The 72,089-nt window shown below is 46.1% G+C and overlaps 1 protein-coding gene across 1 annotated transcript; it reads left to right on the top strand.

The window, feature by feature from the left end:
* The first annotated feature begins 41,309 nt into the window (after positions 1–41,309).
* On the top strand, positions 41,310–55,523 carry thbs1b (thrombospondin 1b). Its single transcript, XM_062466967.1, has 23 exons — positions 41,310–41,503; positions 41,675–41,757; positions 41,992–42,551; positions 42,761–42,836; positions 43,258–43,347; positions 43,474–43,583; positions 44,051–44,176; positions 44,992–45,088; positions 48,060–48,233; positions 48,429–48,605; positions 48,903–49,076; positions 49,236–49,363; positions 49,530–49,682; positions 49,994–50,212; positions 50,451–50,558; positions 51,068–51,227; positions 51,617–51,735; positions 52,780–53,014; positions 53,192–53,419; positions 53,677–53,948; positions 54,081–54,178; positions 54,309–54,448; positions 54,721–55,523. The coding sequence occupies exons 2-23, from the start codon at positions 41,694–41,696 to the stop codon at positions 54,726–54,728; spliced, it is 3,516 nt and encodes a 1,171-aa protein (XP_062322951.1). The 5' UTR covers positions 41,310–41,503; positions 41,675–41,693; the 3' UTR covers positions 54,729–55,523.
* Positions 55,524–72,089: the final 16,566 nt, after the last annotated feature.

The following is a 72,089-nucleotide window of genomic DNA, read 5'->3' as shown; positions in this document are numbered from 1 at the left end:
CAACAGTAAACAGATAAATCAGTTTAAGATTGACCTCATTCTATTTGGGGATATCTTGCTAAGTTTTTATGCCATGTCTCCATAGTTTGTTTTAGTAAGTTTAGAAGCAACCAATCAGTGCCATTCATGAAGAAGAGAGCACCATGAACTCCTCTCCTGGGTTCAGCTGAGGCTCTGAACTCCAAAACCCCCAAAAGAGAGACTTCGAAGTCTCATAAATAGTATTAAAATGGGAAGGTTCAGAGAGGAGCAGAGGTGTTATAAAGCAAAAAAATATTGTAACGAGGGCCATCCAGGCTTCTGCTCGTAATTTGAAACTCAATCTCAATATATAACAGCTAAAAGAACCAATGAACCAGTGAAGTGAAAATACATATATGTTCTTTTTTGCCAATTTTAAATGTACCAGAACTTAGTTTCCATGGGGGAAAATTATGTAACAGTTGTCATGTTTTTAATGGTGAAGGAGGAAACGAGAGGAATCAACTCTGTTCCAACAGCCCTTGAGTTCTCTGGTGTGGGGCTTGACTAACACAAGCCTCTGTGACATGAGAAGGTCTAGGTGCTCTGGCCCACCGTGCATGCGTGTGGGGAGAGAATCCTCACAGAAGGACACCTTAATCAAAGCCAGTCGATTCAGTTCCTAATTCTCTCTCTCTCTCCCCTCTCTCTCTCTCTCTCCCCCCCTCTCTCTCACTCTCTCTCTCCCCCCCCCCCCCTCTCTCTCTCTCTCTCTCTCACTCTCGATCACATTAGACAAAATCAGAGTTATGCACGATGTGATCTCCCTGGTGGAGGGGGCCTTTCTACGAGACAGGTAAAATGGAAAGAGTTATGACAGGTTTATATTAAGGTTGCGTGCAGCTGTCCAGTTCTGGGACACTGTAGTGTAAATCACTGGAACACTTGGCCCTGTCCCTAATTAGATTTCATAAGCAAACCCAGCAAGTGCTTGGGGACTGACATTCAGTTCAGCCTACTACTCACACAAGGGCAGGACAACCTAAAGGAACTGAGTACCTTATGTCTAAATTATCATGAAATAAGGTCTTACTTTAGCCCAGAGCCATAGTCCTTCACTGGCCGCCCCCTAAATCCTATGGATGTGCACTTATCGTGTCACTTCCCTGTCATTTAGATGAAATCCAAAACACTTGAACCTCCGGTACACTGTTCCTATGAATCACGTGTGACTACCGCTTTAAGGTTTTGGCACAGCGCCAATGCACTAGGATCCCACACAGAGAGGATTGAAGCCACACCAAATACTGTATGGAAGAGCAACTTTTTAGTTTTTATTCAACATATTCCTTAACCTACCTCACCCCTCAACACCCTCCTTAACCTACCTCACACCTCCTCACCCCTCAACACCCTCCTAAATCTACCTCACCCCTCCTCACCCTCCTAACCCCTCCTCACCCCTCAACACCCTCCTTAACCTAGCTCACCCCTCCTCACCCCTCAACACCCTCCTTAACCTACCTCACCCCTCCTCACCCCTCAACACCCTCCTTAACCTACCTCACCCCTCATCACCCCTCAACACCCTCCTTAACCTACCTCACCCCTCCTCACCCCTCCTAACCCCTCCTCACCCCTCAACACCCTCCTTAACCTACCTCACCCCTCCTCACCCCTCCTCACCCTCCTAACCCCTCCTCACCCCTCAACACCCTCCTTAACCTAACTCACCCCTCCTCACCCCTCAACACCCTCCTTAACCTACCTCACCCCTCCTCACCCCTCAACACCCTCCTTAACCTAACTCACCCCTCCTCACCCCTCAACACCCTCCTTAACCTAACTCACCCCTCATCACCCCTCAACACCCTCCTTAACCTACCTCACCCCTCCTCACCCCTCAACACCCTCCTTAACCTAACTCACCCCTCCTCACCCTCCTAACCCCTCCTCACCCCTCAACACCCTCCTTAACCTAACTCACCCCTCCTCACCCCTCAACACCCTCCTTAACCTACCTCACCCCTCCTCACCCTCCTAACCCCTTCTCAGCCCTCCTCACCGCCCCTCACCCCCACCTGGCCTCTATGTCCTCGGCATGGGCCAGATTCATGACAGGAGGACGGACACTTTGACACAAGGGCCCCAAACGAAGATGACAGGCAGGCCTTCCACCACGGTGACCCTGACCCAGAACCATTGAGTCACGTGGGACTCGAGGAGAGGAAGGAATTGCATCAGCCTGGAGATCTGCTTGTGTTCTCACATGGGACGTCATTCATCATCTGTTAGTTACAGGGTGTTTTATATATATTTGAATCTTGAAGGTTTTGATGTGCACAGTTTATGTTCTTCTTTATATGTGATGTTGTGGGATTGATATCAGACAGGGCACATTTATAGCCAGTTTAAAATTCTAGTTCCAGCTGCAAACATACTGCTGAATCTTGTGTGTGGAAACAATAAGTGTGGTGGACCAAAATATCAGCTTAAGTCTGGAGTCTGCTTTCATTTTCATAATATTTTACCCAAAATAATTTACATCACATGATGCTTTCTCCTCATACTTGATGCAGATTACTCTGGGGAGGTAATGCACTTCAGTTCCTGGAAGGTTCAATTGTGCAAAATTATAGACCCATGTTCACAACATAATCGTATTAAAACTATGAATGACAACTGTGACTAAGCCATTAATTAATTAATTTCCAAACATTGCTTTTAATGTTGTTTTTGGACACAATATAATTGGTTGGGGGTGTGCAGAAAACTCAAATAAAATGACTCTGTAAATGGATCACTCCCCTTAGCAGGACCGAAGTGTTTTATAATGTTGAGAGAGCAGGTGAAGTGCTGAGTGTGTCTGCGTGCCAACGTACTTCTTGGAGGCACCTTCCTTAGATCAAAGGCATACTTGTCCAATAATACCATGATTTACGTCCACTGCTGCGATCTATTAAAGCAGTTATGTAACAACAGTTTAGACCTTGTGTTTATACGTTTTGTCCAGAAGGGAGTCACAACATTTACGTTAACCCCAATCACCCATAAATCTTTGCTGCTTGGGAAAGCCAAATTGTCTCAAACAACTTTTTAGTTTTGCAGGTTCTTGATCCTAGTGAACACAAAGTGGCAAAGGAGGATTTTCCTTCTCAAACTCAATGTCTGGCTCAGGGAGGGAATCTGGGCAACCTGAGCCAGAGAGGATTATGGGTATTTTACAATCATCACATACCACAAAACACATGTTGTGAATGTTAATGTGGAGGAATCCTGGCAGAGCTGACAGCACCTCCTCCAACTGTCTGGTGATCATAGTCCTCCACCAAGACACTGAAGACCATCACCAAAAATGTAGGCCATGTAGGCCAGGCAATGTGGTGCATTGCTATATTGGCATCTCAGCCCAGACAAAGAAGTTAGCATTCCTAACCCTAAAGCCATTAGGCTCCATCTGATACGGCTGGACAAACTGGCTGTTATCGCTCTCTCAAGGCCTCAGAACTACAGCCATGATGACGGTACTGCAGAGCTGTTTCCCCTTAACAACCTGCAGATGCACTCAGCGACCAATCACAATCTCTGAATAAGCAGCATACAGACGCAAATTCCTCAAAAGTGTCGTGTGGATCAGAGATAAACCTTATCTGACCCTGAATGACCTTTCTCCCCTGATTGCCTGTCTCTGCACTGTGGCTGCAAAATGAAATGCACAAGAGCACCAAACGCTTTTGCTGTTGTTCGAACTTGACTTTGAGGCATGACCACGGCAAACGTAGCTGCGCTCAGACTCACTGGCAGCCTCGTGTGAGGAATTTTAGTGTTTTGACTGACTGTTTCCATCTCAATAAATGACACACCTCTATTCAGGTTTACTGAGACAGACACTTTGAGACGTGTGAGTTTGTTATCGTACAGAACTCCTGACCTTTCTGAATTCCAGTCTGAAAAGATTTCCTGCTTGATCTTGTATGTGCCACACCATTAAGCATCACAGCTCCTTAAAAGAACATGAAAACAGACTGTACTATAGACCTTTCACACCACGAACGAAGATATCGACTGACTGCAATGTGACAATGGTGTGAAAGACAGAATGGGAGGGAAGATTGAAGAGGATAAAAAAATGTACCTACCACATGGAGTCATTTGGATCCTGAGAAGGCTTGATCTTCTGATTAAAGTACCGAAGTGATTAAAGTCAACTTCACAGCCTTGCTTGGAGACGATGTGTTGCTGAATTGGCACAGATAATCTGCAAATCATTTATTTCCCTCATTTCTTTTAGATTTCATTTGGGTTGTTTAAAGTCGATGATTGTAAAGAAAATCACATTTCCGTTTTGGGAAACCCACACCAGTGTGTTTTTCATCTCTAATTAGTGCACAGTCTATTTTAGTCTATTTCTAAATGTTACACTCCCAAACTGGCAGATCTGCATGTAAATGCATTCAGTTATTCGACACATATGCTGCACACTTGTAAAGCAACCACCTTGTTACATAACTGAACCATACTGCCTTCTGGGATTTTTTAGACCAAGTTCTGATAGATACAATCCAGAACCTGTCAAACAAACAGAGATGGATGAGGATGCTGGCTAAATGAATGAAACAAACACAAGACGTCCTTCAAGGTACAGATAAGGAGAATCTATCCCCCTGATACAAGTTGAGCCTGGACACCACCAGTTTGTACAGAGCAGTACAGTCTGCCCTTCCTGAACCTTGCCTGACCCTGACCCTTGCACCTCATCTGTTACTGTAATGCTCCAATAGGAGTGGAGAGCAGCTTCGCCTGTCACGAGGGTCAGAGAGAAGACAGGATGAGAGGATGGAAGTTGCATAATATTCATACTGGTCTGAGGCTCAGGGGAAAACAGAGACGGAAATAAAACTTTGGACTGGTCAGCCACTGCTGCGTGTTTGTCTTCTTTAGAGGAAGAGGTCGTCTAAAACTGATCTCAAAATAACTACGAGACGCATTCGAGTTACGTGTGCTTGCTCTCAACGCTGCTCTATGCACTGATGCCAGTGTTACTTTGTAGCTGTGTCCAGGAGGTCCTGCTCGGAGGAGTCCTCTTACCAGTGGTCGTGTCAAAGTTGAGGTGAGAGGTGAGCTGACCTTACCTGGTAAAACAACCCGGACGTGTGCTGTCAAGAGGGGAAGTGAGACAACGAGCGAGCGAGGAGCTGGAAAAGCAGAGAGAGGGGAGAGGAAAAGCAGAGGCGCTCAGCAGAGACGGCCGGCCAAAATTACAAACCACTTAATTGTTCCCAGAGTCGATGGAATCATTTCTCTGCTGCACCACTGGCTTTCCATCGCCGGAGTTTAGATAGGAGCTCGTTCCACTTCAGAACGATGACGCTGGATGACAGGTGCACGGACAGTTGTGTCAAAACATCAGGGCCCACGGAAAAATGCATGGAACTGATCCGTGATCCATGACGTGTTGGGAGTTAAAGATGGTCTCCGCATGTTCTAGGATGACAAGAGGCTTGTTTCACATAGCAGCAGAGGCTTCTCACATAGAAGAGACAGAAAAGAAAGACATCAGGTGGATCATGTCAATATAAGGCATCTGGGTTTATGATTCTGAGTGAAACCACATAAAATATTGTATCAGAGAGCTACTCCTCACCCCTCCTAACTCGCCTCACCCCTCCATAACCTCCTGAACTCGCCTCACCTCTCCATAACCTCCTAACTCCCTCACCCCTCCATAACCTCCTAACTCCCTCACCCCTCCATAACCTCCCAACTCCCTCACCCCTCCATAACCTCCTAACTCCCTCACCCCTCCATAACCTCCTAACTCCCTCACCCCTCCATAACCTCCTAACTCCCTCACCCCTCCATAACCTCCTAACTCCCTCACCCCTCCATAACCTCCTGACTCCCTCACCCCTCCATAACCTCCTGAACTCGCCTCACCCCTCATCACATTCATGTTTCAAATGGGTTTGAGGATCACACTGTCCTATCCTCTAGTGAGAGTGCTCATCTCATGGTTTTCCTGTGAGAGCAAACCTCGACAGCCGTGAGAGACCTGGTGTTCACAGGTAAGACTTGGGAGGGGTCCCAGACTCAGGTCGACAGTAAGTCCAAATGACAGCGATGACAGTGAGTCACCTGGACAAAAATGGCGTCAGACAGTCTGATAGTAACAAGCTGTGGGGCATTGGATTTTCATTTGCCATGGTATTCTCATGAGTATCAGACTCACTGACTACACACACACACACACACTGCACATCAACACACATAAACACACAGATGCTCCACACTCAGTGGAAAGTAAGGTAAGATGTGGTTCTTGAGGGTATTTGGACGTCTTGGTGGTGATGGATCAGGCTGCCAAGGTGAGCAGCTGTTGGCCTCTCCGGTCTTCACTTTTATAGTCTCGTAAAAGAAACTTGCAGGGTACCCACACTGGTGATTTTGCTTCAGGTATGGGTAACAACACAATGTGAGGAGACTGGCACACTGCAGGGGGTCAGTGCTGGTCTAGCCACGGGACACATCCTGTTCCTTAGTCTTCTAAAAGACGAGAGACCGTTCTTACACAACCGTGCGTAACAGTTACACAACAATTTCCACATTTAATCAACACTTTTTGTGAAGCTGGCCTTTTATCAGCCTCCTCTTCTTGTCTAAGATGTTGGAAATGTAGCGATGTTGCCAAGGACATTCTAACGATAAAATGAGACTTGGTTTTTATAGCTGGATCTCTCAGTCAGTCTTTAGGAAGTCCCACCGGGCGGGAGAAGAGAGATAACGTTTGTTGGAATCTCTCTCCTCCTCTGCCCTCCGCACGGCTCTCTGAGAGAACATCTGCTGTCAATGATCGCAGAGAAATTGAGAAAAAGTGAAAGGGAGACAAAGAGACAGAGAGACAGAAGGAGAGAGAGAGACAGAAGGAGACAGAGAGACAGAAGGAGAGAGAGAGACAGAAGGAGAGAGAGACAGAAGGAGACAGAGAGACAGAAGGAGAGAGAGAGACAGAAGGAGAGAGAGAGACAGAAGGAGACAGAGAGACAGAAGGAGAGAGAGAGAGACAGAAGGAGAGACAGAAGGAGAGAGAGAGACAGAAGGAGAGAGAGAGACAGAGGGACGCCTGGCAGGACATTTCTGGTGCCCCTCTCTCCTCCTCTGCTCGGGAGTGAAGGTACATGATGATCTTTAACCTGCAGATCAGACTGTCTCCACCAGACCCTGCAGACAGGTGGTGTTTTCCTACAAAAGAACTTCTTACATTGAGTAATGAGTATTCATGTTGAACATGAATTACCTGACCTCTCATTCAGTACTGTAATGATTCCATTTTTTTACTGGCAAATTTGAATGTGAAACCCTCTCTGGACCATCAGACACCATTACCAACCTACCAAGACCTTGAGAGGATGGAGTTCTGTCGGAAACATCCGTGAATTATCCTGATCCTGTTTGCACAACATTTCAAGAGGATGCAGTGCCTTGTGGGATAACTCCAGCATGACAGGAGATGGTAACCGAGATTTCCTCACACCTGTTTCACACCTCATTATGAATCCTCTATCCACCACAGAGGACAGATGATGAGAGATATTATAAACCCTGCAAATATGTGTAGCCTTGAGGAGACAAGCTCTCTCGGTTTAATACAACAAGGAATGGCATTGTTTGACACTCCTGCCAAGTACCTCTTTAACATGGTCAGGCTCAGAAACAGGTCGGCCTGAAAGCCCTACTAATGGTTTACAGGGTGAAAACACAGAGGCTTATATAATGTTATGGGTTACACAAATGTGCAAAGCCTAAGCTGTGGATGAACATGAGTCGACATGCCCACATTTCTATTCTCTAATTGAGTGAAAACAATCGGCATCCTCCAGGCCCTGCATGTCTGTCCCTCCCTGAAGGATGTTTGAAAGCACGTTTCCTTTTGTACATCACCAATCACCCAAAAGCCCAGTCACAACAGTATCTGGAAAGGTGTTTCCCAGGAGAGACATGGCGGTCAAACAAGTGGTGAGTGGAGAGTTCCTCTTAAAGGTCAGATGGAGTCAGATGGCTGAACGGTTAGGGAGTCGGGCTACTAATCAGAAGGTTGTTGGTTCGATTCCCAGCCGTGCAAAATGACGTTGTGTCCTTGGGCAAGGCATTTCACCCTACTTGCCTCGGGGAGAATGTCCCTGTACTTACTGTAAGTCGCTCTGGATAAGAGCGTCTACTAAATGTAAAGCTCTCAGCTGCAGTGCTCTGGGTTTTGTGAGGTCTGACCCTGGGAATTCTGACGTCACAGTCAATATTTGGAACTCTCCTCCATGTTTTTCCCAGTTCATTGTTCTCTCTTGTTTATCTAGTACCCTCTTAAACACACACACAGAAGGGGAATATTTGTGTTCCACTACCCAGACCTTTTAATTCTCTATCTCAGGGGTGGTAATACCGGCCATTTTTAGAGGGTGAGAAAGAGATGGTGAATGCAGAGAGAGCAAGACAGAGAAACATATTTTAAAATAGTGAGAAACAGAAAGAGAGAGGGAGAGAGAGAGAGAAAAAGAAACAACGAGCAAGAGAGAAAAAGAAAGTGTAGGAGAGAGCAAGAGAGAGGCCATAGAAAGAGAAGATGGAGTGAAGGAGAGAGAGAGAGAAACAGAGAGAGGTTAATAATTCAGAGCAAATTTCCTTCATTTAGTCCCAGCTGTTTTACAACCACCAGAGGAGAAGCTTAGGGTTAGGCTGTCCCAGGGTTGGGGTCGGGGTTAGGCTGTCCCAGGGTTGGGGTCGGGGTTAGGCTGTCCCAGGGTTGGGGTCGGGGTTAGGCTGTCCCAGGGTTGGGGTCGGGGTTAGGCTGTCCCATGGTTGGGGTCGGGGTTAGGCTGTCCCAGGGTTCGGGTCAGGGTTAGGTTGTCCCAGGGTTGGGGTCGGGGTTAGGCTGTCCCAGGGTTGGGGTCAGGGTTAGGCTGTCCCAGGGTTGGGGTCGGGGTTAGGCTGTCCCAGGGTTGGGGTCGGGGTTAGGCTGTCCAAGGGTTGGGGTGGGTGTTAGGCTGGGGGGGGGGGCTGTCTGGCTGTGCAGAAAGGCCCACACATGTCATTTTAATCTTCATCCAGCTGAGAAGTTTTCGAGCGCTCAATCCAGACAAAGTGACTGGAAAACGTTTTTCAGTTTTCTGCTAATGAGCTTTCCTGGGAGTGAAGAGGAGCGCCAGACACTCGTAAACATCCACACATTCACCTTGGCAACCGAGTCACTGTCATCCTGTCCCCAAAACGAATCTGATGGGACAGAAGTGTGTACTTTGTGTAGGCAGTGTGAACATGTAAGCTTCCAAAATGTGATGGTGCTCCTTGTTGACCAGGGAGTGAGGTTCCCCTTGTGAGCCCTGTCCACAGTTTTCCCAGACTCTTACATAACACACATTGCCACAACTGAAATGGAAAGAGTGAGATGGCGTGTTGGATTCAGACGAATCCTTCACTTGGACATGCTTCTCATCTGAGGCACAAAGCCTATTGGACAAGAAGGTCGATGAGCTGGACCTTGGCAGTCCTGAAGCTGTGTTTGATTGGCTTTGAGGAGAGCTGTGAGACTGTAGCATGACAAAGAGCTCAGAGCCTTAAGCCTTGTCTCTGTGTGAACCGTGTGCAACATGAAAGACAGCAATGGCAGGTCTGCAAATCGTAGACTTCACTGTACCATGTCTGTACGATGCCCAGAGACTTGTAGAATACGAGACATGTAAATAAATGTTACTTTCCATACTTTCCTTTCTCCGCACACTTCAAGCCCAGAAGCAACACTTCTGTATGTGTCCAATCAAAACCTCTTGAAAAGAAAAAAAATATTTGCATAGCTGCTTTTCTACCCGGAGACTGCAGGGGTTTTAGTAAGCAGACAAAATGGACCAGGTCACAGGGAGCTAATGCTTTAAAAGCCTTCAATTCAAAGAGTCCTCTATCAGAAAACCCCAGGACTCAACATCTGCTCAGCCAAATATATACACACATCACATCCACCTTCAAATCAAAGGAGGCCACGTTCGTCCTTGGGGGAGGCCAGGATGAGGAGAAGCCCTTGCAGGGAGGAAGCCAGCGGTCTGGATGGGAGGGAAGGAGGTCAGAGACAAACAGGTATGCCAGTAATGTTCGACACAAACACATGGCTTACATGATCTCAAGTGGATGACTGAAGCCTTATCATACACACCAGAGAGGCTTACCTGTGCTGTTTTACTGTTCGGAAGGTGGGAAGATAAGCGGAGGAAGCAAGGGCTTCAAGGTAACAGTGTTAGTGTCAGACACATTGTCCAAATGTGATAATGAGGACTTCCCCTGATGTGAAATGGTACTCTTGGCTATATCCAAATCAATACACTAACATTGAACTGCTGATAGTTAACATTGAACTGTTTTACCGATTCAGTTTTGAAGTGGGGATTTTGGAGGGAGACAATCTTTGGTTGCCTATCAGCAGGGAAGATGTAAACACTGAATGTAAGATATGGCATGAAAGGCAACACCTTCTTCTATGGTCTGATCAAAAGAGCCCAGGGGCTGTTGACCTCCTGAATCTGTCTCCAAGGAACACCTCACCCTCACCTGTCCTCTCTCACAGCTGCTCTGCAGGCCCACTACCTGCCATACACAAACACACCTGCACGCACACACACACACACACACACACACACACACGCACACATACACACAAGGACACATACACCCACACACACACTAAAGTGCACACACACATGCACACACATGCATACAGTAAACTGTACCCACACACACACACACACACACACACACACACACACACTGAGAAATGGTCTGTAGATTTATAGTGGCCATCCCTGTGGGTCCTGCAGTATGTAGGGATGGGATGTTGAAACAGATGACATTCTTCCCAGAGGAAAAAGCTGTTCTGAGGCTGCCAGTGCTGAGACTGGCTGCCTTGGTGCCAGTGTCTATTGAACAGTGTTTTCAGATGGGAAGTTAAGCAGTGTGGGACTCTGGGAAGTTTCAAAGAGTGTTCTATGGGCTTCATGTTTTGTTTGGTTGAGGGCAGATTCACTGAATCTCCTCAAGACAAGACGGTAACTTTAAACGAGAGCTAACAAACTTCGGCAGACAAGAAAAACTAATTCTGAGTATTCAGAGTATACGTGGATGGGAGAGCATAGAGGAACTTCCAAGCAAGTTTAAACAGATGTAACTAGTGATGCCCTAACAGGAGGGTTGGCCCTCTCCTGTCATATCTCCGTCAGAATGTTCTCATGTTGAGCCCACTCCAACAATGAAACCCATTATGACTCAAGAACAAGCAGCCAGACACACAGGAGCGAGCTGCGCTGTAGCCGTGCCCTGGTGTCCTCTTCCATGTGTCAGCGATCATCGCTAGCTTACTCCCATCCAACGCCTGTTCAGCCTTGCTAACTTCGACAAGGCCTGCCTGCCTGCCTGCCGAGAAAGTGGGTGGGAGGAGCTTCTACAGATGGGAGGAGCTTCTACAGATGGGAGGAGCTTCTACAGATGGGCATGCTTAGAGTCTTCCTGTCACACCATCAATCAATCTCACGTGTTAATAGAGTGCATGTCAGAGGGGCTTAAGGTGGGCTGCACACACAGGTGTTCAGCGTAGACTGGGAGGAAATGGAAAGAGAGAGGGGGGCGGGGCCTTCATACAATCAATATCTTTATTACCGTAGAAATGTTCCAGGAAGTCTTGGAGCTGACTGGAATCCACAATACAAAGACAGCACAACAAAGAGCAGATTGGGTGGCCATGTGATCTCCGTCTGGCAGGGTGTGGGGACAGACGGTCCCCCCCATGGACCGGGGTAGGGGGGGGACCCAACTGGAGCAGAGGAAACACAGCGTCTTTCCAAAACAAATGCAGGGACGTCTGGTTCATCTCCACCCACCGATTCTGCTTCTTACGTCATGCCAACACTCGGGCGAGTTAGGTAATATGTATTAGAAATTTGTTTATTTTTCGTTGCTTGTTTTGGTGTGATTTGATTGTTGTTGTGAGTATTTGTGTCCACACACCACAGACTGAAGTCTTTGCTTGGATCACCTAGGGAACGGGCTCTTTGACCTCTGAGTGATGGATCAATTAAGTGTAGTGGAAAGGGAAAATTCTGACGGTGCTGTGTAGTTTGAAATGATAATACTTTCATTGGAAGCAATGACTGATTTGTTACATCTGGTTTTCAGCCGTTCTTCGTAGACACGCAGCACCTTCAGACAGAATCCCAGTGGAGAGTGGTCTTTCACAGAGCACTTTCTACTTCACCAGTGCTGTTTACATTGTGAATGGAGGCATCAGACAATCTCCTGCATCCGGATTCAGGCACCATTTGCAGTCCCATTTGGCTCTTAGTTCAAGCAGGCCGGTTTGCAGAGTACTTTCTGAAAACCTGTGTGTGTGTGTGTGTGTGTGTGTGTGTGTGTGTGTACAGGATTGTGTGTGTGTGTGTGTGTGTGTGTGTGTGTCTCTGTGTATGGTTATGTGTGTATGCCGCAGTATTCTAGTTTTCCAGTCACACTATCAGACTAACTTCTTTTGCATGTTATCATGAACACCAGGATTAAGCTACAGTCGTTCAATTCCTCTTTGTTCATTTCCTCAGTTAGTATACAGCCACTGTATATCAAGCTGTTGACACATAGTAAACCTCACACAGAAACCTTTAGGGAGATGCAATCAAGGCCTGCAGAGTTTATTACCAGCATGTGCACAAGAGGAAGGGCCCATGGTGTTCATGAGAAGACACGGCAGGAACACTTAGCTCTCAAGTGATCAGCCCTGACAGAGCATTAATAAACCCCCTTGTACTTCCCTTCACCTCGCCCACCAAGCACTGCTGGAAAGTCTCAGATGAATATGTGAAAGCCGCGATCAAATTGAATTAAAGAAAATGTTTATGCCAAGAAGTCTTTTGCCAGTTTCGGAAATTGGGTTTACGTAAGTTTAAAAGAGTGAAAGTTAACCATACGAACCAGTTCTGCAGAGATGAGGACGCGTTATGTGAGTAAACCCTGTTTGAACGATTTTCCCAGGAATAGAGACTTCATGGTGGAAAACTCATTAGGCCGAGATCACCTTCCTACGTAAAGGAAATTATAATGATAAATCAAATAATGTGCCCTACCGTGGATAAAATCAGAGAGAAAAGGTTAAATGACCCTCCAGTGGAGCGAGTTGGACAGCCTTAAAACTTTACAACATTTTAGTTTTTTTTCTTTAGTTTTCATTTCTTTTTTTCACTGCAGATTTGATTCAAACTTTTATCATCGGCCAGCTCCTCTCTCCTCCTCCCTCCCTTCCAGTCCTCCCCTCTCCTCCTCCCACCCCGTCCTCCCCCCTCCCCCTCGCTGTCTCCCCCCTCCTCCTCCCCCCTCCTCCCCATCCCTCCCCGTCTAGCCGAGATGGGGCCTTGAGCATCGCCTCAAGAACTTGTATAAACATTCCCCCCTTCCAGTCTTTACGCTGTCGGCCTGACTCACATCCAGGCGGATCACCAGATCCCTCAGATGAAGAAGTGAACACGATACAGGGAAGAAAGAAAGAAAATGAGAGCGCCGACCATACACACTGGTAGATATTTTGGTTTTGATAGCATCACGCTGGGAGTGTTGAAAAGCATGCATTCCAGCACATTTTCTCATCCGCACACTAATGAGCTGGACGCTGTGATTAGCCCTACGCCGGCTGTTATTAGCTTTATCTGCACAGAGGCTGCCACTGAAGTATGCCTCTCCTCAATGCCCACGGGCCTTCGCTTGAAGATAGCATCTGGACCAGCTTAACCTTACGTTCGAATGAAAGCTACAAGCATAAATATTACAGCACAATCTCAAGGCCAGGGCATCTGGGGCTACGAGACTGTTGGTTCGGCCCAGCGTCTCTCTGGTCCCTTCTCAGCCAGTCACACATAGCCAAGCCCCCTGTCTGCTGGACCCCTGTCTGTGACCCACGGGCATGTTGACCGGGAATGAATTCATCCAGGCCTATTCGAACACAGAACCAGTAGCAGGGGTAGGGGTGCACAGTAGCAAGTGCAAGTCTTATACGGTGCATTATGGTGTTATATTAGTCACTATAAATGCATTCATGGAGCTATAAACTGTGCACAGGTGGTTCCCTGGGACTGTTCCCAGTTTGTGTGATTGCTCGCCCTGCACGACGGCCCCCCTCTCTCCCACTTCTCCCTGGTCCATTAACACAGACACTAACAGCAGTCTGGTCCTCACAGTTCATGAAACCAACAGGAATGTCACTGACCGGTTCTCTCCAAAGGGCTGTTGCGTAACTCAGTCGGCTTTGTTGATCTGAAGTCGCGGTCAGTTTATTTTTCATTTTATTTATACAAATCTTTGTTTGTCACTATGAATCACTGCTTGTGTTGCGTGCCTAAAATCTATTTTCTGACGTTGTTTTGTTTGAAGGAAAGTGAGACCAGTGGATGTAGGATTAAAGAATATTACAGAGAGAAATTATTTTGATGTGGTTTAACGAATTACCTCTGGGGCTAAAGTTGACTGGTGAAGAACCGCAGGAGGATGTAAGCACCACCATTAAATGCTTTCATGTCCTCAACTCTAGATTATGCCGAGCCCTGATACACAGTAATCTCTGGTTTTGGTTACGAGACCCTTCATAACTTTTATGAGCAAGGGCTGTCAGACCGTCTCTTTGTTTTTGTCCAAATGAGGAAAAATAAATGTCATCACATCCTCTACAGAGCTTGTCTGAATTATCGGCAGTGAGCATCAGAACAGACCTTTTCAGTTCAAGTTGCCGTCTGTAACATCAATCCTTAAAATTATGCGTGTCAATATCCTCAAACTCACATTCAGCAGCTTAAGTCAACAGTTGCCTTGAACTATCACATTGCAAAAATCTACAACTAAACTGTTTCGCAGATGTGGACAAATACTTTATTGGGCCCCGATCATCTACATATTGGTCACCCAGAACAGAGTCATCTTTGTTCTTGGTGCGATCCATCTTCAGGCCAAGCTGCTCAGTGTGTCGAAGACCTTTCTCCTCCAGTTGTGGTTGTGCTCCTTCTACTGCCTCTGTGTTTACTGGCCCTTTACTGGCCCTCTGACTGACATCCCTGTCTGCCTGGCCCTCATCTCAGATGTGACAAAGCACTCATTTCGGAGGGAGTGAGGGAGCAGACATGCAGTATATTGCATGTTGCATTAAAAAGTCAGGAGAGAAGAAGCACGTTTGGGAATGTCATTAATTTCCTTTCGGTGTTTTTAGACTCTGCGGCTCTTCCGATCCTGCTGTGTGGTTTGGCGGGAACCCTGCAAGTTGATGGAGTGGGCTCTTTCTCTCTCCAGCTTCTCATCTCTCCTTTCCTGAACAGGAAGGAGGAACGACTGGTACTTTCGCAGGACTGTCGGGACTCTGAGTGTGTGTGAGGCTGGAAGAAGTGTCTTTTCATGCCAATGATTTTCCTGACTGGATGGTCTCCACTTTTGAAGCTTTGGGGGACATTCCATAGAGGCACGCTGTGAGGTCAATAAGGCTGTGATCTAGGAACACTGTTCTGCTCTTACTGTGTACTCTAACGTACCTGTGTGTGCTTGTCTGTGTGCCTGTGTGTGTGCTTGTCTGTGAGTGGACAATGTGATGTGTTTGGGAATTGGGATCAACTGTTCAGACCAGCCCTGCTTTACATAGTCACTGGTCACTGTGTCCAGCACACAGGAAATTCCATTGAAGTAACTCAAGTAACTCAAAGAAAATAAGCACAAGTATCTGCTCATGAATCAGTCGGGGACAGACTCATGCAGAAATACAGATCTTCATACACACACAGTTCTGGGCATCATTATGGAATCATTGTCATATACAGGAAGCTTTTCTTTCCTTTTTACTGAAATATGTTTTTTATACACTTACTCTCCTACACACACAAACACACACACACAGACACACACAGGCAGACGCACACACACATACACGCTTACAGTACACACACACATGAACTCAGGCATACACACACACGGGGACACACAGGCCACTTGAAGAAAAACACACACACACAGATGTTTGCCATTCCTCCGTGCCTGGTCACAGGTCTCTGGGGACACACATACTTTCACATGTTAGTCTCAGAGAGCTCCTGTTCAGGGCATGTCCTCCAACCCATCACAACAGCCCTTTTATCAGTCACTTCACATTTCTTTTCCTCATCTGCTACTCAATGGCCCTTTACAGAAGCATTTTCACCACACAAAACCACCTTTGTACACCAGAATCGCAGTGCTTTCGGTTAGCGAGTCAATCAACATTTTTGCGGAGGGAAGCTTTGATGTGTGTGTGTTTCCATTGGAAACGGTGTAGTTGCGGGAAGGAAAACGACAAGGCTCTCTCTCTCTCTTCGCTGCTACCTGCAAGTCAGTTCTCTGCTCCTCTGTTGTTTTGCGTATGATGTCACTTTTCCTGTCAGTGAGGCGAAAATTGAAAGGCCAAATCCAAAATCTTTTGCCAAATCAAATCGCAGTGAGATAACATATGTTTAACCCAGAGCTACCAAACAACCCAGTATTTAAAATTCCATTCCCCTCAAGGACCCCAAAAATCACACAGGGGTAAACAAGATTGATGTCTAGCCATGAGGGATAACTGTACCAGAGAGAAAATAAAATATGACACCTAAGCCTGTGCTCTTAGATACCATCAACAATCAAACACAACACAACACAGAAATTGCCAGTCCCCATAAAGCTAGTCTTTAACTCTTGAAATAAAGCATTTATCTCTAAATGTGCCTTGCTGTTGAACTGAAATGGTGAGCTTGGGTGCTGTGGAGCACTAGCCTGGCTCTGCCCTCCTGCTACAACGCTCGTCAATGGAGCGAGGCCAAACTCTCCGTACAAATGCAATGTACGAGAGTCTGGTTAGGACCAGGCTAGTGGAGCACAACCTCTGAAACTAAGAACCAGTCAGCCAGCCGGCCAGAGGGGACCCACCAAAGTGAAACCGTTTAACGTTACATGGTTGGAAACCCAAGAAGGTGGAGGTAGGCTCACTAGACCATGAAGCTAAAGAGGTAACTGAGGTCTGGACGCCCAGAGGATAGTGCCATCGATAAAACTGTCTCACAAAAGCCCCAGGTTTGACAGGCTCTGAGGTGGTTCAACAGTAACAGACCCAGGTGGCTATAACTCCTTCCCTATCTACCTGCACACACGGAGCTGAGGTTCTGCACCTTAAACCCACCCACCTGTGTGAAGGAACAGCCTGGGGTATAAGAGAGGACGTCAAGTTTGAGTGTTATTTTCTGTCCATCTCCTGTGCCACGTTATGCTGTGGACGGTGGAGTGCGAGTCAGGAGAAGGTCTAACTCCAAACAGATGTGAGTCCTGCACCAGCCAGGTCAACAGAGGCAATAAGAGGGCAGCCCATCTGAGAACACCGTAACCTCACAGACAGATTTATTTTCTTTTTTTCTTTCACAAATCTTTCAGGTATACAGTATCGAGCAGCCACAAACATACAGCTGTAAGATGGGATGGAAAAAAATAAGAATTTAATTAAAATCTCCATTCCAGGCATAACTGGTTTCGAGTAAAGAGGAGTGTGTGTGGTGAGCCGGCCCGCGCCCCCTTATGTAAAAGAACACCTGGGACTCTCCAAGCATGCAAGCTATGCTCCATGTGATCACAGGTTACCTCACCTGGGCACAGGCTGACGATGGAGGGTTGTACCTGATGTGTGGCTTTCTCTGACCTCTCCATAGACAACTAAGGAAGACACAGAACACAGTTCATAGGACCAGTCAGGATTCAATTCGATTCACTTTCCTGATCCCGAAGGAGATTCAAAAGGACTTTAATACAGAACACTAATCACAGGACTAATCAGTTAAATTACATTTAATTAGCTTTAAATTCATGTGGACTCCATGACCGCATGCCCGATCAAAAGCTATCATGACTTTGCAAGGCAGTCCTGTCACAGATGGTCTCTGCTTCTGGAAGCTCTTCCTGACTGGGAATTAACGGCATGCAGAGGTTTTGGCTTCTGTGCTCAATCATTTCCTATTAGAGTCATTCTAATAAAAAGGAAATGTCTGACAAGCCACGAGAAGATTTTGTGTTTTTATTTCTTCGGACGGAAATTTACAATTGGATCTGAATTCTTTCTCTGCAAGCTTTCCAGATTACCACCGAACAACTGCTTGAGGGCCACAGGGTTGAAATGTTTTACTGGTTTAAGCCGTTTTAGGCTTAATTTATTTATTATATATCCTGCCGTGCATCTGTTTCAGTGTAAACAAGGGACTGTACATACAGTACGGTTGATTCATAGATGTTGCCTGTAGAAATTATCCATTCCAAACAGATCCTTCTGAATAAATACATTCAGGCTGTTCATTCAAACCACCCCATTGTTGGTTTGCTTGTTAAACTGGAACTGGATTACTGGTGAACAAACGTTTCTTTTCACCTCATTTGAAGGGATAAACCCTGTCGTCCCCTGCCCAGAAATGCAGTGGACACGAAGCATAAAAGCTGGAGCCCGTAATCTCTCCCTTCAAAGGGTTTGACTGGCAGAGGGGCCAACGGGCCTGCATTCCCAGGAGAGGCATGGAGGAAGAGAGTGGGGGGGGTGAATGGGTCTGTATCATTAGATTCTCCACAACACAACCCCCCCACACTGCAAATGATGCCTTTACCTAACGTTTATCTTTTCTGTCTCACCGAGGAGTGAGAGAGAAGCGGGGGAAGGAAGAAGGGAGGGATGGAAGGAATAAACTGGGATAGTGACAGACCCCACCGTGGTTGGCTCACAACTCCATTTATTTAAACTGGGTCTGAGATGAGGAGCTGTGATTAGCTTGGCAAGGACACAGCAGTAATTAGCTGGTGGTGTGGGTGGCCGGGAGAAACAGCTGCAGCCTGGACTGATCCTAGAGAGATACTTTTATACTGAGGAATTATGTTCTGCTCCTGGTCGCAGTTTCTCTGACCTTTACGCGTTGTGTGACATGATGCTACGGTGGGGGGGGGGGGGGGGGGGAGTTTGGAAGGGAGGGTACGTAACAGTACAGTGCTCAGCAGGCATTGGACTCAACATGTTCCAACACTCAACAGGCATCTCTTTTTCTTCTCAGTGGCACAGTTGAAACTTAACACCTTGTTTCTAACTTGACAAAACAGGAATGCAAATTATTTTTAAATGACCGCTTCTAATGAGAATTTATGAACCTCTGACACTTGGGATCATCGTGTACTTCTAGGGTTCTTCAACCACCCATGGTGTCAAGACTGTGATTACATAAACACAGTCCTGGGTAGGGATAGGGATATGGTTGGGGGTGTAGCTACTTGGTGTAGGTTGTAGTTAAGGTATTCCTTTGCACTGTTGTGTCTGGTAAAAAAGTACAGTCTGTTCCGCGGCACAAACCACCTAAATTATTTTTAGAACTGTACACTTCTGCTGGTCTTAGATTATCTGATGTAATTATGATATGCACCATTTGTGTGTTTATTTGGAGAAAAATGTTTACTAAATTAAATAAAAACATATAATTTAATGTTATGAAAATAGTACGGTCATGCCCTCAACATGGAAGTGACATCATCATTAATCAGGGTTCTTTAGAGATTAGCCCAGGGAACAATGGTGAACACAGGAACAGTTTGAGATTATCCTCCACCTTGGTTTTGATATCACTGACCCAGTGGCGGGGCTGTTTTGAAGCTCATTGGCTGAGGATATCCAGACCCCTGACTTTAGAGCAGTCTAAACAAAGGTAATTTGATTAACACCATCACCGGGTTCAGGGTAATCCCTCTAACAGACACGTCAAACACCACAGTTTTTTGCTCCCTCTCCAAAAATCCCCCTACCAACTTTTCTGTCAGTGTCTCTCTCTTTCCCCTCTCTCCTCCCTGACCCTCGATAACTCCTTCTCTCACCGCCCCCCACCCCCTGCTACCCCCCCACTACCCCCCTGCTTTTTCTGTCTCTGTTCCCTTCCTCTCATTTCTTCCTCTCTCTCACTTGTTCCCTTTTCTTCCTTTCTTTCCCTCCCTTTTCTTCTCTCACCTCTCTGCCTCTCTCCCTTCCACCCGCCCACCCACCCTTTCTTTCTCTCACTCCCTCTCTCTCTCTCGCCCTCTCTCCCACTCCCTCTCTCTCTCTTGCCCTCTCTCTCACTCCCTCTCTCTCTCTCGCCCTCTCTCTCACTCCCTCTCTCTCTCTTGCCCTCTCTCTCACTCCCTCTCTCTCTCTCGCCCTCTCTCTCACTCCCTCTCTCTCTCTTGCCCTCTCTCTCACTCCCTCTCTCTCTCACCCTCTCTCTCACTCCCTCTTTCTCTCTCGCCCTCTCTCTCACTCCCTCTCTCTCTCTCGCCCTCTCTCTCACTCCCTCTCTCTCTCTCGCCCTCTCACTCCCTCTCTCTCTCTCGCCCTCTCTCTCACTCCCTCTCTCTCTCGACCTCTCTCTCACTCCCTCTCTCTCTCACCCTCTCTCTCACTCTCTCGCCCTCTCTCTCACTCCCTCTCTCTCTCTCACCCTCTCTCTCACTCCCTCTCTCTCTCTCGCCCTCTCTCTCACTCCCTCTCTCTCTCTCGCCCTCTCTCTCACTCCCTCTCTCTCTCTTGCCCTCTCTCTCACTCCCTCTCTCTCTCTCGCCCTCTCTCTCACTCCCTCTCTCTCTCTTGCCCTCTCTCTCACTCCCTCTCTCTCTCTTGCCCTCTCTCTCACTCCCTGTCTCTCTCTTTCATTCTCACTCTGTAAACTCGTATCAGTCTGAAACCTTCGAGTGTCCCGCCTTCTCCCTGAGACAGAGACAGCGAGGCTCGAGTGACCTCTTCAGCGATACACAGCAAAGTATCTGAGGTGTTGAAGGGAGCTGTCCTGTGTCTAGCTGGCTATGTCAGGGAGGAAGTAGGAAGTCTCCTCACCTAGCGACCTCCTACTGAAGTCCGCTCCCAACTCTCTCTGAGCACCATCTGTCATTCTGGCTCCACATTTTCACAAAGATGAGTGTCATTGGCCCATTTGAGCATTTTCCTTTATTAGGCTAGTTGGCAGGCCAACAAAGAGCCTCACCTATGTAGTTTCATTCACTTCTAATCCTTTTAATATTCTCAGAGAGAGAGAGAGAGAGAGAGAGAGAGAGAGAGAGAGAGAGAGAGAGAGAGAGAGAGAGAGAGAGAAAAGAAAGAAAGAGAACTATCACAAGCTGGTCCGCTGTAAAACTGGTCCATTCTGTGAAATAGTTGAGCAGGTAACTCATTTTGTTTTTGTTTTATTGATGCATAGACGCAAGAAATATATTTAAAAATGTAATGTTATTTATTTGAAGAAAAGCTTCAGAAAGGTACACTGACTGTAGGTTCTAAAAGTGATTTCATGACTTCATGTAGAAGTCGAATCAAAGGTACAATTTATTGCTGTGTAAAAATGTAAAATACTTGTTTTACAGCATGTCATGGTGGAAAGACATTGACTGAAAGAAGCTCTATAATCCTGCTCCAAGCCTTCTGGTTTTACAATCCAATTTTTATCACACAAGTAAAGTAAAGTGGAACAATTTGATCAAGAGCAATGGGAAACATATATAGGCTCGCTGAAGGGGCCATCTAGCTCTGACTCAAAAACACGTGGTATAACATACATTACTGGAACAGAATAAGCTGCATGACATGAAAACATGTCGACGACTTCATCCATACTGACCCTATGATTTCAAATAAAGTTTAAAGACACTAGGGCAGATATTTTTGTGGTGGTTCTGTAGTAGCTCGAACTACACATTAACAGAAGAAAGGAGACAATTAAAAGCCAATGCTTCTTGTCTGTTGGATGCCCAGTCAGAATGAACTATGCGGAGGGGACTCCTTCAGGGTATTAGACTACAGTTGCAGTCAGAAGCACATGATTAAATATACCAAGTAAGTAATTTAATTATGTTTTGGCTTCTAAAAGAAAATGCTTCCCATACCGTAGCTTACTGGGTGGGACACCAGCACTACATTACCCACGCCACCCTAGGCACACCAAACAGAGTTGGAGCACAAGGAAGATGAGTTTTGTAGTCTTGTTAAATAGTCTTGTAGTTCATCAAGTTCACAACTCCTGGAATGTTTATCCAATCATCATTATAAGTCAGGGAAAATGATCTTGAATCAGTGTACAATCTCTACGTACGTTTTTCAGATCCTGGACCTGTTTGTGGAGAGCTCCAAGCTTCAGATAGATCTGGTCCTCACAGAGGTCCTCACAAGAGAGTTATCAGTCCATCAGCTCCTCTCTCCACTCCCACATCAAACGCATCCCCCTCACACCCGCTCCAGCATGTGACAGGCCAGACTCATCACTTTCCTCAGGCCGTCAACATCAGGCCAGGCAGGATCTGTCACTTCAGTCACTTGACCCTTGACCTCTACTGTTGTCCAAACCTCACAAATCACGCACATACACATACAAACACATGCTGTACAGTACAGACAAATACGCACACACACGCACACAAACGTGTGCTACACACAAATAAAATACAAGACTTGACAAGAGTTGAGGTGTGTGCCGTAAGAGATACAGGGGCTTCACAGACTTATGTAACAGTAACCTAATGGTTTGTTTGTTCCTGCTTCTTGCCTTGCTGCATACCTGCACAGGCCTCTCTTTTAGCCCGCCATGGTAATCCCCACGTCAAGCTGAGACTCTTAATGTGGTGCTTTATCCAGCGTTATGTCATCTCAGTACAAAGACACGAATATGAGGCACAGATAAGCACTTGTAACGTCAAGCAGACGCGGCAAAGACAACAAATAACCAGATCAGAGGGGAGTTTTGAACTCCACTGGGAGTTTTGACTTGTGTGTGTGTGCATCACACTCCACTACGTCTGGTCTGTCTAGACTGAAAAACACAGGTGACACCTTGTCAATCTGTTTCCCAGATGAAACCTCTGTTTTTCATGGAAACGTATTACATTCTGAGAATGAAACCTACGCTCCAGAACTTCGGAACTATTCCTGGTTTAAGTTATACTTATTACTCGAGTATTACCGTATTAAATCTGTCAAATCATTTATTCATTTCCAGGAGTCCGTTAATCGTTACTATCCTCCATGCTCTTCTCGGCCCAGGCCCAAGTCCTAACTCATCCGATCTCCTCTCGTCAGGTTCCACATTCCTGAGAGAAACTGAGAGAGAAGCACAGTCTTCTGAGGAGGAAGCGGTTGAGGTGGGACAGACCTGTGCGTGTTCTGCTTTCCCTGCCTTCCTTTCCCCCAGCTTCTCACTTACTGCCCGACGGGGCATGAATGCCGTCGGGAATCAACATCCTAACTGGGATTATAATAGTCTCAAGCACATGCTCTGGCTGTGGCGTGAGTGTCTGTGTGTGTGTGTGTGTGTGTCTGTGTGTCTGTGTGTGTGTGTGTCTGTGTGTGTGTGTGTGTCTGTGTGTGTGTGTGTGTGTCTGTGTGTGTGTGTGTGTGTGTGTCTGTGTGTGTGTCTGTGTGTGTGTGTAGGCTCACTGTTTCGCTCAACACTTAGCTAACATTTTCACAACACTGTCATAACACATCCCTCTGTCCATTCGTCAATGCCAGACTTTGTTTATCCTCAACACACACACACCTGGTGGGGTCCACAGATCCAGAACAACAGGGCCCCTCTCTGCCAAATTGTGCTCCAGTCCGGACAAATAATAAGTGAACACCTCAGGATGATAAGTTCTGGTAGTCAGGTGGTCTGGCCCAGTAGGTCTGTTCATTTGGCATCTCAAACCTCCGCAACCCTCCTCTGATATCAGATCAGGTCTCAGCATTCCAGCCTTTGATCTCTGCGATCATTCACATGCCCTGCATACTGTATGGGAAGAGTTCTGGAAAAAGCACACACACACACACACACACATAAAAAAAGCTGACGTATTATCGGAGAACTCATTTTCTTCTGGCTTCCTGTTATGGAGAACATTCCTGTAAACACTCCCAGGCGGTGTCAGCCTTCAGCGTTAATGGTGTTTCCTTGACTACACGACAGGCTCTTTGATCTTGGCCCGGAAAAGAAAGCCTGAGTAATGATAGTCACGCATTCACACCTCTGGGAGTAGGAGGGAAAGAAGGAGGGGGGGAAGGAGAGTAGGGGGAGAAATAAAGTGTATTTGAGGACGGCAGGGCCAAAAGTTGGGATAAATAACACCTTTACACCCATCACACAACCGAAAGACCCACAGACAGACAGTCAGACATTCCTGCCTTGCACTTTCTTTCTACCCAGCGTGTCACTTCCTTTCCACCCAGCGTGTCACTTCCTTTTCCAGCTGAGATAAACACAGACCGGTTGCTGTCTGCATCCGCCCGGACTCACCTGAGACAGAGCCCATTAGAGATAACCCTGAAACACACACGCGCACACACATGCGCACGCACGCAAGCGCACAAACACATCTCTCACAAACCTATACAGACACAACCCACACACATGCATATGCTATTGGAAACAGTTGTTATATGTTACTTTGGGGTTTCTCAACATGAGGTAACCCATAAGATGTTTTATATAGCTATTTAGACTCCAGAGTCAAACCACTGAGGATATACATATCTCGAATGTCGGATCTTACTGACGGTTTTCAAATGTTGCTTGCACCAAAATAAAGGAAATCAAAAAAGAAACGACCGAATCAAAAACAGTGTGTGTAAATATCTGTTGGAGCTTGTGGTTCTCCACTTTTCTGTGGAACGAACCAGGGCTCCGGACGCGAAGCTCTGGAGACACGCAAGCCGTGACTGTAATGCAAACCCAATTATACAACGAGGAGCCTTCCTCTGTCATTAGTGGTGGGTGCCCCAACAGCAGCAGTCACAGCTACTACGAAGGCACACATCCTCCTGAGGCCAAGCATTTCATTCATCCCAATTATGGTGGACATTGGTTTTGGGCTAGTAACTTAGCAACCATACTGCCCTTTTGTATTTGTTTCTTCTACGATTGTATGCCCGACCTCAGGAATAGACGTGCAATCAGTTGATACATTTGTTACAGAAACTTTAACGAATAGGAAAACTATGACGTATTTTCCCCTTTCAAATATGTATATTTTACATTACATTTATGTAATGTGAAGTGTCAAATTAACCTTTTTTCTCTGGTAGCTGTATAGAGCTGCAAGTCTAGGTCCATCAGACTTCTCCACCATCATGGTTTTGGAAAAGCAATAATTGCCAACCTCCTTGACGTCGAAGTAGAATGTACGAGAGAAAAATAAATAAAACAAACACAAAAGGAAACAAGAGATTTCCTAGATACGCCCAAATAAAACAAAGCAGCGATGCCAAACTGAGTTCAAGTAAGCACGTTGCGGAGAGGTGGTTAAGTCGGGAAGAATTTTCTTAGATTACGTCAGGCTCGCTTGTCGGTTAATACAATGTGTCCGCAGTAGAGTCAGGGAGTTGCTGGCTCATCCTGCTGTAAATGTTCACCGTGATGCTCTGGGAGAAGCAGGGCTATACAGTAAGCCACCAGACATCAACAAGTCCCAGACATCAGGATCGTCATAAAGTAATAATAAGAATATGTTCGTTTAGCAGGCGCCGCTTATCTGAAGAGATGTATGTGGGTTTTTTGAACCTGCAACCACTTGGTTGACTGTCTAACGCTCAACCACTGAGCTATCCCAGTCAGCCACCATCAACCAGCACTTCAGACCCAGAGGGAGAAGGGTGAGGTCAGGGATGATGAATCAGAGCTTTAAAACACTAGTTATGTTAAGAGAGTGGGGTGAGTTGGCATGCTAACACTGTATTTAGAGTCTAGAATCTGAAACCTCTTCAGGATAACATCAGCGAGCTGATGTCAGAGGTGATGTTTTATCAGATCCTGAACACAAACCACAACTTTATTTCACACAAACAGACTCTACCAGGTCAGAGGGTTGTCAGCCAGTGTGCAGTAGCAGACTTCTGATGCTAAGGATGCTAAGACGGCTGTGTCAATGTTTTCCAGAAGTAAATCACCATCAGCCCAACAAATAATAACATTTATTACACGTACTGTAGCCTGACCTGTAGTAGCTTCTGGCTTTACCCTCCAACCATCACTCTCAACTTTCACCCCCGCAGATTGAAAGATGGCTTTTCTCGTGTCATGTTTCTCTAATGGCTCCTGTAAATCAGTTTGCATTCGGCTCACTAACATCTGTTCTGTCAGATGGCTTTGGTCTGGGGGCTACTGAGTTGCATATATCACCCCCTAAGGCAGGCTGTCATCACAGCTACTGTGCGATGGTGATGAGGCCCGTTGTGGAGGGGGTAAAGAGTTGGAGGGGCAGTTGGAGTGGCAGGATTGGGGGGTGGAGGAGAGGAGGAGTGGAGAGATGGAGAGGTGTAAAAGTGAAGAAGTGGGGAGGTGGAGGGTTGGGATACAGTAGGACCAGGCAGGCTTCCTCTCAGGGATAGCACAAAGCGCTCGAGGCAGGGCAGTGTTGGGGATAATCATTTACGCTAGTGAAAACGTCTCTGAGAAAATACCTGAATTCAGACGGCCGGCGGATGGATGGGTTGGTGCCTGCTGAGTTGTCTTCATCTCACGTACAGGAGTTCATGGAGGGCAGTGTCACACCAAGTGCTGTTTTCGAACTTAGACCCACACAACGTCTGTCGATCTATTTCAGCTGTTACACAATGACTAAGTAGAACACAGGTCTGAGAACGTCCTGCTCTGGAGCAGCGTTTGTTTACGCTGCATGTGAGCCACCTGAACAAAGGAGTGCGACACACACCCACATGCGCGCACAGCCTGCCCCCCCAGCCCCTACCTGAACAGCTGGGGAACTATCTGAATTCCAGGAAAGCCAGTCATGAAAGGGAGCCATTCTGCTGATTCTCAGTGGAGAAGCAGGGGGTCTCAAGAAGATGACCACAGTCTTCCAACCAGAACCTGCCCCTTCTAACCCGCGGTAGTCACGCACAGCAGATGAGGTCCCCTAGACCAACACAAGAGGCAGGGTTCCGATCAGCTTTGTTAGTGCTGGGCCGCTGGGCCTAACTAGGGCAAGCCGTAGCAGCAGCATGCTAACCCAATCCTATAATAACATCAAACTGTGCCACAGCTGTTGTCAATGTATCATAATAACATGAGGGTAATGATAAACTCTGTTGAAATTGTGTTGAGCACAACTGTGGTTAATGTATTACAACAGCATGGACGGGTGTGTCTGGGTACAGCTCAGAGGTAGAGCAACAGGATTGTAGATATGAAGTGAGTGTCGGTGAGTATAGCACCCCTCATCTGTGTGTAAAACCCAGCACAGTGTAAGTGGGGGTCATGTGGGGACTCGTGTTAGGAAAGGTCAGGGGTACAGTGTGTGTGTAAAGCTCGTGCCTAGCATGAATGGTCGTTACGCGCCACTGGTGGAGGTATGTCAGGGGGGGCTGACTCCAAACAAACAAAGGAAAAGTCAACCTGGGGCAGAGCAAAGTTTGAGTTCACAGAGGTCAGGTTTCCCCCGGGAGCAGAGAAGGTTCTGGCACTGTGAGACTCATCCCTACCCTTGCAGAGCAAACATGCCCGCCTGCGTAAAAATCGGAGTTAGTGTGTTTGTATATGGTAAATCATGAAAACCAATTTGCAGGGACTTTCTCAATAATAATCACTTACCAATTATAACAAAATAAAAAATTGCTTCCCTTTGTTGACTCACAGTTCCAGTAAAGAATGATTTGTGTGATAAAACCCAGGATTATTATGATTTGGATCACATGGCATTCACTTCACAACCTTTCCTCAATCGATGCATTGTGTGTGTGTGTTCATGTATGTGGGTATGCATGTGTTTGTGTGTGTGTCCTTGGGGGGTGGATTAATTATTAGTCTATTCACAGTTGCCACTTTAGTTATTATATCACGTCCTGTCAATGCATAAACGGCGATGGCCCACCTGCGGACTCAGTAATACTCCTGCAGGTGGTACATTTCAGGAGGTGTAATTTGAATTAAATTCTGCCCGAGGGGTGACTAAAGTTGTATTGTATTGCATCGTGAGAGGTGAGAGACAGGATGAAGGGGATTCCCAGAACCAGGAAAGGGGAAAGAACACCGTATAAAAGGTTGTCTCAGACTCGTAACGGGCACCTATGTTCAAGGACAAACTCAGACGGCAGACATTCCATAAATTCCTGCTCTCTTCCAGTAAACAAGATGGTGGAGTGTTCAAACCACTGTACGTTTTTTCCCCCTCTCACGTTCTGAACAACCTTCTCCGGTATCCCGGTGAAGCAGTTGTCTGGTATTTGTCCGTTTGCTTTCATGTGCTGTTCTGTATGCAGTTCGGTGCAGGAGGCTGGCACTGGGTACACCTGTGGACCAGATGCTTTCTGTCTCTCTCTGTCGCTCTCTTTCTCTTCCTTGCGATTTCTCTCTCGGTCTCTCTCTCCATGTCTCTCTCTCTCCGTATTTTCTCTCACTTTTTTTTTACGTCTTAATGATTGTCTTAAATCACTTCCTATACAAGCTCCAAAAACAATTTGCGTGTACTGTTACACAAATATTAGCTTTGCATTGTGCTGTGCACACACACACACACCACAGCTGTGTCTGAGAACTGCCATTGTGCCATGTCTGTACATCTCTGTGGTTCCCTGTTTCACAACTACAGGAAGACTAAAGCCACCTCAACGCCCAGCTTGGTACTTAAGCTTGGTATTTAAACAGGTATGATGATGCTGCTTCTCCAGTGTTTTAGTCAGTCTTTGAAAACAAAGAGCAAACATATCCCCCTCCTCCCCACCTCCGACCCCCTGTCATCATTTCATCCCCTTTCTTGAGCGATATACTTCTCCCCCCCCCCATTTCTCGTGGCACCCCTGCTTTTGCTTTTGACACCACACCAGTCTGGAGACCCCAGTGTTATTTGATGGAAGCCCACAGTTCACTCTGCCCTCTGTTCTGGATTTAGTTTTGGAAGAAAAAAAGTTATTTAACGGACCCTGACAAACGCTGTGCATACCTGCTGTACTTATCCACCTTGAGGTTTAATGGTAGGTTGGGGGTGAAATAGGCTTAACGGCGTATAATATGGCCAACAGGCAAAGTGCTAAATCACCTGGGTTCAAAAGCTTAACACGAAAAGCGTTCTTCTACTGTACTGAACAAGCTCCCTTGACGTACCCCCCCCCCCACCCCAACACCCCCCCCCCCACCCCAACACCCCCCCCCCCCCCCCTCCCAGAGGGCACTGCTGCAGTTTAGCGTGAGTGACATTTCCAGCTTATATCGTTAATCAAACTCATACCTGCACTTTCTCCGCCTCTCTTTCCACCCTCCTGCTCCGGGTCAACCCCGACCCTCGTTTAACTGTGGAGTCGCGTTTGAAACATGGCTGCTGGTGGTATTTGTTTTCGGGCTGCCATGTCGACACCAGAGAGCCTGGCGTGTTTTACAAGGCCAGCGTTAGGGACTGCCGGTATCAGACTGGAGATGAACGCCAGGCAGCAGGCTAACCCAGCCAACTGCCTCCTCATGTGCTCTAGCGGTAAAAGTGCGTTATGAGTTCCTCTGGCACGTGCTGACCTGAGTGATGCGGCCGGGACTGAACACAAAACCCTCACTGAGGCCGCAACTGAGTATCCCTGAAACGAACAGTATAATCATCATAACCTCAACAAACGTTACTATCACAAACAGATGTTGCAGTCAGGCAGACAGGGGGCAGAGGGTTACCAGGGTTACCAGGTCATCAGTGTGTCCAACCTTACTTGTTATCTCAACAAGGTCACGCCATTCCAACTATTGTTTCACCACGCTAGATTATGGTTTATTTGTTTTTTCATCTCCATGGTGAGTCGAGAATCACATAGATTAAAACACATCAAACCGAACTGAAGTTAGGAATGGTTTAACTCTTGCTGTCAACAGACCCGTCGTATTTAACATCAGGGACAACTCTGTTTTTTTCTAAACATCACTCTTTATAAATAAATCATACATGTTATGAGACAAAGATCTCCAACAGGCATAATGCAGCATTAAAAACAAAAAAACAAGTGGCGTTAGATGACCAGTGCCATGTTAGCCTTTGATCAATTAAATGTTATTCAGAAATTATTATGACTTGACCCTGTTGTTTGATTTTAGGTACATAGTTGTATGCCCACGTTAACCATCTATGAAGTCATTAGTTCTGTGGTTGTTCCAAAAACAAACTCAGTGATATTCTCCTTGCATTCCAATGTTCCAAACCCTGAAAGTGGAACGACTATACTTTACCATATCACCATGAACAGTTCCCAAGCTTTTGGGGTTGTTTTTTTGCAAACAGTTTTATCCATGACATTCCACATATAATTTCAGATCCAGTGCCTGAACGGGATCATCTGTCACTGTGACCGTGGGAGCCTTTGTGTCACTATTTTAGGAAGCACTTGACAGAGTATTCAAGATCGCAAAGAGAACCTTATTACAATTTACAGCTGGACGGTCGCTAAAATAATTGCATTCCGTTCTAAAGAAGCTTGACAAAAAACCCACAGGGAACCGGGCAGAAACAAATTCAAGTGGACCCAGTGTCACACTTGTGGATCAAAGCAGAGGACTTGACTGCTATTGTGCCGTAAATCCTGTTGATATCCACACAAACATGACCCCTGTGACTCCTTCTGAGAACAAGGCCAGCCGTAGACCTGCTCCGATACAGGAGACATTTCCATTCAGAATTGTCCTGCTTCTGAGACCAGGCTGTGTCTCCATAAAAGACTGATTATTTTGCGTCCATCTCCACAGGACAGTGAAGTTGATTGGACGCCAAGTGGGTTCCGGAGAATGGGTATTGGGTTGCCACGACAACGGCCACTCAGCAGTTTATTCCCAAACAGACAATGGAGTTACGTAAACTGGACGTTAGCTAACCGTTCTCCTGCCAGAAACCAGAGGATTTCAAAACAGTTTTGAACCTTTTTCAAAACGTCATTATTAGCTGACCTACATTCCACATTATCTTATTGTCTGATTATTTGAGTTGTGTAACAGCTCAGTTAAACTCTACAGTTCCTGGATTCGTTTTTTTCTGCCCATTTCAGTAAGCAAAGACTGAATTTAATTGAATGAGCAGTTGATCTGAGCTGTGTGGTGTAGCCACGACTAACTGATGCATAAAGCCATCATTAAGCCCAGTCAGGGTGCTATGGAGGCCAAACCTCGGTAACTGCAGATCTACGACAGCACACTTCGTAAAAGTGTTCCTCAATATCCCCTCTGACACACAATGACCCTATCTACTGCGACCTCTGTTTCCCAGTCAGAGGCCCTATTTTTAGCATTGAGAGGAGATAGTGTTTTGACAGTGTGTGCTGTCCTGCAGTCGGGTGATAGGAGGCCACAAGATAGACCCGTCCAGGGCTGCTCCCAGCCTGGTAGACACAACAGCTGAAGGCTGCTGAAAGGGAAATGGAAATTCCTCAGTAAAGAACTAAAAAAGAAACACGCACGTCTATGTTTTCCAGACAGGATCGTTTTGGTATCACTCCTGCTTCTGAATTAGACACCGTAGATTATTTTCTGATGTTTTATCCATGTCGAGTACCACATAAAAAACCTGGAGAGTTCACAGATGACCTCAAATGCCAGATACTGCTAAACACAGTGTAAACCTCCACCACCAGCCTCCGGTGCGTCTGGGCGGTTGGAACATGGAAGACCGCCAAGTCCTGCTGCCTCTCTCCTGACGGGCTCTGAATTGCACACAGCAGATATAGGAGGTTGTGTTCTTTGTTGGGGAAAATGATTACAGCCGTAAAAGCGACTCTCATTAATTAGGGTTTTACACTCCGGGATCAGACACATCCTGTTGAGCGGTCTCCAAGAGCACATCCCAGAAAGGTTAGTGATGCCCAGAGGAAGGCTAGTGGGGCGGCAGCTAAGGAACAGCAAATCTGCCCGGAACGAAGACTTGTGAATTTTACCTTTTCTCACTCTAGAGATGTTATACTTTGTCTCCTGAGAGGGGAATATACCGGAAGCCATTACCCACTTGAACTAAAGCAGATGCTTGTTTTTTGACCCAAGTTTTACTGAACTCATGTACAGTGAGCTCCTAACCCATGCAATGAGTGAGCACATACAGATAGATGTGGCCACCGATTAAATCACTTGATAAATATTGGTCAAGGCCATCTGTTCCTACTTACAGCATGTAGGTTTTTGGTCACACAGGGTGTACGTACAATAAATGAAGCTGATTTAATAAGACATTGAGATGTCTCTCTCAAAGTCCTCAAGCCACACAGTTTTTGTTTTTTTGCAAACTGGAGCAATTAAAGTGTTTCATTACAACATGATTTGCTTTCTCTACGCTCACATTCAAAGTCATTTTAGTGCCACCCCACCCAACGATGCTAGCTAATGATTTCCTTCGGGAATGCAACAATGCAATCACGCGGAGAGAGAGAGAGAGAGAGAGAGTGTGTAAGAGAGTGAGAGTGCGAGAGAGAGAGAGAGAGAGAGAGAGAGAGAGAGTGTGTAAGAGAGTGAGAGTGCGAGAGAGAGAGAGAGAGAGAGAGAGAGAGAGAGAGAGAGAGAGAGAGAGAGAGAGAGAGAGAGAGAGAGAGAGGGGGGGGGGGGGGGGGGGGGCGGAGAGACACAGAGGCAGAAAGAGAGAGACCTCACTAGTAAACAGTTTTCATTTGGAAAATCACACAAAACTGACTTTGTCGTGCAGTTGATGGGGTGTTAAACATAAACATGTTTCCAATTAAAATAAATGCAAAGAGGGCTTTCATATTTACAGTATGCAACCCGTAAAACTCGAAACAATAAAAACATAAATGGCATGTACAAGCACATCTCCAACTACTGCACAATACTCAAAGAAATTTATTTAATTAACTTATGATTGCAGTAAGAGAGTAGAAGCAGGATAAAAACCAAGAGACTGTAAGGATACAAATACAACATTCTTCCCATTCTGGTGTATTTATCTCTTGCTTCATTGACGTTTATGACGCTAAAAGCCAATCCTGGGCCTACCCTGACCTTAGAGGTCAGCCTGACCCAGTGACCTGGTGACACCCCCAAAGTGAGACTCCAGTTTGACTGAACCATATCTGGAAGAGTGGGAGGGTCAGGTTGAAATGTGACTCAGTGTCAAGCTATTTGTCCCTTTCTTGAAAGGTCAGAGGTCATGAAAGGAATCTTTGACTCACAGACTGATTTATTGCACTGCACTTGAATCTGACTAAACTGCATCAACAATCATTTTAATACTTGTACCTGGAATGTTACCTGTCAATTCCGGTAAAAATGTACTGCGAAGCAGGTATGAGCATCAGTCAAATAAATAATGAACTGTAAAACGTCTGAAGATATCCAAGTTGTTCTTCTTCGATTTAAATGTTTGGGAAATTCCTCAAAACTATAAACACCTCAAGAATGCGTCTCTCTTACAGTGAACACATAAATCCCTGTCACAAGTCAGTGTTTTGCCTGGGTGGATCTGTGATTGACAGGTACATCAGAAAGCCCCACCAGCCCACAGGCTGTGGAGCACATCAAAGTGAAGACCAACTGACGTTTCACAACTCAAACTGCAGCCAGCTCAGAAACATCACACACACCAGACATTGTGAACTGTTTGTCTGCTTACCTGACAACCCGCTTGACTGATTACCTGCCTGTCTATCTCTCTGGACTGTGCAGCATGTGGGTCCATCTGCCTGGCTTCGTGGCTGCATGCCAGTCTGAGGATCTACCTGTAGGAATATACTGTAAATAGATAAACCGTTTCATACAAAACTACTAAAGCTTTAGACGCCGTCTTTCTCCAATTCAAACCACAATTAATTTTGGAGAGTTGTCAAAGTTGAGCATTTATTCATTAGAACGGTATTTTTGTACATTTTACATACTTTTTCAAGTGTATCCCGTATTGTGCTAATACTTGTAAACAAATAGAGTGTATTGATTGATTGAGGGATGGGCGTAGTTCACCAGCTCAGCATTTGACTGCAGATCACAAGGTCTCAGGTTCAAGTTGCCCTTGTACATGACTTTGGGCGAACATGTCTGCTGAGTGAGGCTTTAGGGATACCTGGATCTCTTCCCCGGCCTCTTCCCTGGCCTCTTCCCCAGCCTCTTCCCCGGCCTCTTCCCTCCCCGATCAGCTTCCTGAAAACAACTGACAGGAAGAAGGGAGGCTGTGAGATTACACGGGGCAGCTGTTATTTTTGGCTTTGGCGAGTGTCACGGGAAACACTCAAGATGCTCCATGTGTTTATGTATCAGGCAAGAAACGTCAACTTCCACCAATAACAACGGGTAGCTTAAATCTTGACAAAGGACTATATCGTTTTCTGTGGTTTATGTTCACGTTCAACCACCTCCCTAAAACAGGTCGTGGCATTGAGTTCATGGGTCACATTCGGCAGCCTCTCAGAGAAGGGAATGTGCTGCGGACGTCCTCCCCGTGTGAGCCCATCTCCCTCGCTTGTGTTTAACCTCCTCTACAAGCGCTCTGCATCGTCCCCGACGACACTCACCCGTCACTGTTCCAGGCTGTGTCCAGGCTGCATCCTAGCAACCAAGTCAACACTCCGGTAGACAACAAGGTGGTTTGTGTCTGCCTAAGTCAGCCAGAGAACAACATGAGACACTTGGAGCACCAGCACTCCCATTTTTGTCTTGTAGAATCAGGTTTTGGTTGTTGGATGATTTTGATCTCATTAGTAACTCATTTGGACTAAGGGGCGCAGTTTACAAACATGGGCCTTCAAGGTTTTTAGATGTAGGAATGGGGAAGAAGGGGTGGGATGTGGGGGGCAAAAGGGTGGGGTGTGGGGTGGCGGTTACTGTAGCAAAGAGTTTTTATGGCCTCTCACTGTTCCTTGGGTTGCTAACTGGTCCAAACAAGGGATTCAAACCTTGTTAAAACCCCCAACAAAAGAAGCCCTGATAAAAACCACACAGTCTCAAAATCAACTCCAGAAATGTCATTTTACATTCAGCACGAAACTAACTTCTGGGACGAAAAGAAACAAAACGATTGCTCCCTGGTCCGGCCATGAAAGCCTGTGACTTTATGGAGCCCAGTGTTCACTCTGGAAGTCATGGAATGTTATGATTCCAAAAACTGACTCATGGACCGGAGGGGGTGCTTTCCCCTCCCCTCTGCTGAACGCTGCAGTGACGTCTGTCCGTTTCCATTCACAGATGAACAGCAGAGCCCTACACAGCCCCGGTACCCCACGGCCCCGGTACCCCACAGTCCCGGTACCCCACAGCCCCGGTAACCCACAGTCCCGGTACCTCACAGCCCCAGTATCCCACAGTCCCGGTACCCCACAGCCCCAGTATCCCACGGCCCCGGTACCCCACGGCCCCGGTACCCCACGGCCCCGGTACCCCACAGCCCCAGTACCCCACAGCCCCAGTACCCCACAGCCCCAGTACCCCACAGCCCCAGTACCCCACAGTCCCGGTACCCCACGGCCCCAGTACCAGTCACAATACTGGAATGTAGGAGTTTGAGAAGCATCCCAGTTACTAGACAGTCGATGGTATAGACAGCCTGGTCTCAGTCCTGAGTTGTATTGCCGCTTGGGCAGTCTCAGTGTCACTATTCCAATGCACAAGGAAGCCTATGGTGTCAGTATAAGCCTTAGGGTGCCCTGACCTACCTGTTTTTATGCAAAATGTTGCACTAAGTCTAACCCTAATCCTAATATTTGATGTCCAGATAGTATCAAAAGATAAGAAAACGCCTTGAGCTTTAATGGCATGTCTTTTGTGAAGTAATGCCCAAAAATTTACAAAAACGTATAACTATTGTCAAGTCTGTGTACATGATCCTCCACTTGAACACAAACAGTCCAGTACATTTCGAAGCCCAGCCATAACGTGAAGTAACACAAAAGTCAGGGTGTACAGCACACTATTCAAACAGCCCATTACCGTCCACCTCACAATGTACAGGTGGACTGAAAGGGAGACGTAATCATGCGTTAAATACCCACTGAAAGCACCACTGGGGGGTGTAGGCCATGTGAAGCTCTGCTGGAATAGCCTGAGGTTGTAAACCATCCAGGTAGAAACCAGACACAAGACTGGTGTCTTTATAGACACCTCTATATGCAAATCTCAGGGTCTGGTTGAGATACTGTTCCAGTCACCAAAAACAATAACGTTTGATTAAAACTATGTGAGGAGTGATCTGAAAAGTGATGTGCATTCGTATGTGTGTGCGTATGAGAGAGTGTGGGTGTGAGTGTGTGTGTCCTAAACAACACCTGGAGGGTGTGCGCAAACAAGCCTGCATGTGTGAAGACGTTCTCTCTGTCTGCATGTGACTACATGTGTCCTGGGACAGTCCACGCCTAGTCCCAGTTGTACAGCCCGCTTGTATGGGGCATATCAATGGGATTGTGTGTCTGGATCTTGCTGCTGGCTGGACTGTTAGTGATTGAGCAGGTCTGGACTATGCAAACCTGCACAGGTATTCACACCTGCCCTTCTCCACCGACCCACACAAAGACAAACACATGCACTCTCGCTCTCTGTCTCAGAGCCACATACACTGGAGCACACACACTTCTCTCCATCTCTCCCTCTTTCTAATATTTATCTGCCTCTCTTTCCACTGTCTCTCTCTCTCTCTCTCCCTCTCTCTTTCCATCTCCAGAACCATGTCGACTCCCTGAGACGTTATTGTCTGGGGGCAACAGCAGTATTGACACCAGAACATCGAGCCTCGGGAGGATCGCAACAGCGGGGAACCCTCTGATCACGTGTCCCCTCTCGTAAACAAAGCCGTCTCTCTTCCCTGGCTACGTCTCCAACTGCACGAGAGGAAATAGTGATGCGCCAGGCAGGCTCTTATCCCGACAGGTCTTCTCACAAAGTCCATCAGAATCCATTAAAGGAAAACAAACCTGTGATAACAGCTCGACACAAGGGCTGGTATTGTGGGATCTCCGTTGCGTTGAGTGAGAGAAGGGGCCATCAGTGTGATTTCTGTCTGTCCTGGTGGCACATTGGCGGGGGCGGCGCGAGGAAGAGTCTCCTGGGATATTTATCTATGGCTCAGAGTCATGCAGGGAATGTGGGCAGGGCAGGTGACCTCTCTATATCTCCAAATACGGTCGTCCAAGCAGTGTTTATTGCATCTGTAGGCTGGGTCGCTGTCGTTTGTGTGTGTTTGGTAAAGGAATGCGTGATGCTGTAGGGAAAGGCCACTGTTTGGTAGAATTCACACAATATAGGATAGAGAATGGAGGATGTAGAAGCAGTTTTTGGACGTGTGTGTGTGTGTGTAGAGGGGAGCAGGGTTATCTTTAGAAACAGGAAACAATGAAACGACCCAGAGCGAGAACAGTCATGCTCATGTAGAGATATGAACAAACACCAAAAATAGTTACCTTCATAACAGTCATCTCTTAAGACTGTACATTAACCAAATATGGACCAAAAGTTCCATCAGAGTCGAAATGGAATGGGCAGTTACACTCCTAGAAGCAATTACCTGATGATTCACAACAGCCACAGGCTTCTCCATCCTGCTGCTGTCTGGAATGTAAATTACACTGTCCGTGAAACCCGGTGAGAACCCTGTGGAAATAAGCTGATGACCTTCTAATACTCTTTGAGTTTGTGAGAACATGCTTAGACACTATTTAAATCAACACTTTACTGAGTAAAAAAAAAAAAAGTATATGTGGGTGGACTTGAGGGAGTGAGAGAGAGAGCAAGAAAGAGAGTGAGTAAACAGGCAGTATATTTTGGCCTCTGCCTCAGTCTGTTATGTGTGACAGACTGAGGTGTGTGTGTGTGTGTGTGTGTGTGTGTGTGTATGCATGTGATATGTGCCGGCTAAGAGATGGGTGAGACTCATCCTGAGGTTACACTTAGACGGGGAAGATTTGAACCCCTGCACCGCGCTGGTGCAGGGGTTCAAATCTTCCCCGTCTAAGTGTAACCTCAGGATGAGTCTCACCCATCTGGGCTGATCATCAACAATAACAAGCACACATTCCACACACCTCTCCACAATATTAATAAAGCCAAGAGGGTTTTGGAATTTCACCATCATTCACCATGGAAACCATGCAGTGGAACTGCTTTCCAACACCATACAAAATGTGAAAATATGTGAAATCATGTGGTCTCAAATGAGTAGGTTTTTGTATCCATGACCAGCTCCAAATGAGTTTGGTCTCGTCCAGAGCCCGTTCTCCTCCCCTGTTGTGTTCTCTTCTGAGCTATCAGAGGTGCCCTACCTTTTGCGTGTTTGACCTGACACAGATCTGGCGCTCTGCTGCGTGAGTCAGCACAGTGGGCTTGGTGTTCCAGCCCATTACCCCACACCTATGGCCAGTCACACCGAGACAGGGAAGGGCCTCTCTCTGGTCCACAGCAAGCCACAGGCATGCTCTGGCTCCTGCTCTCAGTGGCTGGGGGGAATTCCAACACACATTCGCATGCATGGATACACACAAACACACACAATCCAGCTTTGATTTGTGATTTCGCCTCCTTTGGGGCATCTCTGTGACTCGATAGTAAAGTACGTTTAGAGGAGAGGACGTGTGATAAAGAGACAGAGGAGATGAGAGGAGCTGACTGTATAGAGGTGTGCCTGATTGATCCACCTGCGGGGTAAGGAGCAGTGAGTTATCAGAGGGCTGGGTTGGGAGCTGTTGTGACACTGAAACCTCACATCAGAAGAGAACAGAACAGGGGGCGGGCGGGGGCCAGCTGAAATCACCCGTCATAAAGCATCGCTTATTGATTTCCGGTACATGGACTCCAAGGGGAGCAGAATGTGCTTGAAACTGCTGTACAGTTCATAGGCAGCGCATTAAAATACCATGCTTATTGAGTCCTCCAGGGATTACAAGTGTGCAAAGGAAGGAAGTTATGAGAATGTGTTAAAGAGTGTGTGTCCTTGTGCATGTGTCTGTGTGTGTCTGATCCTATTATTTATGGTTTCATTTGCCAAGTGTAAGCAGTAGATTAATGACTGGAATGCAAACCAATTCCTCTGAGAGCCACACAGCCCAGTAGCTGAATGTAACCGTCAACACTGAAACAAATACATGCTGCTATTTCATGTGTGGTCCAACCATGCTTGCGTCAGAAATCCAATATATGGCTGCCAATGGTAGCACTTAGCAACAGTCAGTTATGCTGTGTGACTGAGGCGGCTAGGAGAAGGGTTTCAGGCCTTGTTGGTCAGAGGTACAATAGCTGTGTGTCTGGGGGTCAAGGTAGGTAAACACGCAAACCTACGCACGCATGGACACAGGATTGATGGACTCAGCTTGTGACGCACTTAAGAACAATCCTGTCGCAGGAAAACAGCTGAGACGTCAAGGGGCTGAGGTGGCCAGGAGACCACGCCAAAGGATCTCAGGATACTCAAGATGCATTCTCTGTGTGTGTGAATGTGTGTGTGTGTGTGTGTGTGTGTGTGCGTGCATGTGTGTATGTGTGTGTCTGAGCCAAAGGCTAGATCCATATCCAGTTACTTATTCCTATGGACGTTTTTGCTTGGCAACTAGTCGTTCACACTACCTAGATATCAATCTGATCAGGTAACCACCTGTGACAAAGCTTTCCTTGCTGGAGGTGGGACACAAAATATCATCCATACACCACCCTTTCACCGCTTTCAGAGTGAACACAGACCAGCAGACGTACGGAAGGGATTGTGATGTGAGACAGGCATCAAGAGACCCCTGACCGGCATCAAGAGACCCCTGACCCCAGGACCCCTCTGGCTGCAGGAGGACACCCAGTCGCCCACCTCACCTGTCAACCACACACACACACACACAGCCTCTGAAAGCAATACCTTAACTCAGATTAAAAGGAATGATAGTGTTTGCGTGAAACCAGTGAAAATATGTAATTATTTGTGGGTCTGGAGACAAAGACCACCTTGTCGGGGTTGCGTAGGTCCCATATATATGATTATTTCCTTGATCTAGCTACATACCATTTACCTCAACCACATCCTCCAAGTCTCCTAGGACCTAGGTAGTCAAAACATGGTCTGTTTGAAGAAAGCCAGGAGGAAACTGTTGCCTAGTACTGAATCTCTGTCCAGCTCACTTTGTTTTAAATATTTTTCCCTGCTTCAGAGACGAAAGGTACATCTGATCCCACAGAAGGGACACATGCAGGACAGATTCTGTTAAAGACATCTCTGTAGCACAACTCTCCAGATGAGCATTGGGAATAATCGCACTGGAGATATATTAAGAAGCGGATGAAAAGCCGGCCACATGCACAACCGAGCTGGATAGTGGCTGAAAACCCTACTCCAGAAGGGCTCAGGGGAGCTGTTAGCTGCAGGGGATGAGAGATGAGAGAGGAGAGGAAAGCCTTCTAGAGAGTTCCAGGTACCTCTGGATCTCTGGCCCCTCAGGGCTCTGAAAGCTGAACTTGATCCCCGAGTTCACCTCACAGTGAAAGGTCATATTTTTATTATACCTCTAGTTCACAGTCTCCAACATATATTTGTCTCAGGCAATTAGTAATCTTTATTGATATGTTATTATTATTTATTATGAACCATCTGCTTCCAAAGAAAAACAATAATGTTGACATAAAGACGTCTGATTTGGCTTTGTTTTTTATATGGACTGGAGAGGATATCACATAAAAAGTATACCCCGCTACGATCCTCACAAACATGTTAGTTGGAGAATATCTAAGAGGGAAGACTTCATATCGCAAATCCAGGTGTGTACAGTGATACCATAACTCTGTCATGAGCGCATCTCTAGTGAACTCATGACGGCTCCTAGCGGACACACTGGTTATGGCACGTAGATAACGAAATGCTCGGCGTGGCTAGAGCATCTTTCCAAGGGATAAAGCGACAAAGCGATGAGGACTTGAATATGAGAAACTGTGAACTGTCAAGTCTATGGGATTAAATATCTGCAAATATATATTTTTCTTTTTACAAAATCCTTGTTTAATAGTACTAATAAGCAGAGACAGTGCTGTCTAAATCATTGTGACTGAAAGAAAACTTTTATCGATAGAACAAAGTCAGATAATAGGCTATCCAACACGATGAAATGGCTTTAACGAGATGGAAATATTGGGTCATACGGCCACTGGACTGGTAAGAATGGCAAAGACCGGAAGCTAAATCTATCAAATGATGGATACAGAAACGGAATTTCAGCCTCTGGAATGTGGTGCTTTTTGTATTCTCTGTCCTCTTGTGTGCTTGTGTCTCGCGCTCCACTCTGCGAGGTAAGAGGATAAGCTCGTCCCTTTTTTCTTCTGGGCTCCGATTGGACCAGACGCGCTCTGAGGAATGTCATGAAACTATTTAAATAGCACTTTGTCCCCTCGGCTTAAAGTTAGTTTTTTAGACTCCCGATACCGGAGAAGAATTACCATTAAAAGGCATTCTGAAGAAAACATTTTGTTGTTCATATCGGGACACTCGAATAAAAATAAAATACAAATTCCAATTTGAGGATTATTGTTTCCATTGGACTTCCATTTCAATTTGGATTTTAATATTTCTCTCTTCCGATTGCATTGAACAGGTGGGTGAATTACATTTTGATTTACTTTATGTGCATTACGTCCTTAACATCATATTGATGTAAATGATACTGCATTTATAAACCCAATGACATGTTATTATAGGATCAAATCTTAATGGTTAATCCTGCAATTTTGATACATTAATTGTTTTTGTCTTATCCTTTCTGTAGGCATAAAGTTAGTGTCATCATGAAGTTGACAGGAATATTTTTACTCTTGATGCTCTGGAACTGCGAGAGCGCACGAGTTGCAGGTAAGAGATGGTGTTGGTCATACTTCAATTTGAACTTGAATCGTGTGTGTATTAAGTTTTAAATAGGCTACATTTTAAACATGAACAACCGAAATTGCATGCTTATTCATCGTTGTTGTTTTAATTTTTAATTAAAGATTGATATTGCTTTGATAGCACATTTCACGTTCTAATTTATATCAAAAATTGCCAAATCAGACAAAGACTCATTGAGCGTAATCATTCCCACCGCAGAGAGTCGGGACGACAACAGTGTGTACGACCTGTTTGAACTGGTCCAAGTCCCCAAGAAAAACCACGGGGTCACCCTCGTGAAGGGCGACGATCCATACAGCCCCGCCTACAAGATCCTCAACCCAGACCTGATCCCCCCGGTACCCGAGAACTCCTTCAGGGACCTCATCGATTCCATCCACGAGGAGAGGGGGTTCCTCTTGCTGCTGAACTTCAAGCAGTTCAAGAGGACAAGAGGAAGCCTCCTTACCGTGGAGAAGCTGGACGGTTCCGGCCCCGTTTTCGAGATTATTTCCAACGGGAAGGCTAACACCTTGGATGTGGTTTTCTCCACCGAGAACAAGCAGCAGGTGGTTTCCATTGAGGACGTGGACTTGGCGACGGGGCACTGGAAGAACATCACTCTGTTCGTGCAAGAGGACCGCGCGCAGCTCTACGTTGGGTGCGAGGAGGTCAACACCGCCGAGCTGGACGCTCCGGTCCAGAGCATCCTCACTCATGAGATATCAACCAGCGCGCGCCTCCGCATTGGCAAGGGAGCAGTGAAAGACCGATTTATGGTGAGATATGGTGGTGGATTTGTGACACATGGATTAGTGATTAAATCGGAAATGTATGATTTCAGTATTTCTGGAGCGTTTTAGAGTGAAGCGTTTTGTGAAAACTGTAAAAGTGCCATACCCAAATGTGTTCCAATTAAGATTTTTTAATAATATATTTTGTTTCATAATTTCGATTTTGTTCTAAAATGTGCCATTAATACTTAAAGGGAGTGCTTCAAAACGTACGCTTTGTGTTTGGAACGACCCTTGATGCCATTCTGCGCAACAAAGGATGCCAAAACTGTAAGTAATTATAATCAGAAAAACGCGTGTCTATGTATGTGCCACTGCTGTTACCCAGTATGCTTTGACAAAAGAATGTGCATGCCGTTTAAGGCGCGTTTGAGTGCAAGAGATCTGTCATGGGAAGTTGTTTACAGTTTCAAATCAGTGTAGCCTGAGTTAACTAAAACTTCACAATCCCTCCAGGGAGAGTATGTTCCTTAGAGCAGAGTACAATGACTCATTAACCTCACAAAGATAGTATCAGACTAGATAACAATGAAAATAATTATCTGTTCTCCAGTCTAGGCCAAATCACAGTATGTCACAAATGACAAATGAGGCATGTTTCTGTTGTGGTTTTGTTAACTCCACCCATTATACAGTCTGTAGAACTCTAAAGTAAGTGTGTGTGTGCTGTCGTGTGCTTTACCTCCTTCAGCAATCATGACTGATACCATCACTCTGGACAACCCCATCAATGGATCCAGCCCCGCTATTAGAACCGATTACACAGGCCACAAAACCAAAGGTAAACAAGTTTACTAGTCTCAAGAGGAGCTTTCACTTTTCACTTGTACTTATTCTGCCTTGGAAAATACAACAATAAAACAATATTTGTTTTTGGTTCCTTATCCATTGAGTGCTTTTTGTTCAGACCTGCAGATGATCTGTGGTTTCTCCTGTGAGGACCTGGCCAGCATGTTCAAGGAGCTGAGGGGCCTGGGGGTGGTGGTGAAGGAGCTCTCTAACGAACTGCGCAAAGTGGTGAGTCAGGACACTATTCTCACCCTGTTGATCTGTGAGCAAAACATGTCTGTGTCTATCTCTCTAACTCTCTGTCTCTCTGCTTCTCTTTCTCCCCGTTTCTTTACCTCTTTCCCTCTTTCCCTCTTTCCCTCTTTCCCTCTGCCTCTCTTCCTCTCTAACTCTCTGTCTCTGTCCTTCCTTTCCTAATATAGTCTCTGTTGTGGTTACTAGCACCTACTGTGGTTTATCCACCAAACTGCATGTTAGTTTAATAATTTACAAATGTGCTTCATCTTCACATGTAGTGAGTATCTAGACTCTTAATGAATCTGCCAGTCTGGGGCAAGGGAAACTAGAGCTCTTCAAGCTGTGAAAACCTGTCCAAATGAGAGGGATCCTCCTGGTACTAAGCAGAAGTATCCCCTCAATGCATTCAACCTCACTGATGTCTGTCTGCTTCCTGTTTCCTGCTTCCTGTCCTCCAGACGGATGAGAACAAGCTGCTGATGAACCGCGTCGGCATCCACAGTGGCGTCTGTCTGCACAATGGCATCGTCCACAAGAACAAGGATGAGTGGACCGTCGATGACTGCACGGAGTGCACTTGTCAGGTGAGCAAAATGTGTGTCTGTGTGTGTGTGTCTGTTTGTGTGTGTGTGTGACTGTATGTGTGTGTGCCTGTGTGTGTCTGCAAGTGTGTGTGTGTGTCTGCAAGTGTGTGTGTGTGTGTGCGACTGTGCGCGGCTTTGTATGCACTCAAACAGACACACACACAATCATTGCTACTCAGCATGTTTCCAGCTTTGTCATCTACCCAGTAATTGGTAGGAGTCCAGACTGGCAGTGGGCCAGGAGAGAGCCACGTGAAGGGTCTGTGACCCACTCCATTGTGAGGGCTTCAACAGAAACTTGAATGCGACAAGACTGCTCCTGCCCTCTCGACAACACCTCGTCTCTAATTAAGAAAATGGCTGTAGTCTAGACAAACGGCTGGGTTAAAGACAAAAACACACTCCTTCCAACAACAACTCTTCTAATGTTCTGCGTTAGGTTTGAGACGTTAACATTTCCAGTGGAAAATAAACAGTTTTCGATCCCCTGTCTGTCGTTAGTCCGTTTCCCATTCTCTCCATCTGTTTCCGTATCTCCATCCCTCCGTTCTCCCATCCCTCCATCCACTCCTGTTATGCTTACCTGTCCAGCCCTGTTGGCAGACCAGCCTGGTTTGTTTAGGACTCAGTCCAACTCCCCTCTCACCTTCTCTCCATTATGAGGACGTTGGACAAGTTCCCGTCCTACCCTGACCCAATGGGCACACGACCAAAGACCCTCCTCCCAGTGCTGTTCCAGTGCACCTGCATGCCCTCTGCTAACAGGAGGTTACTCAAGCACCTCTCTCACAACATGGTTTGCTATTTCTTTGTAGAACTCCGCCACGGTGTGCCGCAAGATCTCCTGCCCTCTGATCCCCTGTGCCAACGCCACCGTGCCCGATGGGGAGTGCTGCCCTCGCTGTGGAACACGTGAGTACCTGATTCTGTCCGCCAACTCAGACTGAAGTGTTTCTAATCTTGTGCATGTTCTTCCCACACTCTCGCTCCTACTTATTGGGTGTGCTTTGCCTTCGGCAAGGGCACAACCTTTGTTCTCTCACATATATATTACTAGAGAGGGTACAATTTCTGTGGAAATTGTAGGGTGTGCTTGCTTGCGTCGGTTGCACAGGGGTCCGTTTTTGAATGACATTTTTAAAACTGATATTTCTGAATATTTTATATAAAAATGCATACTTATTATTTATAAAGATTACATAGATTTAAAAGCATTTTTTTTTGCTGCTCATTTACAACTGAAAATACGAGTGAAGTGTAGAATGAAATAGATCTTCTCATTTCCCCTGCAAAAGGCATCCTCATCGTTGAATCAAAACGAATAAATTTGGCAGACCGGTGTAAAAATTGACCTAATCTCTATGAAGTAAACGTCCTTTTAAGTTTTTCCCTTCTCGTGATATTTTCATGCATTTAGCCTACTCATTGCATTCATTCATGAATAAAGAACCCCCTTTGAAGATTATTCTACGACGTTACCGGCAGTAGAAGATTGAATCGCGATTCAAACAGTACCATCTTCTAACTGAAAATATGCCCCCAAAAACGTAAATAAGCTTGACATTTATTTAGTGGAAAATCGCTTTCATGAAAAGCTCACTGGTAGCGATCATTAGGTAACAACAGTAACAACGCAAAGTGCGCTATCCCTGTGTGGAGAAGCTGCCCCGGTAAATTGTACTACTACAGTACAGTAGACTACTGCTGTGTTCGTCTTGGTAGCGATTGCGTTGGTTGAATTGGATTTCTACTATTTCACTGAAGTATTATCATCATGACATTATCCTCTATGCCCGGGCAACACATACTACAGTGGTCTATGATGCATCTGTTTTCAATCGTTAAAATAAACATTCCTCACAAATACATTTTCGTTGTAGGATTTATTATGACATTACAAGTAAACGATTTGTGGGTGAAATTATCATTACCTGTGGTTTCAAACCAGTGTTGCTCACTGCAACGCTGTAGCCTACGCGAGACACACTACAAAAACATCTACACAGCTGTAGGAAGTCAAACGGCGACAGAACATGTTCGGCACTCCCCTTACTTAAATCAAAAGTCTATCTAACTACTAACCTTAACTTCATTGCCACAGCCTAAACTTTGTCAATCTGTTCATGAAAATAATTAATTTCAGCCTAAACCGTACAACGGAACGTTAAATCCAATTCAACCAACACAATCGCTACCAAGACGAACACAGCAGTAGTCTACTGTACTGAAGTAGTACAATTTACCGGGGCAGCTCTCCACACAGGGCTATATCGCACTTGGCGTTGTTACTGACCACGATCGCTACCAGTGAGCTTTTTATGAAAGCGATTTTCCACTAAATAAATGTCAAGCTTATTTACGTTTTTGGGGGCATATTTTCAGTTAGCAGATGGTACTGTTTGAATCGCGATTCCATCTTCTACTGCCGGTAACGTCGTAGAATAATCTTCAAAGGAGGTTCTTTATTCATGAATGAATGCAATATGAGTAGGCTAAATGCCTTAAAATATCACGAGAAGGGAAAAACTTAAAAGGACGTCATAGAGATTAGGTCAATTTTTACACCGGTCTGCCAAATGTATTCGTTTTGATTCAGCTATGAGGCTGCCTCTTGCAGGGGAAATGAGAAGACATCTATTTCATTCTACACTTCACTCGTATTTTCAGTTTTACATGAGCAGCAAAAAAAATGCGTTGAAATCTATGTAATCTTTATGAATAATAAGTATGCATTTTTATATAAAATATACAGAAATATCAGTTGTAAAAATGTCATCCAAAAACGGACCCCTGTGCAACCGACGCAAGCAAGCACACCCTACAATTTACCCAGAAATTGTACCCTCTCTAGTTCTCCATATGCTCCTTTTGTTTGTCCCTTTAAATGAAAAGCATCTGCTGAAGAATAACACATGAAATGTGAATAGTGTTCATCCAGTACGGCATTCAACACTCATGCAGTTACATGCCGGCACACACAAAGGTGCTTTATTTTAGTCAGGATGTACTGTAGTGAATGGTCTTGGATAAGCCATCAGAATGTGTGTGTTTTCCTGAAACAGATTGCTCCTTTAAAACAACTCTGCCTTTCTCTGAGAGCTATTTGAATGTTACTGACCAAATTAATAAAGAGAAACACCACAGGTATTTTCAGGACGAGAGGGTTTCTATTCAAGAAAACGTTCATTTTAAAGATGATTTAAAACTGCAATAGCATCACGGTCAATGAAAAGCTCTTATGTGTGTTTGAACATTGGCTCATTGTACCCACAAAACATCTTTGAATCTTCAACTTGTAATGGCCGTAATTGGCCAAATTGGTTTAAGTGGGATGGAAAATTGGCTGGGCTTTTCAGCAGAGCCATCCTCAGTACAAGTAGAAGTGACGTGTTCCCGTACCTCAGAGGGCTGGGCTGCAGAGCTCTCTGAAGCTACGTAAACAAGGAAAGCCTCATGCATCACTACCTTGATCACCCAGGGTTACGGTACGAGTCAAGAGCCTGTTTGCAGCATTCCATTTCCTCTCTGGTTTATGGCAAAAACAACATCAGCTCCACTCAACAGGGCATCCCTGTGCGTTCAGAGCAGAAGGGAGTGTTTCACTGAACAGGCTTTCCCTTACTACTGCTCCCTGGCTCTGCTAACCCCCCCCCCCCCCCCCGCCCCCCAAACACACCACACTGGGCCTTCTCTCTTGCACAGCCTGCAGGGCCAAATACACTCCATTAGCCCCAAAACTTTAAGAGCTTCAGGCGTTCATTTAGAGCTGATGGGGGGGGCTTTCAGGTCTCTCCCTGGAATAACTCTCTCATTGTCTCCCTCTCTCCCATCTCTCTCCCCCCCCCACTCTTTCCCTCCCTCCTTCCATCCCTCCCATCGGTAGCGAGTGACTACGCGGAGGACGGCTGGTCCCCCTGGTCTGAATGGACCCACTGTTCTGTGTCGTGTGGGCGGGGCATCCAGCAGCGAGGTCGCTCCTGCGACCGCATCAACAACAACTGCGAGGGCACGTCGGTGCAGACCCGCGACTGCTACCTCCAGGAGTGCGACAAACGCTGTGAGTCCCACCAGCGCGCCCTCACCCCTCTCACCGACCAACACACTCTGCCACAGTCATCCTCTCGGAGTTCCTTCGAGATTAATACAAAAGGGAATTCAATTTGTTTGCCACAGAATTGTGACTAAACAACACTGGCAGAGTTCAAAACAAACGTCTCCTTGACCTTTGGCCCCTCGTTCTGTGACTCCCCAGTCAAGCAGGACGGCAGCTGGAGCCACTGGTCGCCCTGGTCCTCCTGCTCGGTGACCTGCGGCGCGGGCGTCATCACCCGGATCCGCCTTTGCAACTCCCCCACGCCCCAGCTGGGTGGCCAGGACTGCCAGGGCGAGGGACGCCAGACCGAGAAGTGCCAGAAGTCTCCGTGCCCCAGTGAGTACAGTTCTGAGTTCACAACCACGACTGTTAAAAGGTCCTGAGGTGGACATCCCGATTGAGCTTCATGCTCTGTCAGAGACAACAACTAACCTGGTGAGATTGGGGATGGTTATAGCTCAGTGGTGGAGCCTTTGATAGCAGATCAAGACTTGGCAGGTTCAAATCCCCCCCTGTATATTGCTTTGGAGTAAAGTGACAGCTAAATGAACATGTTACGTTTAAAAGGTGTGTGTGTGTGTGTGTGTGTGTGTGTGTGCAGCAAGGCTGACTGTGTGTTTCCTCTCTGTGTAGTCAATGGCAACTGGGGACCCTGGTCACCGTGGGATACCTGCTCTGTCACCTGCGGGGGAGGGGCCCAAACTCGTAAGCGTCTGTGTAACAACCCTGTGCCCAAATATGGTGGAAAGGAGTGTATGGGTGAAGCCAAAGACTCACAGCTATGCAACAAGAACAGTTGTCCCATCGGTAAGTCCCCTTCAGTCTTGAACAACATAACAAAAGCTTTCCTAAACATTATGTCATTGTAAAGTTTGAAAAAAACATCTGATCTAAACATTGGAGGTACTAAAGTGTTCCAGTTGTAAGTGACAGTTGGGTCCTGACAGCCTGTGGTTTTGTCCCCAGACGGATGCCTGTCTAATCCCTGCTTTGCCGGAGCCAAGTGCACCAGCTTCCCTGATGGGACCTGGAAATGTGGGAAGTGCCCAACTGGGTACTCAGGAAACGGCATCAAATGCAAGGACATCGACGAGGTAAGAGATGACAAACCAGCTGAATCAGGCACCAATTCATCTTCCATTTCATTCATCATTATCTGTACTTTTTTTCCATTTAGCAGACACTTTCATCCAAAAAAGACCTAAAGGCACCTTTTTCTCTAATTCTTTTGCTCTCTCTCATCGTCCTTGTTGGTCACAGTGCAAAGAAGTGCCTGACGCTTGCTTTGAGTTCAACGGTGTGCACAGGTGTGAGAATACAGACCCTGGCTACAACTGTCTGCCCTGCCCAACCCGCTTCTCCGGTCCTCAGCCCTTCGGCAAAGGCGTGGAGGAGGCAGCCGCCAAGAAGCAGGTGAGCCCAGCCCTGACGCCCCGTCTCCTCGGATAACACTCACCCACCACACGTCTGATCGGTCTGCTTAGATCTCATCCGTCCAGAATCTGAGCTCATGCGTTAGAAGCCAGTTCTGGGAGGAAGAAGTCAGAAGGACCTGTTGTTTGGTAGCAAGTACTGTAGGCCTAGTAAGACACATCCTGCTTCCTTATGCGGAAGGACGGGTGTAGCTCAGTGGTTGAGCCTTTGACTGTGGTTCAACAGGTTGCTGGTTCAGATACCCCCTGTGGATTAAAGCGAACACATACTAACAGGCTCCCCTGTCGCAGGTGTGCGCGCCACGTAACCCCTGTCTGGACGGGAGCCACGACTGCAACAAGAACGCCCGCTGCAACTACCTGGGCCACTTCGCTGACCCCATGTTCCGCTGCGAGTGCAAGCCTGGCTACGCCGGGAACGGGCACATCTGTGGGGAGGACACGGACCTGGACGGCTGGCCCAACTCAGACCTGGTCTGTGTGGAGAACGCCACCTACCACTGCAAAAAGGTACAGGACGGCTCCGTGGCATCAACTGAAAGGTTGTGCTGCACCATGGTACATTAAACATGTTCACCTTGAGGCTGAAGTGTATTTTTCTTTCTGACCCAAAGGCTCTGGCATATCTTTTTTTTTTATATGTTTCGTAAAAGGATATGACATCCATAAGTTAGGAGTTAAATATTACCATGCAGGATTTAATATCTTACTAGACTTTATAATATCTGACATTGTGTTTTTCCTGTAGGACAACTGTCCCAACCTTCCCAACTCTGGCCAGGAAGACTACGACAAGGATGGCATTGGTGACGCTTGTGACAACGACGATGACAATGATGGTATCCCTGACGACAGGGTAGGTGGAAACATCCAATTCTGCCTATCAATGTCTAACAGTATACAGTATGTGTTAGTGTGTGTGTGAGAATGTGTGTGTGTCCAGTATTGGCACTGGGCCATGAATGTGGTTTAACATTCATCATTCATGCTGTGCAATAAGAAGGTGAGGGAGAGCGAGAGAGAGAGAAGGGAGAAGAGGGGAGGGAGCGGAAAGCAAACATTTTCCCTTTTCGAAGCCAAACCTCAAATTCCAACACAGAGGTACCACTCTGAAGAACACACAGTGTATCCACGTAACCTAACATTATATTTGGGACGGAGCCTAAAAATAAAACACACTTTCATCCCCCAAACTCCCTGTAAACAGACCCCCACAGTCAGCCACAGCAAATTACATATTTCATGTCAGGGATGTTTTGGCCAGATAGACAGGGTGTGAACTGTGCGTACAGTTTGGACACGGCATGACAACTCTTCAAGGTCAGAGATAAACCGTGTGCTTTCCTTCCTTCCTCTCTGGAACAGGACAACTGCCCGTTCATCTACAACCCCAGGCAGTTTGATTACGACCGTGACGATGTTGGTGACCGCTGCGATAACTGCCCGTACAACAGCAACCCAGACCAGACAGACACTGACAGCAATGGAGAAGGAGACGCCTGCTCGCTGGACATCGATGGAGACGGTAAGGCACTATGACCATCCTGATCTCTGGTTATGAGCATGGTAACCATGACGGGAACATGACAAGAGAAGACAGATACAGATGATTTAGCTTCACTGCCACGCTGTGTAGCTACCGGACTTCATTATGTCTGTCCACAGTGAAGTGGGTAGGGTTGTTTGATTCTAAAGAGATAAAAAGCTACACTCGATTTCAGACTAACTGAGCTTGGCAAGTTCAGAGTGATTGAATTAGCCCAAGATGAGAGACAGGACGAGGAACCATGACAGACATAACATGACCCAGTTAAGCGGAATCAGTATCAGTTAGCGTTAGAGCTCATAACATGTTCACCTACAGATTGGAAATCGTCATGTCTAACCCAGCAACTATCACTAACTCTCCCTCAGGAATTCTGAACGAGAAGGACAACTGCCCCTATGTGTATAACGTCGACCAGAGGGACACAGACCTGGATGGCGTGGGTGACATGTGTGACAACTGCCCTCTGGAGCATAATCCTGACCAGGTGTGTGCCCTTAAAATCGTTCACACACACACACAACCTCCACCCAACACTCACCACCCAAAACCCTCATCCACATTCATCCTTCAACCCCTCTGTTGGGCCTCTCTCTCCAGTGAGAGTCTTACTAGCTCGCTCTGGGTCGCGGCAGGGCTCATCACGCTGTATGGGGGAAGAGCATATCCAGGCCTTGCCCGGGGCAGCTGCCCCAGGATTAGGCAGGTGGGGTGGGGTGGCTTTTCAATGGCCCATTGAGGTGGGCTGCAGGGGGAGTAATAGCTGGGGCCCATAGCTGGTTGTTAGTGAAGAATGGGCCAGCCCAGGGCTGTGTGTGCTCATGTCGGCACGCTCTGGTCCTGCCCAGTCCACCTGGGCCACGCTCACATGAGGAGCAGGAATGTGTGGAACAACGAGACTCCGAGGGTGGCTGTGGGGGAACGTGGGTAGAACTGAATCCACACGTTTTATTCTCTCGCTTCCTCCCTTTTCTTTTCTCCCTTTGCTTTCTCATAATCCCTCGTTTTGACTCTCTTTTTTCCCCCCCTCGCATCCCTCTCTTCCTCTCTCCTTTCCTCCCCCTCCCCTCCTCTCACCCTCTGTTCTTCTGATTCCAGCCTCTTCGGCTGCTACTGAATGTGTGTGTAGACACACCAAGGAGAAAGGGACTGGAGATTCATGGCTTCAGATGGATGGTTTGCATGCCTGTGTTAGCATGCATGTTAGCAAGCAAATATGCTAGTAGAGTAGGAGAAACTCAAATTACTGTAAAAACAAACAAACAGAGGAAACAGAAGACTTGGGTAGGGTTTTTAATCCTAAGGAAATAAAAAGCTACATTTGATTTTATATAAATGGAGCTTGGCAGATTCAGAAGGGTGAGAGTGATCAGTCTTCTAGGTATGCATCCCATCACATGATCCGGTAAAATGGAATCAGCATTGGGTTAGCATTACAGCTCATAACATGTTCACCTGCATATTAGAGATCCTCTAAAAACACGCCACAACCCCAGATATTAACCAGCTGTTCTCACTCTCACCTGTACAGGTGGACTCTGATGACGATCGCGTGGGAGACAAGTGCGACAGCAACCAGGACATCGACGAGGATGGCCACCAGAACAACCTGGACAACTGCCCCTACATCCCCAACGCCAACCAGGCCGACCACGACAAGGACGGGAAAGGAGACGTCTGCGACCATGACGACGACAACGACGGTATCCCTGACGACAAAGACAACTGCAGACTGGCCTTTAACCCTGACCAGCTGGACTCTGATGGTGAGTGGGCTGGATGGATGGATGGATGGATAGACAGACAGGCCAACCGACAGATAGATTTTCTTTTTGATAGATATAAAAAGAAATCCAGGGCTTCATCACTGATCACTAGTTTCCTCTTGGAAAGCTATTTTAAAAGGACACTTTGTGTAATAATCGATGTTTCTTCTTCTTCAGGTGATGGTCGCGGCGATGCCTGCAAGGATGACTTCGACCAAGACAACGTGCCTGACATCTACGACGTTTGTCCTGAGAACTTTGACATCAGCGAGACAGACTTCAGAAAGTTCCAGATGGTTCCTTTGGACCCCAAAGGCACCTCACAGATCGACCCCAACTGGGTGGTCCGCCACCAGGGCAAAGAACTGGTGCAGACAGTCAACTGCGACCCTGGCATTGCTGTTGGTAAGTACTGTATTTAATTTGTGTTAGTACTATGAAAATAAATAAATAAATGTGTTTTATACAAGAGTTTGTTCCGACCAAGTCATCTGATTGGACGCATTCAATGAGTGCTAATAATTAACAGCACTAAGAATTTTAACTATATACGTTCATCACCTTGCTTACATTAACAACCATTATCTTTCAATACAAAGTATTTAGCACTTATCGCTTTTGTGCATGAAAACGTTCTCAACTGTTCTCTGCATTTTCCTCAGGTTTTGATGAGTTCAACTCTGTGGACTTCAGCGGGACGTTCTTCATTAACACGGAGAGGGACGATGACTATGCCGGCTTCGTGTTTGGATACCAGTCAAGCTCCAGGTTCTACGTGGTAATGTGGAAGCAGATCACCCAGACCTACTGGTCCAACAAGCCCACCAAGGCCCAGGGTTACTCAGGCCTGTCCATCAAGATGGTTAACTCCACCACAGGACCGGGAGAGCACCTGAGGAACGCCCTGTGGCACACAGGGAACACACCTGGACAGGTAAACACGCTGACATCAGATTATAGAGAAAGGAATTTGCCAGTTTGAAGTTGGATGGAATTATTTTTTCCTTTTCTTTTTTACCAACAAAATAACTTTGATTAAATCTCTGTTCTTTTTCATCTTCTGTAGGTGAAAACTCTGTGGCACGACCCAAAGAACATTGGATGGAAAGACTTTACTGCCTACAGATGGCATCTAATCCACAGACCAAGAACAGGACACATCAGGTACACAGCAGATACAGAATCACTCATCCCACATCTGTGTGTAGGGCACTCAAAATGGCCAGTTTCCTGTTTAAGGCCCTTTATTGTGACGATCCACCTCACCATTCCTGTGTGTCCCTCCTTGATTCAGAGTGGTGATGTATGAGGGCAAGAAGATCATGGCTGACTCTGGAAGTATCTACGATAAGACGTATGCTGGTGGACGGCTAGGTCTTTTTGTCTTCTCTCAGGAGATGGTATACTTCTCAGACCTCAAGTATGAATGCAGAGGTAAGGAACAAGATATGAACTGTGTATTTTGGCAACCTGTGGTGTTTAAGGGCAGGGATGGGAAGAGCTGAGTAGTAGGGCATTTGACTGCCAATCCAGAGGTCCCTGGTTTCCTATCATGTCGTTAAGGATGAAAGTATCTGCTAAATGAATACATTTCCATTTTAAATGTGTGTTTACATTTCATGTGTCACTCTTCATATCCAAATCTAGTCGAATCATCTAGTGATCAATCTCAATTTTTTTTTTTTTTTTTTGTGTTCTCTTCGCAGATGCATAAATACACGGAGCAGGAAGCTCTGAGAAAAATGCACCTTTCTGTACAAACATGAACTCACGTATTCTTGATGCCCAGGGACCTTTTTCTCTCCCTTTTTACGCTTTCAACTTTTCTGTGTCACGCACACGGCCTGGCGATGGTGTGCAGTCTGCCTCAGGGGAACTTGATGCTGGTTTGGACAGAGAACCAGCTGACTGCCAGTGGAGATTCAGATAGACTCCCCTCCACTCTCATCCGAGCAGAGTAGGTATCGCTGAGGAATCGGCCCCCTTTCTCTTACCCTGAGCCAGCGTCTTCTCTGTCGCTCCCTGTTTCTCTTTGAAAGACCTCATTCAGTTCTTCGCTGGATCGGCTCCCCATAGAAAACTAGACAACTATGCACTTCCCAACCTCAACGTCTCTTTCTTTCTCTCCATCTCTCTCTCACAAACTGCCTTTCTTTCATGTTCTGGATGGGCGTCCCAAAGAAAAGATTGATCATTTTCCCTCCTTAAAAAAACCCAACCAGATCTACCGGGCTGTATATTGTGAATGACATGACCCTAAGTTTGCTCTGAAACTGCAGAAAGCATATTTTTTCACTTGTATGTTTTGTTAGGAGAACTCCTGACTCAGTGGCAGTTGAGTTACCACAAGTTATGGAGGGCTGATAACTCGATGTATGTCTTCATTTTTGTGTAAATAAGAACGTAAAAAACTGCTTTGCTATAACCAATTTACAGTATATTTGCTGTTAAAAGTAATTTTTGAGAAGTGTTGCAGAGACAAAAGAAAACAAAAAAACGAAATTAAAATGAGCCGAAAAAAATTGTCAATACATCAATATGTACTTTGTGGCTGGCATTAGATCGATCTAGTTGAGTTATGAGCATTATGTAACATTCTCAGGGTAAGATGCGAGCTGCCATCTTAGCATTACAATCCAAGACACACAGCACCAAGGGAGTACTATGTTGAGCAGGTGGATGGCCAGAGCGAGACTGTCTGCCCACTTTCTAACAGTAAAACGTTTTACTGAAATTACTTTTTGTATTCTTCTCCAAACAAGAAAACATCAGTTACAAAAATCAAGCCATTTGACAGAAGGTGTATTTCATCTTCGGAGGTCTAAATTAAAAACGATGTAAATAACACACCGTAACTTATTAAACTTTGTCTACAATGTAGGCAGCGAAGAATTCCAATATTATTTTGATGTTTTCTCGACGTACCTGGTGGAAATCGCCCCTGGTTAGTGGCTAACGTAAACAGTGTCAGCTCTGGCTCTCTGCTGCGCAGCGCAGCCTGTCCTCCCCCCGACAGAGCGTCAGCTACCTGCCGTGCCGAGATCCAGGGCTTCTCGGTGAGATGTGCGTGTGACCTGTGTGCCTTTTCTTCAGAAAGAGAGAGAAAACAAAGGAAACCTTTGATGTACAAATATTACCTCATTGCTGTGTATAATTTGATCAAACAAACAACAAAAAAACGTAGTACTTTTTTCACATGCTTACAGAATACGAATTGATCCGACATTTTATTGCTACTGTAGCATGAGCTGTAAATAGTATTACTTTTCTTTTATAAGAGACCCCCGTGTTCTCTCTACCTGCCCAATGGAATAAACAGATCAGACGGGAGTTTTATAAATATGTTTTGCTTTATGTATGCTCTTTTTAATGGATAAATTATTGTTCTGTTTTGTCTTTGCTTTTTTTGTAAAGTTGATACATTATGTGTGTGTAAGTGTGTGTGTAAGTGAGTGTGTAAGTGCGTGTGCGCGCGCACGCGAGTTTGTGTGTAGATAAATGCTATTTAAATAATTTATCAGGATTTGCTGCCTGAGAAAGGGGGCGTGTCCGTCTGTATAAACGGTTTGCACACTGACGCGAGGATGTTCTGTTCTTTATCGTTTGTACCTTTTTTTATTACTGTTATCATCGTTATTTTTGTACAATTAGTGATGCTTGTCTGTAAACATTTGTACGTAGTTATACAATGCAAAATGCTGTTTTTATCCATAGCAATTATTTTGTTACATACTTGGAAAACAATAAAATAGTTGTTTAACTCTAAAAGACTCTGGTTTCCTGTATCTGTTTAGGCAGTAAGCACTCATATTCACCTTCAGCTGAACAACAATGCCCTCATTGAACCAATGCGCTTCCCTGAAACAATGGACTTTATCACTGAAATAATAATGATAATTTAGCAGACACTACCCCATTATCTGCATTACGGGAACCTAAAGTGGGTGAAACTGCAAAGGTAATGTCGACGACTATACCACCGATGCCAAGCGTCACCATCAGCATGCACCCTGACAGCAAGCAGAATGCCAGGCCCAAGTTCAGAGAGACTGGTGGAGGAGGAGGAGGAGGAGGACAGGGACCCTGTGGTCTCCTGGGGTAAGGCACACACGCTCGCTCTCCTCCGGGCCACATGAGGAATGTGACACAGTCCTCTCCTCCTTGCTCTTGATCCGTCTGACTTCCCTGATCTGCACAGGCCCCCGTTCATGGGGTTAAAGAACATTCAGAACAAATACTACCCCAACAAACTGTAACTTATAAAATTATCTGTAAACAGCAGCTCCATCTCCACATAGTGGCTCAATGAGTCTAGGAAGGATCATTACGAAGCAATCAATTGCCTGTGGGTGGTAAAAGACCGTTTGTTAGGGTTGGTTGTTGGAGGAAATTACTTTACGGCAGCTATAGTATGGAAGGTCATCATGACCAAGCTCCCCTGGTGTGGTTTCCATGGATACCCGTTTACCATTTGTTTATTCAGAGCACTTCGGTTCCGGGCAATACATCTCATCTGACACAGTCCTTGTGAACTGCCACACATACAGGACAGAAAACACTCCAGAATGAGACACAATTGTCTTAAACTCTCACATTTCTTCTTTCCGACATGCATGGTGGATACCATGGGATATGTTGCTATGACTCCAGACAGGAAGTGTTGTTTTTTTTGAAGGAGAGTAATGACAGACTAGATCTCAGGAGACCTGTCCATCCCATCATCACAGGAGGCCTGCAGATTAGTGTCTTCCCAACATTAGCGTCTCCTACAGTAAAGCGAGAAAAGTATCTGACTGAAGGGCCGGTCGAGAGCATTTCAGAAGATGAAGTGTGGGGAGCCCAGAATTACATCCCTAAGTCCTGATACTGATTCTAAGTCCCCCCTGGACGGACTGCACTCCCCACACACCAGACGGCCTCACTAAGTCCCCCCTGGACGGACTGCACTCCCCACAGACTCGGACAAGGCCTCCCGACCGCCTCCACCAACTCTTCAAAGAAAAATGTGTCGACATCATTGCTTTCTGGCGATGTATAAAAGCATCAAAGTGCTATGTAAAGATGAAAGACCCCCTGTTGAATACCATTTCCTCCCCCACCCAAGCTCGACACACTCAGAGGCCCACAGGGATATAATAAGCCTGTTCTGTGGTTGGATGAAACCACGTGTATTTATGTGAAACTCGAATAAGAACAGAATAACATTTTCATTTGAACAGAAGGGCTCAACTAAGAAGGTTTGGAAACGTGTTCTGGTCGGATTGTTGTTTTCCTAGCTGGTGGTCATATTGGTTTGAGAGAGGTCTGAGATGGACGTAACAGCTTATGCCACAGAAATACGATCGCCCACCCAGCAGATACATGCGTCTATGTTTAAGATCTGTGAGCATAACCTTGTCATTGACACAGTTCATGTAAATTAAAATAATAATAAAAAAATAATGTAATTGCATCAGCAGTACTTTGTATAATGGCAAAACCAAAGCCCAATGAAGTATATAATCGTCTTGGTGGCATCATTGCCAACTGTCGTAATGCTTTTCTGAGGCCCTTGCAACAGTTATCCACCACAGAACTATAGAATGTCCTGTGATTGTTGGCCCACAGTGGGATTCCTGACTGGTATGAGGCGGGCAACCTTTGACCCTGTCTGCACCTGGTAAACTCCAGAACACAGAATATTTAGAAGGAAAAGTTTCACGTGCGAGGGGAAGACTGCCGAAAACAACTGAAAAAATAGATCCAAGGCACGGAAAAACAGGAGTTCTTTTCAACAAAGGCTTGTCTATCTCTAGATCATCAGCCCATAATCACTCTATGCATCCCCTTCAGGTTACATCGACACATACCATGTTCAAGAGTTCACACAGGCAAACTAGCAGACACCAACACATGAGAAAGACGTTTCGAGTGGAGAAGCATGGCTAGCTGTCACTCACTCGTTGAGTTGTCGGTCAGCCATACGTTGAGATCTAATCTCAACAGTCATCTCAGCTTGGTGACAGAGGTGTGTCAGACCATGCTGCCTATCTAACCCACAGCCTTGTGCAGCCTCAGGCCTGCTCGGCTTGTCTGCGCTGCTCTGTGTTCCTTCTGCTCTCATTTTAAGGACACAAGTGGAGCAGGGAAACTGCCGGAATACCTGAGGATGAATGTTCCACAACGGGAATGTTCCAAAACAACAATGGGAGCCATTGGCAGCTCGGAGTGCGTGCGGTGGGTTCTATTCTAGAACACTTAGTAGTTCCGCGTCATGGCTGAGAGGGGTACAGCCAGATGCCTGCTTCTGTTTCACTGTTTAGCAATGCCTTCTCTATTGGAGATATTCATGCAGGACCTTGGGATTAGACCAAGGTATTTCATCACAACATGGAAATATCATTATATACATGCTGATACTTCACTTTTTGGCATTCGCTTTTTTTGGCATTTAGAAGAAGGTTAAGTTGTGGCAGGTAACTTATCTGGTACGGTATAACAACCGCATCCCACTAAACTACCTTAGCTTTAAAAATACAAAGTGGAACCAGATATCTTACACAATGTGGCTCCTGTAATAGCATATATATTACTGCCAAATAGGGGCTGCTGATATAACTTTCAGAAAGGTGGATGTGTCCTATCTAGATAAACAACAGAAGAAGATGAGGAAAGCCAGAGACTAATAGTTTGCTATTCATTAACCCACTGGAAGAAGATGAGAGAGAACCGTGAGTCTGAAGGAAATAGTCCTGGCTTTTAATTTCCTGAGGGAGTACACCCAGGTCCAGCTACTCCCCTCCAACCTCTGCTCAAAGAATAGCCTGTAATTCCCCCTGGCCTGGCCTGGCCTGGCCTGGCCTGGCCTGGCCCTGGCCCTGCAAGCAGTTAGTCTGGGCACCACTGCACAGCACACACACACACCACACCAAAGACCCTGCAGTCCACCTATACTGCTACAGCAGCTATAACCTCAGGTCTGCACTCAAACAATAATGACAGGGGGTTTGATGGCCTTCCTAGCAAGTGGACGCACGCGGCAGGCCATAGACACGCTTTGAAAGAGGCCGATTTAGTAGTTTGAAGTAATTGGTGGAGGACGGGTTGTTACCACACAATAAGGCCATAACAGCCATGTGGTGTTTAAGTGGGTCAGTTGTAAACCTCCGACCAAACTTCCTGGCTTTGACTTTGGTCCTGAGCACAGGAGCTGCCGTCTCAGTCCACGACCCGAGGTGTGTGTAGACACTCACGCGATGATTGAATGTCCTAGAATTCTTGTAGAAAGGGAAGTCTGCAGCTGCCGGGTTGTCCTGTGGATTGCCCTGCCCCCCCCACCCCTGTTCTCATGGAGCTGTGAAATATCCCAGACAGCTGTGATGAACACGCATCCCACTACACTTTCCTCTTTCCTACAACCTGCCAGCGTGGGAGATGCAACCACAACAGGTTGCGACAGAGACGGCGTATTTCTTTTTTTGTATCACCACAAATACTACCGAAAGTCGCACACTTCTTTGCATTTCACATCCTGTGCCTTTAGACACAAGTGATGACTCTCTGGTCACACTTGACTTCACCCGCTACCCAAGTGTAATAATCTCATGGTAAACCCTTACTTAATCATTACAAAAAATTCAACTGTTGTTGCACAACAACAGAACACATGGTATAGCTCAGTGGTGGAGCTTTAAACTGCTGATCCGGACTGTTGATTGTTGGTTCAAATCCAATTGCTGATATTTACATTACATTATCAGTTCATGCTTTCCATTGGATGGCACAAACGTATGACAGGGACCACAGCTGTCCTGAGTTTGTACTTGGGAGCATCTGCAGACACACACACACACAGGAGATCCTCTCCTCTGTCTGGTCGCCGCAGGGCTGAGAGTGGGTCCTCAGGAGGGAACAGGAAGTGGGGAGACAGAAGAGGAAGTGAAGAGCCAACCCCCAGTCTGGATCATCTGCCAGGAGCGTGACAGAGCTCACTGACGTCCTGGGTGACGCAGGCCGGCTCAGGCCATGACAGACCAGGAGCTTGCCTGCCCCAGTCACCCTGCGTCAGACTCCTAGGGGTCTGCGCCAGGATGAGGAGGTGGACCAGCAGAGTGGAGACCCTCTGTGGAGACCGACACTGAGGTGCCAATCTGTCAGCAGCCACCGCAAAGGGATACACACACAGACGAAAGATCCCTTCATGACCGAATATATTATGCTGGGGAACTGTTCAGCACACCTGAGAACACTCAACCCAGACATTCTCCAAGGAGTCTTTCTGCATACACAATCTTGTAAATTCGCAATCTTGCTCAGCTACATACAAAGCTCCTTTGGCCACCCCTCATCCTCAAAGTCCAACGCAAAATGTGTTTGCGTGTTTAAACAGTCAGTTCAGAGGAACGTCACAGGAACATTTCAAAATATTAATTCATCACCACGAGTGTTGGAGTTAGAGTGGAGGTTGCAACTGAGATTACAGAATCTGATGTTTCATCGGACGTAAATCCATGCCATTATGAGAGAATACAGTAGAACAGTCCTTCCACCAATCTCTGCCATGAACACCCTCTTTCCTCTTTCCAAGTCAGGCAGCTTGGAGCGTCTAATGCTGGAGGTATGCTGCTCACATTACAAGGTCACCAGGTGTTACTTTACCAGCCAAGCCACCTGGGACCGTTCACAAGTGGTACTGGGAAGTCCTTATCTAATTCTCAGAGCGCTACTGATTTTAGCCACAGATAGCGAAGACATGTTAAAATAATGCAGTCCATGTTGATTTCATCCTCAGATGGGTTTGAGTAGTAAAAACTAAAAAAGAAAGTTGTTTTACGTTGAGAGAGGAAAAAAAAAGAAGATTTCTCTTCTCCGTCCAGTGTTCTGGAAACAGGGCTGCAGAGTTGAAACGCCACGGAGCGGTGTTGGGTTGCCTCCAGCCTCATTCTGTGTCCCCGATCTGTGGCGCGACACAAAAGGGCCTCAGAAATCAGAGCCTGAGGTAGCGCTGCACTTCAGCTGAGAGTCAGTGGAAGAAGAATGGCCTCCTTTCTCTGTCTGGCCGGGCTTGGCTGTACTGTACACCTCCTAGAAGCACTCAACGCTGAGGAGAGATGGGTTACCCAGATAATGAACACACACAGACCCCCTCTTCAGGCCTCTCCGGCCAGACGGAGCCTGGCAGAGAGAGACACGGGAGGGTTTTGGGGGGGCTTTTTGGTTTTTTTGTTTTGGTGTGAATACAACCGCAGTTGCTGATTCACTCCATCCAGGAGTCTTCTCTGTTGTCTGGCTGGTGCAGTAGCGCAGGCAGCAGTGAGACAAGCTGCATCACCATCTCATCTGACACCACGGCCTTTGTGGAGAGACCTTGACTGGACTGTGGTATTCAATGTGAGGGGTATGAGGCCTGACACTAATACTTGGAGTGGATGTTCCCATTGAGAGGTGCCAAACCTCTCTGTTGTCTCGGTGTTCTCACACATACACACAATGACAGCCGAGACGCTTTCAAGAAAATAGCACAGCTATTGTTCCCTGTGCAGAAAAGAACCACTTGCAGGGAAACGATGATGACTCAACAGGGAATACGTTTAATCTCATAACAATGTCTCTGTAAACAACTTCATGTCAAAGCTACATGTACTACAAACCTGTCTTGACAAAAACCCAGGGCTTCTCAGCAAAACAAAAACATGCAGTACAGTCTGTAACCAATGCTTTACCCAGGGAGAGAACTCTGTCGGAAGAACAACAAAACCAAAAAGGATCCCAAGAGCAGGGTTCCACAGGGTTCTCATTAATACCAGACGTGGGGCATCTGACAATCATCAGCCAGTGTTCCATCACTTCAAGGCCTCTTGTATGATTTCACACTTCAATCAAATACACCTGTCCACATTCCAGTTTCAGTCTCCTCAACATGAAAGAGACGGATGCTGTGGGTCTGCATTGCTGGAGGAGAGAAAGGAGAGCCACTTATGCCATGGAAATACGTGCAATTTGCATAATACAGCAGTTAGAATGTGTGGAATGCCTGTCTGCCTTATGAAGACAGACTCACCAGACCTCCACCTGTAGAGCGCTGACGTGAGGACAATGGGCTCCTTATCGTCACATATTCACGGGCCTCTCTTCACTTCCCTCTCGCCTTTCTCTCTCCCCCCTGGTGGACAAGACTGATTGACTGGATTGATCAAAGATCCTGTGGAACATATGGTCCATAGTTCACCTTGACCTTTGTGAGGACTGTCTGATGAGGACAATAGGCATAATAGGCATAGGCATCTAAAAATAGGCAGGTGACTGCTGCTGTAAAAGGGCCTGTGTGCCGGATTATTGTGAATGGTGGGCTGTACATTGAGAACATCTTGTTATTTTTAGGGCACCCACGTCTCAATGACAAACGACAGTAGTGGTTGTGTCTTTAGTGTTTGAGTGCATCCAATTTTGCTATGGTCTGTCACATGCTGTAAACATGGGCTGGTGCCAGGCATGGAGTCTAAACCTGCAGTGAGACACCACTGTGTACAGTACAATGGCCTGTACACCAAAACTACCAGCATGTTTCTCGTTAAACATGCCAGTACCATGGTTTATCCTCTGTAACCTTTGGCTCCGTGACACAGCACAGTAGCGCAGACAGAAGACTTTCACACAACGATAAAGTATGTTTTCTCAAAGATTTCCCAAAGCTTGTGATTACAGAGCTAATTACTGACATTCCGAGGGGACCTTGACGGCCACTGCTCAGAGTTAGGTAGCTAGAACAGTCGGGTCCTTATTCTGCATCAGAGCCAGCCTTATGCCCGCTCAAAAATATGTTTTGGTATCTCTAAAGAAAAACCTACAGTATCTGGACCATAGTGTTTATTCAAGTAAATGCACTGCAGACCCAAAACTATTTCATGACATTTCATATTTACTGTGGCAAAATGTCTTGTGTTTATATCTGAATTACATGTGGAAAAAGTTCAAAGATTCAGTGTTCTGTTCGACTCAGCAGAAAAGGGAGGAAAATAAATAGGATTCAACCATTATACAATTGCATGTCAGCCGAAACATTGCAAACAGCCGAAGCCAACTAAACAGGCCTAAGATTATAATTATAAACATCAAAGAAGAGGTCAAACACACACATTCCTTCTAAAGCTATATGGATACATCTCTGTACTCAATAAGACTGTGGGCTTGTAGTCCTCCAGTTGACTCTAACCATCAGGGACACTGTTTGGACAAAGAAATAATGATCATGGGACTGGAGATTGCAGTGTTTCAGGTTTTGGTAATTGAATGTGATTGGATGATATAACTACTGCATAAACATAACCCATCTGTCTGAATCAAATTCAAGTACGATTACTTTGTATTTCTCTAGAGACTGTGAGCATCGCTCATTTGACCAAATGTGATCTGAATCAATGGTAAACAAAAAAGAAGATAATACAACATAGCGTATTGATTTTACAGTGAGATGTTTCCCATGAGACAATCTAGTGAAAAGATGACCTCATTGCATCTCCACATGACATAGTAGGCTAGCTTGTATCTGAGCTTAACTGGATGTGCAGTAATCAGCCAACGATGTGGTTCATATCTTTCCTCTCCACTCAAGACGTCTCCTGAAACCACTGAAAGAAAACTGGAACCTAACTCTTAGTCCATCTCTGTCATCCTTCAAAGACTGTGTCTCAGCTGTGATTAAGTCAAGTGGCAGACACTGTAGTGAGTAATGACATGTAACTAGGGGACTCCTCACACAAACACTGAACAGGTGAGCTATACTAGCACTAGAATGGACTACATTGTTTTGCTGTGTGATCACAGATTTAAAATATTACCCACGTAGATCCATGCAGGGCTCGAAATTAACGTTGTCCAGTCTGGGACAGTTCAACACAGACTAGATGTCTGGGACAGTTCACCACAGACTGCAGGACGATAGACCATAACAATATAAATTAGTGTTGCAAATAACCTAGACCCATGTCAGAATTTAAAATTCAAGGTCAAGTTCAGTTTGGGACGGTTAATTTTGCACTTTGGGACGTACAGGGACAATGAGGGGGAAAAAGTTAGTTGCGAGCCCTGGCCATTCTTGCCATTGTTAGGATTTTTAATGCAGGCCACAAATCAGTGTGACTGGCCCTATTCAACATGTTCATTGAACTCCTTGTTTCTTTTTTACTGAAGTATGTTACCAATAGTCTGGGTAAAGTCACTGTTTATGACGTTAAAGGGTGTTATGAACCAGATGTATTGAGCAGGGTGGAACTGAGAGAAAATAGAGTTCATTACTGAACAATGGCTGGCAAGAACCGAACAGAACAAGAGAGGGAGAGAGAGAGACAAAGAAAGAAAGGGAGAGAGAGATAGAGGGAGAGAGAGACAAAGAAAGAAAGGGAGAGAGAAAGGGGGAGAGAGAGGACGAAAGAGAAAGATAGAGTGACCAAATGACAACCGTTCCTTCACAAATCCATTTAAATTATCCGTACCAACCCAGGACAAATATACACTTGTGAGTTTATTATTTTTATCCCTCCTGTGTTAGAATTGGAACAAAGACTCCTATAATTACACCGTTTAGTGCTTAAAGTGTTCCAGTCACTTAGCGGCTGGGTATTTATGGTGTTATCTACATGGTTATTTGTGAATTAAAGAGTATTAGGTTTGCCAACCACAAAAAGGCCAAAAGGAATAGTTCTCATTCTTCCACCACCTCAAACGCTTCCCCACAACTCCGCTCTGGGTAGTCATTATGACCATATTTCAGACAGTGACCAGCGGATGTAGAAGGCATGGTTGAGGAAGGTGCTGGCTTCGCAGAAAGCTGCTAATGAAGCTGTATTAAACCAGCTTGCCTTGTGAGACTGAAGCCTGGCATCACCATCAACCTTGTAATTCTGTCAAACCAATTACAGTCAAAATGCTGCCTTGTTCTCATTAAAAGTGCAGAGGAATGGCAGTGCAATCTGCTGCAGATATCTACTGAATGGTTTACCAGCTGGGTAATGGGCCTTTCAGACCTGCAGCTGGGTGGGTATGGGTGTGCCTGTCAGGGGACCCCATCTCTGAGGCGAAAGGGTGGGACGCTTAAACCACACATCATTTTGATCTGATCTGTACTTTTGAACCCCTACCTCGCTGTAGGTAACAGGTTGTGTGGTCCTGGTCACGCTGCTTACTGTCTAGTTTGAAATTCTGGTACGTGGACCGCCAATGCATTCAGCAACACTTGCACAGACTGAACACGGTTCCTTCCTCATTTGAAGGCTGGTAGGGCTGCTTGTTTCCTGTCGTGAGGAGGGATCTCAGTGTTACACCAGTCTGACCCACTGCTGTGCATCACTCAACACCATCCCCCTAAAAGAGGTAGTCACGGTTGATTAAGTTCCACTTATGTCCCCAGCCACTGACACCCTGATGTGGTTTGCTGGACATCCACTCAGACATGAATAGGTAGTCTCAGCAGTGCACTCTGACTGGACCACAAGCACCGAGAAAAACACCACGGGGTGTTGACCCCGGAAGGAGTTTGCCATCACAAACAACCTCTTCTAGTTTCACGCCAAGCAGGGGGACTGTGAAGGTCGCCGTGGGGAGGACAGGTGAAGCCGATCCAGCAGACCTCAGTGAGAGGCAGAAGAGGCGTCTGCAGCAGCAGTCAGCGTGCCCGGTCCTGCTGTGGGCTGGTTTCTGGACGCACCAGCATGCAGACGCACATCTCTCTGTGTCCTCATCGGGATTTCCACTCATGTCTGCCGTTGTCCTGTCCCCCATTCTCTCTCAGCGCCAGCCTCTTTGTTTCCAGGCTGTCTCATGGTCAAATTGAGATAATCTTGACTAAATTAAATTTGCAAGTGAAGCCATGTCACCCGTAAAGACCTCACAAAAGCGATAGAAAGCATGGCTTTCTTTCAGCGGCTTGAAAGAGAGAAAGAAATGGAAGGAGCGAGATGAGGAGAGAAACAGAGCGAGTGACAAAGACAGTGAGAGAGAGAGAGAGAGAGAGAGAGAGAGAGAGAGAGAGAGAGAGAGAGAGAGAGAGAGAGAGAGAGAGAGAGAGAGAGAGAGAGAGAGAGAGAGAGAGAGAGAGAGAGAGAGAGCAGAGAGCAGAGAGCAGAGAGCAGAGAGCAGAGAGCCAGGGATGTGGTATTTTGCCTCTGAACAGGGAATCACTCTCTGGTAGATTTGGCAGGTTAACAGCACAGTGGTCAGGCCTGGCCAGTAAATCATGAATTAGATCAGCATTCCAAATTGAAGCATTGCTTCAGAGATCAGGCCGGCCTTACGCCACATTAGGCCATATTTAAGAGCCATGATAGAACCACAACTCCCTGAGCAAGTGGGTGTGTGCTTGTGTGTGTGTGTGTGTGTGTGTGTGTTTGGGAGCAGTGCTTGTTTCCCCCTGGCTTTCACACTAAAAGGGAGCTGTGCTGCAGGCCTGCTTCTCCGGGCGAGTCTGGGGATACCCCTCACCAAGCTGGACGGTCTGCCTGTAATTACAGGCTGGTCATGGAGGGAGCCTGTGTGTATAGATGCTGTGGCTGGAGAGGCCGGAGAGGCCCAGTCTGGTCCAGGGCCTGGCCTCAGGGAGCCCACGGGCAGGACGGGCGCAAGAACAAACCATTTAAGTCAATTACCGCAGAGGAAATGTTTATGCACCAGCGTGTCCCGAGCAGTAAATCAGCGCTGAGGTAATCCTGAAGTCTTCTCTGCCAGCGTCAAGCCTGACCCAGGGGGTTTAACACTCCAAAATACTGTTACATATTATATCCCATTAGCTCATCACATGCAATCACAGATATGATACCCATCTAGTAATCACATTAGACACCAGATACCTTTACACAAAAACACAATATATGTACACACAAGCTACCTGCTACTTTTTCTGTTGTTGGATTCCATGCCCTCCTTCCACCTCGCCTCTGAAATCAAACGTTGGGGCCTTATCAAGTGTCTAAGAACTGTACATGTGAACTGTAGTTTAGGTCAACGTTTTTAATCTCATGAGGCTCGGTGTTCAGGGACACTTAGATATTATGTTCCATGCCTTCAGAACTCCACGCTCTGATTGTCATGAGGAAATTAGCAAATAGTTGATTGCCAATTAGGCATGTCATATTGAAGGAGAGGGAGGGACAGACAGAGAGCAGTTAAGAACGGCCCATTACCCAGAGTTAAATGAAGTCTTTACAGACTGTTTTCCTATGTAACCTAGGAAGGCCACATTGCAACAGGGTCCAAGTTCAAGCCCACAGGGATTGATTATGTGATCATACTGTGGCAACAAAAGAATCAGATTTGGTTTAAGAAGCATGTAAAGAGATTTTCAACACAATGTAATCAACTGAACAGAGATTCATTGTGTTGAAAGGGTACATTCTGTCAGAGGGTTCTGTCACAAACAGAAGTTCTGCCTGGAGAATTGCTTCTTCATATCAGGATGTATTTACAGATCCATCTCCCTTTCTAACCATCTCCCAGGACATGCCTAGAGAAATGGGTTAATTATATTTTTAAAATTATTGGATTTAATGTAAGCTATTTGATGCTGGACAAGTTAGGAGGGTTGGTCTTGGTATAAATGAATTGTGTATAACTATTTAAACGTTGCACGGTTTAGGCATGATTTAAGTTTCTGTGTGAAAAGTGAAGCTAACGGTGGCTAACTAGCTAGCCACAGTCACAAACATCACTAACGTCATCACGTCACAAACTTGCGAGCGTTTACCTACATGAGAACAAGTTCAGTGGCTCGTTAGTTTCAGGGAGATAACTAGTTAGCTAAAACTGCCAAGAGACACCTTCAGAAACACCCCAGGCACAGGCCAGGGTATTAACATCTTATGTAGCTAGCTGTTTCCAGGCTGTGATATCAACACCCTGTATTTCCACCCTTCGTACTGGTTAGCTCAGAGCTGTACAAGTTACTTACCGGTCCGGCGGTCGTGAAGCAAAACGGAGCAATTTGTTTTCCCTGAATTTGCGCTGTTGAGCTAGTATTCTGGCAGGAGCGGGGCATCAAATGATGATCGTAAGTCCTGTAGAGCAAATGCCATCCAGTATCCGAACGATTGGAGTGGATAACACTAGAAACGCGAGGAGGTTTTTCCTACTCATAGCGCTGATAGCCAGTCACATGACCGGCCGGCACTAGGCTAATATATTGGCATTGCATTTATTTTATTTTTGCTGCATCATATTGGCCTATATATATTTTTATCTGGTAACCTGTGAATGCATCTTGTTTAAAAGGTAAGACAAATCTATTTATCGTAAAAATGAACTGACACTAAAAACTTTTCGACAAACATTGACAAGCAGAAAATCGAAATCAATGCTTCATTCCACATCACACTGATGGATTCCGAATGTGTCTCTATGAACGACCAGACGAAGGAAAATCCCATCCCAACAAAAAAACATTCCCATTCACAAAGGTGAATAAAAAACTCACAAATGTCAGCATATGGGGAAATCAGACCCTTTAATCACCCTTTGTCACTCAGAAACATTCCTAGCGTAGCATCCTGGCAACAAGGTCTTAGAGAAGCCCATCGATTGTGTGTGACGGCCGTGTCTGCTAGTCAAGGGGCGGGACTGGGCTGCGACTGAGACCCCGACGGAGCGACCTTGTCGGGAGGCCGCCTCCCGACTCCCAACATCGCTCAGGCAGGCCGAAAGTGCCGCTCTATGGAGCACCAAAACAAGTAGACAGCTAATGAATGTGATTAATGAACCGACCCATCATAGGATTTGAGAGGTTTCTTGACGTCTCAAAGGAACAGGAAACCGCAGGGGAGTGGGTGATTTAGACATATATTCAGTATTGTTTTGTGTGCTGTTCAAATGGACTGATACTATTGGCTTACAAATGCAAAGACCCTTCTGAAAGTGCAGCCTACTGGTCCACAGTTTTCAATAATCGGCTGTCGGTGTCTGTCTTCTGAGATCTAGTACCATGTGAAAATATCCTGGTCAGCAACTTTCCCAAACAGCTGAGAGCTGCTACCCAAAAAACCTGTCAAACTCAGCAACAACATCAGCTTAACAGATAAAGCAACGTGTTTATGTTGTTTGAAAATAAAACTACATTTGACTACTTCAGCAGTAATTACACATCTTGGATTAAACTGCTTTTTCACTTCCTTGATTACAGAGAGGTTTTAGAAGAAGAAAAAAGCTTAAAATGACTTCAGAAGTTCCTGACCAAAAATAGGCAGGCTTTAAGCAGCCATGGCCTGGCTGAGAAAACCGTACAGTATTTCATGTTTTTCTGCCGTTGGTTATTCTCGTCTCTTCGCCATAGGCTTCAGATAAACTTTCCTTGATGTGAAGGACATATTTAAAAAACCACGATTACAGCCTTTGGGAGCTCTATATAAATATATATTCAATCAAACAGGGCAGCTCCCCACTTAACTGTTTTGCTTCCCCTGGTTTCCATTCAAGCCCGTTTTCCTCTCGTGTGTTTGATGACCTGAGGGGTCAACGTTGTTTCTCCATGGCTGCACGTGCTGCAGAGATCCTCTTCCTGCTCCTTACTCATGTCTGTCTGTCAGAGAACGTGGCTCCTTCTGCATGCTTTTAGCCTCCTTGTGTTTTGCAATCCAAGGTGGTGCTGCTGAAGCTGTTTCTAGAGTGAAACAGAGCTTAGTTGATAGGGATCTGTCTAAATGCACTTCATCACAGGTACTTAAAACACTAGTGGTTCAGGTCAACTGTCAGAAGTGACAAACTTCAGTGTCCAAGGGATCCTTGATTTAAGTTCCCGGGTCTTCCTAAAAGCTCTTAAGCGAAGAAATATCTTACCTGTCATAGTATGTGACAGCCAACACACCTATTTTTTGTGTGATAGGGGCCAGGGGTTGAAGGAAGAGGGGTGAGGACGGAGGGGAGAGTGAGGACTGAAAGTGAGATAGAGCCAGTTTACATTTACATTTAGTCATTTAGCAGACGCTCTTATCAGGTTTCATCCTACAGCAAAAGTTTGCCAGGTCCTGGCAACCACAACAAAGAAAATTGACAATGGGAAACGGCGCTTCAGTAAATGTTGTCGGTGGTGCCTAAGCTTTCTCCTGTCTTTAATGTGGCTTACATCTTCCTCCCAGGCCTCCAGCTTCCTGCTGATTTACACCGAAACACTGACTCCCTGTCCCAGCAGACGCCAGACTAACAAATCAGGTCAGGTTTTCTCTGCTGGTCGATCAGGAAGAGGAGGAGGATGTTTCCTGGCTCCCATGGAGATCGTACAGTAAGGCACAATCAATCTTCAAGTGTTGTTAGTCGGAAAGAGAAGTGAGGATGTGGATTTGTACAGTCCTATATCCTCCACAGCAGTCAGGCTGAAGAGGGCCTGCTAAGGGAGTGAGGACTGTGCAATACAGATATATCTCATCAGGATATTTCAATTCAGGAGTGTTGCTCAGCTTGAGCTTTGCTTGTTATCAAGGCCCTGGAAGTCATTAAGGGGGTAACCAAGGTCTCTGGCTGTGGATGTACTTCTTACAATATGAACCAAGGGAGGTCCAGGCAAGAGTGAGGGTGAAAGGGTTCTCCTTGACAGACTTGGATGGGGTCTCACTAACGCAGGTATCCCATGCAGACATGGATATGAAACTGAAATGTTAAATCCCCGGACCTCATTATGGATCATTTCAGGCTTATACGTTACAGTAAGGAGATGTCTGGAAATTCCTTTGAGAGCTCTGTGTAAAAACCTCCACAGGCTACAGTGAGAGTCCCATGCCAACCAGCACTCTTGTTCACTCCGCTCACAGAAGCTACTGGGCACAGAATGGGAAAAATGAAGAACATCCCCTTAATGCCTTCACATTGTAAATATTTATGTCCACCCCCCTTCCCCGATACGTAGTTCATTCCAACAGAGCTATTGGCACTGAGAAGCCACATCCACTGCACCTCAGGACAGGGGTTTTTATAGCAGCACCCAAATTGCAGGGTCACTGTCGTAATGTGTTAACTTCATGGTTGAACTTTCATAGTAAGTGACAAACTGTGTAGAGAGCTGAGGAGAAACTCAGACACAGTCTAATATATGTACCTGCAGTGGTTACAGCCATGCCCACTATTT

The sequence above is a fragment of the Osmerus eperlanus genome, chromosome 8, assembly GCF_963692335.1.
Source record: "Osmerus eperlanus chromosome 8, fOsmEpe2.1, whole genome shotgun sequence".
In the NCBI taxonomy this organism is placed as follows: Eukaryota; Metazoa; Chordata; class Actinopteri; order Osmeriformes; family Osmeridae; genus Osmerus; species Osmerus eperlanus.
Note: the sequence above shows the minus strand (reverse complement) of the source record. Positions and strands in the feature narration are given on the sequence as shown.

Excerpts from the sequence above, each read along its gene's own strand:
- thbs1b (XM_062466967.1), top strand. The coding sequence starts at position 41,694 with ATGAAGTTGACAGGAATATTTTTACTCTTGATGCTCTGGAACTGCGAG. Across the intron at positions 48,606-48,902 it reads CCAGAAGTCTCCGTGCCCCA|TCAATGGCAACTGGGGACCC; the intron begins GTGAGTACAGTT and ends CTCTCTGTGTAG. Across the intron at positions 53,949-54,080 it reads CAGGGAACACACCTGGACAG|GTGAAAACTCTGTGGCACGA; the intron begins GTAAACACGCTG and ends CATCTTCTGTAG.